This window comes from Oryctolagus cuniculus, chromosome X (genome assembly GCF_051225735.1).
Source record: "Oryctolagus cuniculus isolate XC-2025 breed Fujian yellow rabbit chromosome X, ASM5122573v1, whole genome shotgun sequence".
Classification (NCBI taxonomy): Eukaryota; Metazoa; Chordata; class Mammalia; order Lagomorpha; family Leporidae; genus Oryctolagus; species Oryctolagus cuniculus.
In genome coordinates, this window is record NC_142888.1 from 132,780,003 (window position 1) to 132,852,091 (window position 72,089).

Consider the following 72,089-nt stretch of genomic DNA (forward strand, 5'->3'; position numbering starts at 1 on the left):
AGAAGATTTTTCTCACCTATAGCAATTTCTGTGTGTACAAAGGCTATTGATTTTCTGTGCTAATTTTATATCCTGCCATTCCACTTTACCAAGTTCTTCTATGACATCCAATAGTCTTCTAGCCGAGTCCTTTGGATCCCCTATATACAGGATCATATCATCTGCAAAAAGGGATCATTTGACTTTCTCCTTTCCATTTTATATCCTTTGGGTTTTTTTCCCTTGCCTAATGGTTCTGGATAAAACTTCCAGGAGTATATTAAATAGCAGTGGTGAGAGTGGGTATTCAATTAGATGCTGGCTGTGGGTTTGTCATAAATTGCCTTGATTGAGTTGAGGAATGTTCCGTCTATACCCAATTTGCTTAAGGTTTTCATCATGAAAGGGTGTTGCATTTTATCAAATGCTTTCTCTGCATCTATTGAGATAATCATATGGTTTTTGTTCTTCAGTTTGTTAATGTGATGTATCACATTGATTTGTGAATGTTGAACCATGTCTGCATACCAGGGATATATCCCACTTGGTCCAGGTGAATGATCTTTCTGATGTGTTGTTGGATTAGATTGGCTAGTATTTTGTTGAGGATTTTTGCATCTATATTCATCAGGGATACTGGTCTATAGTTCTACTTCTGTGGTATGTTTTTCTGGTTTAGTAACTAAGGTGATACTGGCTTCATAGAAGGAGTGTAGAGGATTCATTCCCTTTCAATTGTTTTCAATAGCTTGAGAAGAATTGGAATTCACTATTTTTAAATGTCTTGTCAAATTCAGCAGTGAAGCAATCCTGCCCTTGTCTTTTATTTTTGGCAGGGGCTTTATTATTGATTCAATCTCCTTCTTGATTATTGGTCTATTTAGATGTTCTATGTCTTTATGACTCAGTTTTGATAGATTGTATATGTCCAAGAATTTATCCATTCTTCTAGGTTTCCCAATTTGTTGACATACAGCTATTTGTTGTTGTCCCTGGTATTTCCTTTTATTTCTGTGTTATTTGTTGTTACATTTCATTTTCCATCTCTGATTTAATTGATTTGGGCCTTCTCCCTTTTTTGGTTAATTGGGCCAATGATGTATCAATTTTGTTTATCTTTTCAAAAAGAAACAGCGCTTCATTTCACTGATCTTTTGTATTATTTTTGTTTCAATTCTGTTTATTTCTTCTCTAAGTTTAATTATTTCTTGCTTCCTCCTAATTTCATATTGGTTTGTTTTTTTCCACTAGACATGCATTGTTAGCTTATTTATTGGTGCCTTTCCAATTTCTTTTTTTTTTAATTTTTTTTTTGACAGGCAGAGTGGACAGTGAGAGAGAGAGACAGAGAGAAAGGTCTTCCTTTGCCGTTGGTTCACCCTCCAATGGCCGCCGTGGCTGGCACACTGTGGCCGGCGTACCACGCTGATCCAATGGCAGGAGCCAGGTACTTATCCTGGTCTCCCATGGGGTGCAGGGCCCAAGCACTTGGGCCATCCTCCACTGCACTCCCTGGCCACAGCAGAGAGCTGGCCTGGAAGAGTGGCAACCAGGAAAGAATCCGGTGCCCCGACTGGGACTAGAACCCGGTGTGCCGGCACTGCAAGGCGGAGGATTAGCCTGGTGAGCCACGGCGCTGGCGCCTTTCCAATTTCTTGACGTAGGGACCAATTGCTAGAAATTTCTCTCTTAACACTGCTTTTGCTGTATCCCATGACTTTGGATATATTATATTGTCATATTCTTTCATTTCCAGAAATCTTTGACTTCTCCTATGACCCACTGTTCATTCAGGAGCATGTTCTTCAGTCTCCACGTGTTTGCATATGTACGAGAGATTCTTGAATTGTTCATTTCCAGCTTCATTATGTTGTGGTAGTCAAGAGGCATGATATGATTTCAATTTTTTTGAATTTGCTGAGACTTGTTTCATGACCTACCGCGTGGTCTATCCTAGAGAATGTTCCATGCACTAGTGAGGATAATGTGTATTCTGCAAATGTAGGATGAAATGCTCTGTAAATACCCGTTAGGTTCATTTGGTCTATAGTGTGGATTAAGTCTGTTTCATTTGTGATTTTCTGTCTGGTTGATCTGCCCATTGCTGAAAGTGGGGTATTGAAGTGCCCCATTACTATTTTTTTTTGACAGGCAGAGTGGACAGTGAGAGAGAGAGACAGAGAAAAAGGTCTTCCTTTTGCCATTGGTTCACCCTCCAATGGCCGCCACGGCTGGCGCGCTGCGGCCGGCACACCACGCTGATCCGAAGGCAGGAGCCAGGTGCTTCTCCTGCTCTCCCATAGGGTACAGGGCCCAGGGACCTGGGCCATCCTCCACTACACTCCCGGGCCACAGCAGAGAGCTGGCCTGGAAGAGGGGCAACCAGGACAAAATCCAGTGCCCCGACTGGGACTAGATCCCGGTGTGCTGGCGCCGCAGGCAGAGGATTAGCCTATTGAGCCTCAGCACCAGCCACCCCCATTACTATTGTGTTCTAGTCTATGTCTTCTTTTAGATCCATTAACATTTCTTTTTAAAAACCAGGTGCCCCATAATTAGGTGCCTATATATTTATTATAGTCATGTCTTCCTGTTGATTCGTTCCCTTAATCATTACAGAGTGCCCTTCTTTGTCTCTTTTAACAGTTTATGTGTTAAAATCTATTTTGTCTGATATTAGGACGGCTACACCAGCTCTTTTTTTAGTTTTCATTAGTATGGAATATATTTTTCCATCCTTTCACCCTCAGTCTGTGTTTATCTTTGTTAGTGAGGTGTGTATCTTATAGGAAGCAAATAGATGAGTCTTGTTTTTTAATCTATTCATCCAGTCTGTATCTTTTAATTGGAGAATTTTGGCCATTTACATTCAACGTGACTATTGATAAGTAACAACTTGGCCCTGCCATTTTCCCATAAATATTCCTGCTGTTTACTTTGGATTACTTTTGTCCATTTACTGGGAGATTATCTGCCTTCACATTCTTTCATAGTGATGACTCGCTTTCCTTTTTTTTTCTTTTTATTTGTATCTGATAAATACAATATCAGGAACGTAGTAATTCTTCCCATCATACTTGACCTCCCACCTAGTCTCCTCCCACCTCTTCCTCTTTCCTCTCCTGTTTAGTCTGAGAAAGGAAAAGAAAGAGAGAGAGACAGAAAGAAAGAAAGAACGGAATAAAAAACTAAGAAAACTGTTCCTCAACAAGATGGTAATCTTCCTGTATGTAGCATATCCTTAGACATCTTTTGTAAGCCTGGACAAGTGGTGACAAATTCTTTCAATTTCTGTTTGTTATGGAAGGACTTTATTCATCTTCATTCATAAATGAGAGCTCTGCAGGGCACAGTATTCTGGGCTGACAGTTTTTTTTTTTTAAGACTCGGGCTATATCTTGACATTCCCTTCTGGCCTATAAGGTTTCTGATGAGAAGTCATCTGTGAGTCTAACTGAAGATCCTATGAAAGTTCTGTGAGTCTAACTGAAGATCCTATGAAAGTATTCTGGCACTTCATTCATACACATTTCAGAATCTTTTCCTTATGTACTACTGTGGAGAGTTTGACTACAATGTGTCGTGGTGAGGGTCTTTTCTGTTCATGTCTGTTAGGAGTTTTATGTACTTTGTGCACTTGATGCCCCTTTCTTTTTCCAAATTAGGGAAATTTTCTGTGACTATTTCATTAAATAGGCCTTCTAATCAATCTTCCTCTTACACACCTTCATGCATTCCTACAATCTGTACCTTGGGTCATTTGATCATATCTCCAAGTTTTTAATTTTTCTTATTTCTTCTTTTTTGGTCTGAGTGGAAAATGTCCAAAGTTCTGTCTACTAGCTTGGATATTCTTTCTTCTGCATGATGAGTTATATTGTTAAAGATTTTCACTATATTTTATGTGATCTATTGCATCCTTCATTTCTAACATTATTATTTCGATTTCTTTTCAAAATCTCAATTTCATGGGAGAATTTTTCACTCATGCTATGTATGGATTACTTTAATTTGTGAATTTGCTTCTCATTGCTTCTGAATAATTCTATGATTAATCTTTTGAATTCCCATTCAGGGATTTTATCAATCTCTTCATCTTCACATTCTAATATTGAAATCTTGTTGTGTTCCTTTGGGAGAGGATCTTGTTGTCTTCCTTATTCTTCTTTCTTGAATTTCTGTGTGTATTTTTAGGCATTTGTGGAGATACTTGTTGGTTTTTTTTCCCCTGATTGCTTTTTTTTTCTTTGAACTATGGCTCTGTGGCTTAGTGGAGTGTCTTGTTTTCAGTGAATATCCAGAGGTGTGTGCTGGGTGTGGCCAGGGTGCTTTGTTCAGTGCTCCAGGGTGGGGCAAGTATCCAGGGTGACACCCAAGTTGCATGTGGTAGATCTCTTGTTAACAGAGATCTTGTCACCTCTGTTGATGTAATTACACTCTCACCTCCTCTCTTCCAAGGTGATTGATGCCCAGGTGTTAGCCCTCAGTGGGTACAGTCCTCATCCATGCTTCTGTACAAATGATCTGTTCAGTCCTTGGTGTGAGCACAGATACAGCTGCAATGACTCAGCCTAGGCTATCAGGGGGCAGTGAGCTTGTGGAGATGCACACATGATTGCTCAGAGACCCAGCTGCACCCTGCACCCTCTAATGCAGTCGCAGAGTTCCCACAGTCTCAGCACACAAGGCTCCCACAGTCATGGGATGCAGAGGATCCACTCCACCCCACTAGCCTGTCCTGTCCATGGAGAGACTGAGACGTTCCCAGAGCCAGCGTCCTGTGGGTGCTCCACCTAGGCGACTTGAGACCTGGGGCCTGTGAAATGTTGCGATGCTGGGAGAACCTCACAGTCCTATGGGGGTGTCCAGCTGCCTGTCAATCTCCCCAGCCAGAATCAAAGACGGTGGATCATGCTGATTATTCCCTCTGGTAAAATCCCTGGATCACAGGCGTGCACAATAGCCACCGGCCACAGCCCTAACTCGTTTCACCGTCACACCTTTTCCCCGCCGGTTACGAGGCAGGCATGTGCAAGAATCTCTGCAGCCGGTACTGATTCAGAATGGCGGCTTTTCCCCTCCCATTGCTGTGTGCACGCCCCCGAGCTACCGCTGGTGCCTATGCTGAGAAGACGGCATCTTATTCCAGCCAGGTGCAGGGCATGCGGGCAGGAGCGGGGACAACACTGACTTATCCAAAATGGTGCCCGCCTTCTCTCAGCCAGTTGCTGGGTGCTGTTGTGGGGGGATGGGGAGAGTGAAATGTGCCCTTTCCTTTTCTGCTGTGGTTAGCAAGCACCCTGTTCCCCTCAGGGCTCCAGGCTGCACTCAAAGACAGTGAAGTCCGCTAGACTCTCCCTTCAGCTGCATCACCAGTGGCATAGGCCGCTGCAGTCTGATCTCACCTTGCTCTCCAAAGCTGGTGCTGTCTCAGGCTCTAGGCTGCTGGGGTCGTGTGTGGTGTCCAAGCTCGTTGCTGTGAATCTGCGCCTTCCACACAGATCCACGATGTCTCTGCTGCTTCTGCAGAATCTCCACTGCAGTTTTCCCTCCAACTCTCCCCTGAGAATGCACATTTTCCACTTTTTTTTCTTTTACTATTTTTCCCTAGCCTGGAGCAGTCTGCCCTTTCCCTATTCTGCCATCTTGGAATCTCTCTTGTTTCATTTTTTTTAATCCCATGCGATAGAAAATTCTTGACTATTTATCATTACACTGAAGACCCATGTGTTTATTTCTTGATTTGCCTGGTGCCACCTGAGAACTTGGGCCTTCTCTCCCTAAAGGGAGAAATACGCATGGTTTCTGGCCAAGGGTTAACTCCTAGCTGAGAAGCCATCACGTTGTATTCTGTTAGAAAAGCAGACAAATGAGACTTGTGGGTGAGAACCGATAGAGAGGGGAGCGACTGCAAGGGAGTGGCTGGGGAAAGGGACAAGCAGACGAGGCATCGGGATTTGCCCTTCCCGGATGGTGCTGCCGCCACTGGCCTGGGAGTGTGGGATCAGTCCCTCCCACCCTTGGGAGTCAGGGTGATGTTTTAGTCTGTTCCTTCCTCTCTCACACAGGAAAGCCACAGTCAGCCTGTGGCCTGGGCCCTTTGGACAGACTGCGGAGGCCGGAAGACCTGCACACTAAGTCAGGTTGTGCCACGCTTGTGTTTCACAGCCTCCAGTGAGCTCTGAGCGAGCTCAGAGCCAAAGCCGAAGCCCTGACAGTGGCTTGCCAGCCCGAAGTTACCTGGCCCGAGTCTTCTCTGGCCTCCTCCCCTTGGAGTCTCCCCCGGCTCTCTCTGCGGCTCAGCAACACTAATTTCATCACCATCCCTGTCTCAGGGCCAGTGCGCTGGATTATCCCCATCCTCAGCCCTGTTCTGCCAGTGTGCATCTGCCTCCCTCAAGTGTCACCTTCCCGAAAAGCTTTCCTGCCCCCCCCCACCGTTTTCAGTTCCATCCCTCCTCCTCTTCCCTCTGCTTTGTGCTCTCACCCCATGCTCCCACAGGGTCCAAAAAAGGCACTAACGAAGGGGGCCCAGGTGTGCAGGGGGCATCGTGGCCGGCGCCCTCCCCACAACACATGACGTGGGGCTCAGCCCTGGACTCCCTTTGGAAGTGGCCGCTCCATGTGTGCAGAGGACAGCTGCACAGAGACGAGCGCCCTCCTCGCCGCGTTGGCCACCCTTAGCTGTCACTGAACAGGATGCTGATGACGTGCTGCAGCTTGTGGCAGTCTCTGCTTCCCACAGGATGCTTCTCGGTCCAGAGCAGTGAGCACCTGGGAGAGAAGAGGTTGCTGGGGCTGGGCTCTCCGGGAGGGGCCAGCTGCTCTCCCACCCTGTGCTGAAGTTCCCACTTCTCTGCAAGCTGCCCTGCTCCATCTGGCCCAGCCCAGCCCAGTCCGCTGCCTCTGGCCCCTCTCACAGGACATGATCCAAATATGCCCCTCTGGACAAAATGTACAAAAATCTTCAATATATTTAAATGTGCGGGATGTGCTTTTGTTTCATTTTGGATGTAGATTTTGTTTGTTATGAAAAGTCCCTCACATTTTAAAATTATAAAAATGTTGGCTGCTCTCTCTATACTCTCTCTTTGTCTCTCTGAATATTTTATTTATTCATTTGAGAGGCAAAGTTACAGAGACAGTGGCAACAGAGACAGGGATATTCCACCCTCTGGGTTCATTCTCCAAATGGCTGCAATGCCTGGGGTTGGTCCCTGCTGAAGACAGGAGTCTGGAACTCTATCCGATTCTCCCACCTGGGTGGCAGGGGCCCAAGGACTCGGGCCATCTTCTACCGTCTTCCCAGGTGCTTCAACAGGGAGCTGGATCAGAAGTGCACCCTGCACTACAGTGTGTTCCCCTCAAAGTGTCTTAAGGGTCAGGAATGAAGGGTTTGCAAGTGCCACCTGCCGTCTGTTCCATGCATAGCACCATTTCCCTGCTGTCATCAGCATGCTGAATGTCATCAATAGGGTCTCACTGTCAGTCATCCTTACACTGCTCCCCTTCTGTGGCTGGGGACAGCTCTCCTCTTGAGGACAGCAACTTCCGCCTCCCAGCACACATGCCTTCTCCCCGCTTCATGTGGGCAGGGACTGTCCACAAGGCCCATGGGGCAGGCGTTCAGCCCGGCCCTGCCTCTCTGCTGTCGTCACCTTCTTCCACTTGGTCAACCAACACGCCCTGAGTGACTCTCGTGGGCCAGTCCCTGGGGAAGCAGCTTGTTTGCGTGGGGACCCGGTTTCCAACTCGTCCTCTCTGTCCTTCCCCAGCCCCTGCAGCCCCTGCCTGCCCCGTGGGTTTTGATGGGCAACTGTCGACGCCACATAGCCCTGTGGGGGAGATGCTGCTGTTGCCTCTGTGTCCTGGGTGAGCCAGCAAACGGAGGCCTGCAGAACCAAAGCATCCTCACCTGTGAGTGTAGGAGACTGACTGTTCAGATGGAGCTGAGGAGGCTCCTTGCATTTCTCCAGAGAACGAGGTTGTGGGGGCATGGGGGGCTCCTGTCACCGGGAAGGAGTGGGTGTACGGGTTTTGCCCAGGGTACCACCAACAGGCCCGTGAGGGCAGTGCAAAAAATCCAAGGTGCCCCTTGACTGCTGCTGGGGGGCCCACGCCGTGCCCTCGCTCTGTCCCGCCAGGCACTTACTCTCCCACTGCACAGAGCTCATTGCCAGGCACAGTGAGGAGCACAAGGTCACCGCCGTTTGGAGATGTGTGGAGCACAAGAACGGGCAGCGCTCCTGAGTGTCTTTCCAGCGATGGTCATGACCATGGCCTGTCCCACATATTCTGTTACACCATGGCCTCGACAGCTTCCCAGTGAGCGGTGGGCTCCGTGCCCCTCCCTGGGAGTCTGGGAGCTGGTTCCTCTGGAGGAGTATGGCAGCAGTGATGCCCTGTGTTGTCCGGGGCTCACCCTGCTCCCAGAGGAGCTTCCAGATGGCTGTGTGGAATACTAGCGCGGAGGCCAGTGTGCTGTGAGGACGGCAAGCTGAGTGGAGAGGCCACATGGAGGTGTTCTGGTCCACAGGGCCCAGCCTAGCTGCTGCCCTGGGCAGACCATACATGTGTGGGTGAAAGAGACTGCACATGTGTGGGTGAATGAGATGCACGCACGCAGGTGAATGAGGTGCACACGTGTAGGTGAATGAGGTGCACACGTGTGGGTGAATGAGACCACCCACACATGGGTGAATAAGAATGCACATGCAGGGTGAAAGCGACTGCACACATGTGGTTGTTTTTAATGATTTCTATCTCTTTATTGATTTTCTCATTCAAGTCACCAATTGTTTTCAAGACATCACTTTAAATCTCTATCTGTGTTGCGTTGCTGTCCCCTTGTCCCACCAGACAAGCCTCAGTGATGACGGGGATTGTCGCGCTGATTGCTATGGCCACGTGACTGTGCGATGAGAATGGGTCCTTCCTCCTGCTGGGTGTGTGTGATGAATGCTGAGGTGTGTAGCACCACAAGACCTAGTCCAAGCACTAGGGAATGTTGAGTGGAACTTGCCGCGGTCCCTTGGGGTGAGTACAGATTGTGCTGGGGAAATTGCACTGAAAGATGTGGGTCTGGAGCAGTGGCATGCAGGTAAGGTCTTTCCTATGTCCTGCAGTAACTATGTGCCAGTGACTCTGAGAACTGTAGTACGGAGTCGCAGACCTGGAGCTCCAGGATGCAAGGACTCACAGGTGAATGCCAGCTATTCCAGGGACTGCAGACGGGCAGTTACCTGCCTGAAGCAGAGGAAGATAGGCTAGGCCCTCTAGATGCCACGGGTGAGTGTGGCATACTCCAGGGGTTGCAGCACCAACAGTGACAATCCCAGAATTCAGTGTACAGAGGGGACTGTCCCCAGGTGCTTCAGGACATGCAAGGGTGATGCTGGGGCCTGTGCCCTGGCCACCCAACACCTTGTGCTAGAGCTGCAGAAGGGGCGTCCTTGGAGCTGATCCTCCAGGACTGTGTATAGGCTACTGCTGGCCCAGAGCCTCAAGAAGCCCAGGGGAACGTCCCTAGATCATGAGTGAGCAAGTGTAGCTCCCTGGAGCTTGTGCCCAGTAGTGTCACAGCTGCAGGACTCGGGGCAGCCTGCTCAGTTCCCTGGGAAGAGCCCTAGCTCCAGCTGTGTGGCCTCTGTTGTTGAAGGGGGCCTCCTACGCTTGCCTAAAGCACAAGGTAGTTCAGAAGCCCAGGTCTGGGGCCTTGTGGGTGGAGGGAGGCAAGGTAGGTTCCTTTCTTGGAGCAAAGCAAATTAGATTAAAAGTCAGGGATCCCTGGGAGATTCTCATGGAGCTGGGGCTGCTGGTCTGTGGAGGTGTTGGTGGTGGGGGTAGGACCCAGGAACTTTCTGCTTACTTTTCCTGGCAGCGGGCAGCCCCCTAGCCAAGAAGGAGCCAGGCAGAGTCGATGCTGCAGCATGTTCTCTCTCTCTCTCTCTCTCCCCCACCCTCCCTCTCTCTCTCTCTCCACCTCTCCCTCCTCCCCCCTTCCAGCTCCCTCTCCCTCTCCCCATCCCCCTTCCAACTGTGTATCTCTATCCTTCTCCCTCCCCCTTCCCCTCTCCTCTCTCCCCCTCCTCCCTCCCCCTCCCCCTCCCTCTTTCTCCCTCTGCCTCTCCCTCTCTCTGTACCCGCCCCCTCCCCCATCTGCCTTCCCCCCTCTCCCTCTCCACCTCTCCATCCTCCACCCCGTCTCTCCAGCTCCCTCTCTCTCTCACTCTCCCCCTTCCACCTCTGTATCTCTATCCTTCTCCCTCCCCCTCCCCCTCCCCTTCTCCTCTCTCCCCCTCCCCCCTCTTCTCTCCTCCCCTCTCCCCCTCCCTCTTTCTCTTTCTCCCTCCCCCTCTCCTCTCTCCTCCTCCCCACTCCCCCTCCCCCACCCTCTTTCTCTTTCTCCCTCTGCCTCTCCCTCTCCCTGTACCCGCCCCCTCCCCCGTCTGCCTTCCCCCCACTCCCTCTTTCTCCCTCTCCCTCCTGCCCCCCTCTGTCTCTCTCTCCCTCTCCCTCTCTCTCTCTCTCTCCCTTTCTCCCCCTCCTCTCTCTCTCTCCCTCCTCCCCTCCCGTCTCTCTCTCTCTCTCCCTCTCTTTCTCCCTCTCCCTCTCCACCTCCCTCCTCCTCCCCCTCCTCTCTCTCTCTCTCTCTCTCTCTCTCTCTCTCTCCCTCTCTCCTGGATCCTCCCTTCCGGTCCTTCTGGTCATCTTCTGTGGCCGAGGTAAGTGCAGTTCCCGTCTATTCAGCCATCTTTCTCGGCTCTCAGACATTGTTTACATGCTGCTCCACAAACCTGCACCATACATTTCCCCTTCTGGGTTCTGGCACTCTCATCCCCAGTGTCTTCCCGCTACCCCCTTCCCAGCCATGCCTCCCGGCCCATTTCCTAGCAACACCAAAGCCTTTCCTGCTGGCTGGCAGGTAAAAGAGTCCAGGGAAAGCCGTCTTCTGTGCCCAGCCTTACCCAGTCCATCTCTCCCAGTCCGCCTCCCCCAGGTCTGCTGGCTCCCAGCCCTACAGGCCTCACCTTCCTCCCTTCTCCCACACCCACCTCTCCTTCCTCCTCCCCACCAGAAGAGAGCTTACAAAAATACAGACACATCGCTTTAGAGCCCTCTGACTTTATTGACATCATGGGTATGAGAGTGAGTCTTCGGGGCTAGCAACATCTCCAGAGCTGCCTAGGGAGACACGGGCCAGTTACATCTCTTCAGTATTTCTGATGCACAAGGCATTGCTTGGAGAGACCCACTTACACAGGCCTTCGGGTTCCTGGTCTGCCTTCGGTCCCTGCTTCTTCTTAAGCCCCCTGCGGTAGATGACGATTATTTGAGACTTGGGCGCCGTTTTGGGTCTTGGGCTGTGTTGCAGGGCAAGCTTCACTTTCTTCATGATTCTTTTCAACTGTAAAGAAACAGAGGGAGCACAGACGGGATGTTAGTTCAGAGGCAGCGTGTGGGGCAAGACAGGAACAGGTGAACGGGAAGGATGGTTTTCTAAAAAGAGGTGCGGGCCGAGGAAGGGCTTTGTGCCAAACGAGGAGAGGCTGGGGAGTTTTGGGTGGCGGGGTGGGGGTGGGGGTCAGTGGTGAGATAGAGGGCCACAGGAAGTATTCTGACCTTTTCAACCTCTTCGATGTTGGGATCAAGAGGAATACTCTCTTCCGTCCCTTCCGTGATGCTTAGCCTTGATGGGCTGGCAACTGCAGCCATTGGTTCCTCATCACTGAGAGCTTCCTCTGGCTGCTGTGCCTCAAGCTCATCCAGCTCAGCCATGGCTACCAAGAGTGGTCTGCACTAGGGCTCTGGACCTCTCTAAATATATGCTCCGCACAACAATGAAGAGCCAACAACCTCAGCTTTCATTGGTCAGCAGGGTGTGCCCCCCAGCCAATGGGAGTCTTCAGATGCCTCAGACATCATAATGTACAACTGACACTTCTGATGGGTGGGGGAGGAGGAGGCCAAGGAGGCCCAACTCTTGCAGTTAGAGGAAGCGGGGGGGGGGCATTTCCCCAGCTCCCCTCAAGGAGCACTTCCTAAAGAACTTTTCTCCTCTTTTAATTGCCTCTGGTTCAGTTGTGCTTCTGCGTCACATGGCAGACAGCAGGTGTCTCCTCCAACACTTTCCCGTGGCCACTCTTTCCACTGGCTCATTCACTTCTTTCCCACCAGGCATCACTGTTACTGCACATCATATCTAAATCTCCTCCAAGCTAAGGAGGCTGTGTTGAAGCCTCGCGGAAGATCTACATTGCCCCACTTCCCTCTTAAAGGCCTTTCACTACTTGAATACCATCAGGCATTTTCACTGCGTGTGTGTGTGTGTGTGTGTGCCCAAGCATGCATGCGTTACTTGGAAAGGGACTCTAGACTCTGCTTATGTGTAAAAGTGTCCTTTTCTAGAAAGCCTCAGATCAGTATCGTCAGTGTTACAAACCTCTGATGGCAATAGCTGACTTAATCCCTGGGCTGTGCTACAGGGGTGCCAATGGAAGGAAGATCAAGATCATTTTTGCTGACAGAGCCATAGACAGCAGCAGAAGCACTTCTCTAAGGTCCTAGTAAGACATCTAATTTTAGGAAAGAAACCATGGGAGGAGCCTCTATAATGCACAAGTTTATCAAAATTTTTCCCTGAGCTCTGTATACAACAGAGTCTAAAGCACAAATGACGAGGAAATATAAATGGGAATATGTCAAAATGTTAAACTTTTAAATTATTTTTTGTTTGAAAGACAGAGTTACAGAAAGAGGTAGAGACAGAGAGAGAGGTCTTGCATCCGCTGGTTCAGTCCCCAAATGTTCACAATGGCTTCAGAAGCTAGAGCCAGAAGCCTCTTCCGGGTCTCCCACATGGGTGCAGGGGCACAAGGGCTTGGGATATCTTCCACTGCTTTCCCAGGCACATAAGCAGGGAGCTGGATTGGGAGTGGAGCCGCCGGGACCAGAACTGGCACCCTTACGGGACTCCAGGGCTGCAGGCTGGGGCTCTTTAACAGTTTGTACCACAGCACCGGTCCCAAAATGTTAAATGTTTGCTCTGTACACAGTGCTGTGAGGAAGGTGAGAAGCCGAGATGTATGTTAAAATTCGGGGGGCGGGGGGAGCAGTGCAAGAGGGCAACAAAGGAAGACCCACTTCTGCATAGAGACAACCACTTGAACAAAAACTCACAGTGATCCCAGGTCACCATCACTAAGAGAGCTGAGGAAGCCAGGTGAGAGACGATAGTGTCTGCTTCTTATCATAGTAAGAGGAGACATATTGAAGAAAGCAGGAAAGAAGGGTGCCACATCAACCCTCTCCCATCCCAAGAAGCACAGCATGGAGAGAGGAAGCTCACTTCCAACTCAGGGGAGGCAGAGGTACCTAAGATCATAGATTTGACACCCGTGCCCAGCCTGCTCTGGTGCAGCACAGTGCCACGCTCCGGGTATGTACCTGAAAGACGATCCTTTGGGCTCTCCTTAGCCAGATGGCCAAGGGATCGCCTCAACCACCCCTCCCCCAATCTTTGCTAGATAGCAGGGAGAGACTCCAGTTGCTGGGAAGTAGGCAGGAAAGTGATCTCAGGACATTGATTTGGGGCTCAGTACCAGGCCTGCCACGGTGACACACCACATGAAGCTCAAAGGCGGCCTCTATCCTCAGGCTACTGCTCAGAGACGGAGCCTCTAGACGGGCCCCAGACTCAGGTGGGTAGATCTGCTATGGTGGGACAGACCTATTTCCGTGGATACCATTGTCATCTTGACAAACAAACCCAACCAACTAGGACTGAACGTTTCAAATGCTCAGATGAAGGTCCCAAAATAGCTATTTCAGGGGAAATTAATGAACATCAAGAGAACACAGGGAAATGATTTAATAGTCTATCAGAGGCTTAGAGAGATAGAAGTTTGGAAGTACTTTGAAATAAAATCCAACAGAAATCCTTGAGCTGAAAAGTACACTAAGTGAAATTAAAAGTGTGATAGAAAGTGTCAATAGTGGAATAAATCAAACAGCAGCAAGGATTAGGGGGCTTGAAGACAACCTATTTAAAAATACACAGGATGTGCTTACAGGAAACTCACTTCACCTTTAAGGACACACACACTCTGAAAGTGAAAGGATGGAATAAAATGTCCTTGTCAATGAGGTCCAAAAGAATTCAAGACTAGCTATACTTAGAGTGGATAAAATGTTTTTAAAATGAAAAAGCAGCAAAAGGAAGACCATTATATAATGATAAAGGGTTCAGTTCAGCAAGAGGAAATAGCAATTCTCAGTATATGTACACCCAATATTGGAGCGCCCAAATACTTCATGAAAATACTAACATGACCAAAAGCGAGAGAGAGACTCCAGTACAATAATATCGGGGTCCATAACACACCACTTTCAGCAGTGGACAGATTATCCAGACAGAAGAAACAGAACTTAAACCACACCCTAGACCTCATGGACGTGTACAGATCATTCAACGTCTACAGAATACACTTCCTCTACTACAGCACGTGAGATAGTCTTCAGTATTAGATCATGGGGTAGGCCACACGAAACCACTCTCTACTAACTTTTGTTCTTATTTGAAAAAAAGATTTATTTATTTGAAAGGCAGAGAGAGAGAGAGACAAAGAGATCTTCCATCCGCTGGCTCACTCTCCAAATGGCTGCAGCAACCAGGGCTAGGCCAGGCAGCCAGGAGCCAGCAGCTTCTTCCAGGTCTCCCATGTGGGCGCAGGGGCCCAAGCACTCGAGCCATCCTCCACTGCTATCCCAGGCACATTGGCAGGGAGCTGCACTGCAAGTAGAGCAGCCAGGCTTGAGCTGTGCCCATGTGGGATGCTTAACATTCTATGCCACAGCGTCAGCCCCTCAACTAATTTTAGAAAGGCAGAATGATCTCAAAGAAGCATACTATCCCTGTATTTTAACTAAGTAGAAAAACAAGAGCAAACAACCCCCCACATGATATCGTCCCTGCTCAGAGATGACATGATCTTATATATAGAACCCCCAAATTCTCCACCAGAAACTGCTAAAATTAATAAACAAATTCTGCAAAGTTGCCGTATACAGAGTCAATGTACAAACACTAGTAGTGGCATCATTGCACACTAACAGCGGCTCTTCTGAAAAAAATAAAAAAGCCTATCCCATTTCTAATAGCTAAAGAAACCTACAAATTTACCCAGAAAGGAGTAAAAGAAATCTACCTTGAAAAGTACAAAATATGGATTAAAGAATTTGAAGGTGACCCAAAACGTGGGAAGACATCCTGTTTACATAGAGGGCAAGAATCAGTATCATTAATATGTACAATATATGATGTGCAACTTGGTGCAATCTAAATCACAATACCTATGGCATTTGCCACAGAAGTAGGCAAACTGCTACTAAGATTTGTATGGAATCACAAAAGATTCCAAATAACCATAGCATTATTCATCAAGAAAGGATAAAGCAAGAGGCATTACGCTACCAGATTTTGACATGCACTAGGAAGGCACAGCAATGAAGACAGCATGGTATTAGCGTGAAAACAGAAACACAGACCAATGGAGCAGAATACAACACACACTTCTCCAGCCAGCGGGTCTTTGACAAAGGTGCTGAGAACATACATTGGAGGAAAGACAGTCTTTCCAACAATTGATGCTGTGAAAATTGGATGGCCACAGGCAGAAGAATGAAACCAGAACCTATCTCTCACCATGTATCATAATGCCACACAAAGTGGATCAAAGAGCCAAATGTAAGACATGAAACCATAAAATTACTAGAAGTAAAATGGGGGAAGTGCTGGCCCTTTAGTGTAGTGGGTGAGGCCGCCTCGTGTGGCACCAGCATCCCCTATGGATGCCAGTTCAAATCCTAGCTCCTCCACTTCCAGTTCTGCTCCCTACTAACACACCAGAGGAATGCGGTAGAAAATAGCCCAAGTACTTGGGCCCCTGCACCCACATGGGAGGCTTGGAGGAAGCTCCTGGCTCCTGCCTTCAGAATGGCCCAGCTCTGGCCATTGCGGCCATTTGTGTAGTGAACCAACTGATGACAGACTGATTTTTTTCTCACTCTGTCTCTGTCTCTGTCTTTCTTGTCTTGTCTTTCTGTAACTCTGCCGTTCCAATAAAGAAATAAATGTGTAAAAGAGAAACAAAAACATAGGGAAATAGCTTCAGGACATTACAATGGGTAAGGCTTTTTTTTTTTTTTTTTTTTTTTTTTTGGATCAGATCCCACAAGCACAGGAAACAAAAACAAAACTAGATAAGAGATTTCTTCAAACTAAAAAGCTTTTATGCAGCCAAAGCATCAATCAATAGAGTGAAGAGACAACTTACAGAGTGGGAGAAAATATTTACCAGCTATACATCTGACAAGGGAATAATATTCAGAAAATTTAAGGAATTCAAACAAATCAATGGCAAAGAAGAAAAAAAAAATCTGTCCAAATAATTCAATCAAGTAACAAACATTCTCCAAAACAAAGACGTGGAAATGGTTAACAAGTAAAAATGTTGAACATGGGGCCAGCACTATGGCAAGAAGGTTAAGCCTCCACCTGCAGTGTCAGCATACCATATGGGCATGGGTTCGAGTCCAGGCTGCTCCACTTCCAATCCAGCTCCCTGCACATGTGCCTGGGAAAGCAGCAGCAGATGACCCCAAGCGCTTGGGTCCCTGACATCCACGTGGGAGATCTAGGTTCCTGGCTTCAGCCTGGCCCAGCCCCGGCCATTGCAGCCGTTTGGGGAGTGTACCAGCGGATGGATGGTCTCTCTCTCTCTCTGTAAATCTTTCAAATCGGTAATTCAATAAATAAAACAATAAATAAATAAGTGGATTCTCTCAACAGGTGAAGGGGAGAGAAGCGCGCTGGTGCTGGGGCGCTAGCTCATGTGGGCTCCCGAGAGCTGAGTGTTCAATTGTCCGAAACTTGGGCGCTGCTACCATTACGGACACTTTTAATCACATACACTCATGTGTACATGAATCACCTCAAACTCTAGGACTACAACACCTGGTCATTTTCTAGGACTGTTACCTAGGCTCTTGGGGTTTCCGTGCCTGCACCTGGGTGGCACGGGCAGCTACTGCTACATAAGGTACGTGACTTGGCATGAAGAGACTGACAGTGAGACCCCCGCCCACACCCAGAAGGGATGCTCACGACCCTTTCCCACTGGTCCTCCCCTCAACAGGCCCTTGCCACGGCTCCCCGCAGGCTGCCTTATCTGGTCTAGCCAGTCCAGGCCGCGAAGGCCTCCTGCTCTTCTGTCATTGTCTCTCTTGCCCATGCCCCTCCACTCAGCGCCAGGGAGTGTCCAGTGCGGCCCACAAGACCCGTGCCCAGCCTGCCCGTTCCCAGTCTGTCCCTGGCCTTGTGCAGACGCCCAATCCCCGCTCCAGCGGCCGCCTCCCCAAAATCGCTGTGCGGGCTGCGTGTCTCCCGGGTGCCCCCTGGAGTCGGGGGCAGGGCGCACGGGGTCCAGGAAAGGAGAGTTCAAGGAAGGCGGGTGACAGGCGCTGAGGCGAGGCCGGCACGAGCCCAGCCTCGTGGCGGGCTTGCAGGGAACCAACCCTGTTCCGAGAGGCCACTCGGCCGGGCCTGGTGGCGCAGGCACCCTGGGCAGCCCAGCTGGTGTCAGGGACCAAGGGCCGGGCTTCGCCAGGAGCCGAGGCCCCTCCGGAACCCAAGGGATCTCCAGGCCCAGCAGGCCGCAGCGCGGGCTCAGCACGCCCGGAACACGTGGGGGCGCCTTCCCAGGGGACAGCAGGCCGCAGTGCGGGCTCAGCAAGTCCGGAACACCTGGGGGCGTGTGGAAGTGCATTCGTTCTGAGAGGAGGAGCGTGATGCGGGCAAGAGGCATGGGGTCTGTCACCACACAGACCCGGGAGTCGCGTGAAAGCGGGCCAGAGGCTAGCAGCCCGCAGACGCGTTTATTTCAGTCGGTTCAGCAGCTTAAATAGCCGAGGCAGCCAATCTGGTCAAGGGGCGGTCTGTGCCCCAACCAATCACAGCCTGTTGCCAGGCAGTCTCCGAAGCCATCCAATCACAGCCTGTTGCCAGGCTGGCTCCGTCGCCAGGTGGGTTTCCAAGCCATTCCTGAGTAACTGGCGCTGGCTCGCCAGCGGCCATCTTGGCATGGCCTTCTCATTCCACCACAGGGGCGCCTTCCCAGGGGCCTCCCGGCGCAGGCGCGGGGCTCACCCCTGTGGCGTTCTGTGGAAGGGCCGGAGCTGGGCGCCAAGCTCGCCCCAGAGCCCCAGTCCCTCAGCGGACTCTAGCAGGCGGGAAGCCTTTGCCGTGGGCGTCAGGAGGCAGCAGAGCCTCGATGCATGCCCCCGACAGGGGCTCGGACGATGCCGGGGACGCAGGCGGCCGGGAATGGGCCAGCAGCTGGACCGGCCCAGAAGCAGCGGGCCCTGCTGAGGGGGCGGGCGCTCCTCGAGCCGAGGGCTGTCGCAGGCCGCAGGGCAAGGTGGCGAGGCCTCTGCCTCAGCCCAGGCGTCCACCGCGGCAGGGCGCCAGGTGCAGGAGTGGTATCCTTTCCAAGGCGCACCCCAGGGCGGAGGGACGGGGCCGAGGGACGGGGCTGAGGGTGGCCTCGGGCAGGCAAGGAGCGCCCTGGGGGCAGAGGACAGAGAGAGGAGTCGGGGAGCCGACGGTGGCTGGAGGAGGCAGTCTGAGAGCACCGGCCCAAATGGCGGGAGCGGGTGCTGTGGGCGAGCGTGGCGCCAGGAGACGGTGAGGAGCCTCGGCTAGCCCGGGAGGCCAGAGGCTCGAGCGCAAAGTTGCCTCAGCTGAATCCCCACCAGCCGACTTTCGGCGTCATTCGTGTCTGCCACGGAGGCAGAGGTTGCCCTCAGATGCCTGGCTCCAGGTGCCCGGCCCTTCAGAGGGGCGGTCCGCAGGGCGCTCACAGTGATTGGCAGCCAGCTGCTCGTGTACGTTCTAGAAGGGGCAGGCGGCGGCCCGGGTCGGGGGTGGGGGTCGGTACAGGCAGGCAGGCACGCAGCCGGGGACGGCGCTAGTCTCTGGCAGAGGGCGCCCTCTGGTGGACACCTGGAGACATTTCAGTGTGAAGTCGAAGGAGGGGACCTGGTCACTGCCACACCTGACTACTGAGGCCTGCTGAGCTGCACACTGGAGGGTTAGGCCCAAGGACTGCAGGGGGCCGCGGCAGGGCGGGGAGGGGGGCCGCGGCAGGACTCAGGGCCCTGGGCGTGAACTTAGCCCCTCTCACGTGACTTCTCTTTCCCTTCCCTTTTAGCCGAATAGCTGCCGAAAACTCTGGTCTGCTTCAGATTTCCATAGCCTCCTTGTTCAACCAGCTGTCCTTGGTGGCGCAGGCCATGCAGCGCTTTGTGCCTCCAGGGACGTCTCACCGTGGCACAAGGGTGTGGGGCCCAATCCTGAGTCTGGCCCTAGGCTGAGCAACTTTCTCTAGGGCAGAGACTCCTGGCATTTGGAGAGAGAACCAGTGGGTAAGGGACTCGCTCAGGCTCTTTCTCCCCCACCCCACCCCTGCTCCCTCTCTCAGAAAACTCGCCTGCCATCCAGAAAAGGTCTCCACAAAGCTAGAAATCATTTTTAGTGATTAATATGCATAGCAGCAGAATGGGATGTGTTATCACAGGCAGTCAGTCCACTCAGAGACCATAAAGACAGAAAGAAACTTCATCCTAGCAGAGCAGATACAAACCATTGCATTGATGTTCTCAGGACCATCAATAGCTCGTCCTCCTGTAAGTTGACCGCACGCTCTCTCACACATAGTTCATGATGCATTTGTATCATGACAGCTGACAGTTGTGGTCACCACATGTGTCAGTTAATGGGTACTGTGGATGGATTGTTTTGTCCTCTCCCAAATTCCCTGTCAAAGTCCTAACCCCCGTGTGGTTGTATTTGGAGATGGGACATGTAAGGAATTCGTCAAGTGCCGGCTGCTCCTCTTATGATCTAGCTCTCCGCTGGTGCCTGGGAAAGCAGTGGAAGATGGCACCCGCATGGGATACCCGGAAGAAAATCCTGGCTTCGGATTAGCCAGGCTCCAACTGTTGCAGCCATTTAAGGTGTGAATCAATGAATGGAAGATGTTTCTGTCTTTCCCTCTCACTGTCTGTAACTCTACCTCCCAAATAAATAAATAAATAACATCTTAAAAGAAAAGAAATAAATTAGTGCCTTTGCTGAACAAAGTACTTCCAGTTTTTGTCTCAAGCAAACCAAGATATTTCTAAGACAGAAGAAACTTAATTTGCACTCCAGTCGTCATCTGTTATCTTCCCAATTTATTCCTAACATTTTCTGAAGCCATGTAATGATATTGACAATTCTCTAGTCTGCTGTATGAAATATTTTATGCGTGTCAAAAAGGAATAACACAGTCACAACATCATCAATAAAATCATCAATGCATCAGCGTCATTTGCAAGTGAAAATGAAGATGGTATTTCCATACTAGAAAAATGAAAGCATATGTGTATCCGAGTTGCCTGGCTCTGTTTTCCACAGATAAGGTCATGGACCACCCCTTTTGTGATTTCTTTCAATTACCTAGTAAATGTTTCAAGTATTTTCACATATGTAATCAGTGTTTGCTAGGGGTATGGCTTTAGGTCTAGGTTAACTGTACAAAATAAAAATCGAAGCCCTGCAATGCAATGGTAATTCCAGAAATTTCTCTCTTTTTGTGTGAAATTATGGATACAGTTTGGGTATGTTACAGCAGTAAAGCACTGCTTGAAATAGAAAAAAAAAGAGAACCAAGTTCCAGAGATTTACAAGTTTGGGAGATAAACTTGGATTATGTGACAAGCTGTAATATCCATTACATCAAGTATTGAGACAGGCAGCATAGACAAGGCATGACAGTAATCTACCTTGGGGTGCTATGCTCTGTAAAGATTCCAGATAAAGTAGTATGGACACATATCTTTTTGTGACCCTTGATCATTTTAATGTATTGTAACACCAAGCAATAAACATTCTTTGTCGACAGAGAATGTTCCAGTATGACATAATCACATAAACTCCAGAAGATGAGATAGGATTAGCATCACAGATGCCTTATAAGCCACACTGATGCTACTTAACATCACATTTATTTGATGTGTCCACCACACGCAATACTTTTAAAAGTCACATTCTTTATTTGAAAATTGGAAGAATTATTGAATGTTCGCAAGCTGGGACCTTCAAAACAGCCCAATAAGCAAGTTTTCCATATCCTCAAAACCCATTCAGAGCTCTGCTATAAACTCAGAACAGCAAAATCTAGGAATTTTATCTGACTTTAATTGAAAAAGTAAAATTCCCATTTTAATTAGCAAAAGGTTTCCTTTTAAAAAGATGCAGAAGTACCCGATTTAAACTTTCTCAGAAATACATACTATAAACCATATTACTGTGCCATAAAATAATGAAGAAAAGAATTAGTGATGGTCACTGTGATGCCTTGTAAAGTGATAACAGATTCCTCCCATCCCTGTTTGTGCCTTTCAAAAGTGATTACTTGTGGCCGGGTTTGTGGTATAGCAGATAAAACTGCTACCAGCAATGCCGGCATCCTATATGGATGTCAGTTTGAATCCTGACTGCTTCACTTCCAATCCAGCTCCATGATAATGTACCTGGGAAAGCAGCGGAGGATGACCCAGGTGCTTGGGCCCCTGTGCCCACGTTGGAGACCAGGAAGAAGCTCCTGGCTCCTGGCTTCAGCCCGGCCCAGCATTGGCTGTTATGGTCATTTGGGGAGTGAACCAGTGGACTGAAGACTGATTTCTCCTCTGTTGCGCGGATCTGACCTCCACCATGTGCCTTGTATTTGCAAGAGGCACAGTTAGCTCATGCCACAAGTGGAAGCTTGAGGGACACTGGCACTTTGGGCTTTGGTCTCTCTTGCCACAGGAAGCCCTTTGCTACCTTGTGATCAATCTAGAAGGTCGGAAATCGGCTGTGGTGCAGCCCCACGATAGTCACATGACTTTGCACCAATCCTCCAGCAGCCCTGGACTGAGACTAGACTAAGCAGCAACTGAGACTAGACTAAGTTACTGGAATTAAGACTTATTCTATGCATCTGCTCTCCCACAATATGGCGCTGAGAGAGACCAAACAACCTCTACACAGCTGCCTCTCGCCAATTTGACTGATAAGCTGCAGGAGCTAATCCTGCTCCTGATTGGAGAGCAGCGTGCTCGGCGTGTGGGTAGCAGAGTTGGGATTGGTGGAAGAGGACTATAAAGGAGGAGAGAGACACCATGCACCAGGAACATCTGAAGGAACACCTGAGGAACATCTGAGCAGCCCCTGAGAGAGCCGGCCGGCAGTGTGCCGCTCCTCCGCGGAAGCGGGGAAAGCGGTGGGGGGTGCCGCCCCTCCACGGAGGTGGAGGGGTTGGCAGCTAACCCGGGACGGCGTCGTTCCTCTGCGAGTGAGGGACCAGCAGCTAACCCGGGAAGGGCCGGGCAGAAAGAACAGCGCAGGGTCTAGTGTCGTTCCTCCGCAAATGGGGGAGCGACACTGGACCTAGGCTTTGTTGTCTGGGGAGTGGGGAGGGTAAGAGTGCGCACATCTTACCACAAAGAGGGTTGCCATGAGAAGCAATTGAGTCTGTAAGACAAGTACCTGGAAGAAAAACCCATAACAAACTCAGTGCCACGTAAGCGTTAGCAATCATGATTTTCTTGTGTTGCTGTCGTAGCAAATGCTATTTGCTCCAGTTATTGTAGCTACACAAGAAATTACCACAAAACATTAGCAGTTTAAAACCGCCATAGGTTATGCACACATATTCAGGGGGTCAGGAACTGAGGCAGGGCGTGGTGGGTACATGGTGTCTCTGCCCTGTGAGGTCCGTGCCTTGGCTGGGGAAGATGCAAGCAGGTGGGGACCAGCAAACTCTGAGGGCTCTCATTCACCCACACATTGTGAAGTCTCATTCACCCAGAAATGTGCGTTCTCTTTCACCCACGAGTGTGCAGTCTCATTCACCCACACATATGCTGTCTCATTCATACTGATGTGTGCCTTCTCCTTCACCCATAAATGAGCTGTCATATTCTCCTACATGCATGTGGTCTCATTCACCCACTTGTCTGCAGTCTGATTCACCTACACATGTGCAGTCATATTCATCAAAATGTGTGTAGTCTCATTCACACTCTTGTGTGCAGTCTCATTCACCCACACATGTGTGATCTCATCAATCATACATGTGCAGTCTCATTAACAAACACATGTGTGCTCTCATTCACCAATGCATGTGAAGTCTCTTGAACCCATGAGTGTGTGGTTTCATTCACCCACACGGGAGTAGTCTCATTGATCTTCGAGTGTGCCATCTCATTCGGACGGATGTGTGCATCAGAGGTTCATATGCAGAGCCTTCTCACACCATAGGCTGTATCTAAAAATCGTGTCCCTCTGTCTTCCTCTCGCCTCCTGCTCATGGCATGGACTCCACACAGGCTACACGCCCATGAGGTGTGTTTGCACTAGATGGAGAGATGTACACTTATAAATCTGATGAAATGGAAAACTTAATAAAGTCTGGCTTAAAAGACATTGACCCAAAAAGGGTAAGGGGATGCACATACAAGTGTTCCATTTCCAAAGAGTCCATGGATCTCCACTTAAAAATAAATCGCATCCCACCTTTAATGCAGGGGCTTTTAAGAACAATTATTTTAATCCATCAGACTGTTACCTCCCTAAAACATGAAAAATGTCTCCTCAAATACTGAAAGTCTGCAAGGGAAGGAACAACATCTCTCTGGTTCACTCCTGAACCCCATGGCCTCCTCAAGCCAGCATAACACGAAAACTAAAACCAGAGAGCAACAGCACACACATAAAGAATGATGAAGCAAAAATCTCGAATACAGGCAAAGCCAATCCGTTAGTATCTACAAGGTATAATGCAGCAAACAGGAATCCAAGAATGACTGGAATGATGACTCCTACCGATGCAATTAAGCATACTGTGTGACGGGAGGAGAAAAACAGTATTCCAAATCTCAAGGATGTTAAATGGAACTCGTAAAACCTGGCATCCCTTCTTGATTTTTAAAACCCCTGATGAGACTGGAATTGCAGCCTCGTCTCAAAGCACCAGTGTCTGGACAGCCATGCCCCAGGCAAAATTACACCCTGCCCCCAAAGCTGCCCCCATCCCAACCCTTCCTGTGTGTCCTCTGCAGCTCATCATGCATGACAAATTCCTTCTCAAAGCATCCTCCACCCTCCTCCTCAATGGGGCTAGGCTGTGGCCCCAAGGACACTGCTTTCTCACAGCCCTTTCCTTTCCAGGGAAAACCCACTTTTCCTCTCAAGGATGGGAGGTGGGGTCCGTGACATGTCCTTCCTCCTGGTGCTACTTGCCAGCCCGACATTTCCTGCATTCTTTCAACATTTATTTATTTTTATTAATTTGGAGAGAGAGAGAGAGAGAGAGAGAGGGAGAGAGCATGCGCCAGGGCTGGGCCAATTTAAGACCAAGAGATAGGAACTCAATCCAGGTCTCCCACATTGATGGCAGGGACCCATGTACTTGAGCCATCATCTCCTGCCTCCCAGGGTGTTCATTAGCTGGAAGCTGGATTGGAAGCAGAGCTAGGAGTCAAACACAGGCACTCTAATAGGGGGCATGGATGTTCCATGTGGAGTGTTAATTTCTGCATCAAATGCCTGCCCCTCCTCCACCCTTTAAGGAAAGACCTAGGAATAACAAAAATGGCAGAAAAGGAAGCTCTAAGGGCCCATCTCTCCACAGAAACACCAGAAAGCAACGAAACACTGTGCGAGTACACTTTGTGAGAACTCACAAGAACACTCAAAGATTTCCAGCAACCAAACACTGGATCAAGATAACGGTGACGTAAGCAGGGTAGGTGAACTTTCTGGTGTTCCAACTTAGCCTTGCCCCATAGCCCTCCCTCCCCAGCACAGCAGTGACCTTGAAGTCAAGGTGACCCACAAGTCAAGTGCGGTTCTTGGTTCAGGGAGGAGGAGAAAAGCCTTAGCTCTCAAGGAACTGCGCTTGTCTGTTTGTACCTACCCCAGGATTCCCTAAGGATGGACAGGAGGCACCAAGCAAAGAAACTTGAAGAAATCCAGAGAACAACGTCTCAACACATGGCAGTATCAACAGTGCCCTAGGAGTTATGAAAAAGGCAACCAAGTAGCAGCTACGGAGCCAGAAAGTCCCAAAAGTGAAGTGAGGAGCACACAATGCTGTCTTCAACAGCCGACCTGAACAGACAGGAGAAATGACTAATACCGGGAAGATAGGTAAACTTAAATCATCCAGGCAGAGAGGGACGAAAAAAGAATGAAGAAAAATGAGCAGAGCCTGAGAGACCTGTGGGACATCATTGAGGAGACCAACAAACATGTTGTTGATTCTCAGAAGGGAGAACAGAAGTGCTGAAAGGAATATTTGAAGAAACCAAGGTGGGCACTTGGCATAGTGGTTCAGATGCCACTTGAGATGACACATCCCATCTCAGAGTGCCTGGGTTCCAGTCCCAGCTCCGCTCCTGGTTTCAGCTTCCTGCTGATGCCAACTGGTAGTGGCCCAAGCACTTGAGTCGCGGCCACCGATGTGGAATACCCAGATTGAGGTCCTGGCTCCTGGCTGCCTGAAGACGGACAGCCATCACTAATGACACTCCAGCTTTCTGGACCAGGAAATTCATGACCAGCCAAGCACTTCAGATGAAGCAAATGGACTTGGGTGTCCCTCACCCTGGAAAGGCAACAGTCCCTAGCACAGAAACTGGGGGAAAACTCGCTGCAGCGTGCATGACTGGAGCAGGTGCCGTCTTGCTGTTTGGATTCAGAACCCCTTTGGGAGGTGGCAAACAACTGGCACTGGCGTGCACTATGATTCCTTGCACGATGCCAAGAGAATGAACCTTAACTCAGCCTGGAGAGGCATGGCCTGTAGGAGAAGAAAAGGATCCCAGGGAAGGAGGGAGAGGGAGGCAAGGATGGAATGCACAAAGGCAGGGGGTTGTGGAGGCCAGTGTTGGTGCTGGCTAAAACAGAGCTGGAGGTTGGGTAAGAGGAAGAGGAGGTGAGATTCTGCCGTGACTTCCTCTGCAGTGACTGGGTGGATTTTCCGTGAGGGGATTCATAAACTGTAAATGCTTTCAAAGGAATGTGCAGACGGGGAAGGAAGGTGCCCTGATGGAGGTGAGGAGGCTTCCGCAGCAGCAGCAGAAGCAGCAGAGGCAAGGCGGGGTCTGCTGTGTAGTCCATGTGCCCTGCACAGCAGGTCAGACACAAGACTCAGACAAGATGGCCATGATGCCGGGGCCAGTCTCCCTCGATTCTGCCTGCCCACCCTCGAGCCCACTCTGAATCCCCAACACCTGGGCCACCAAACCCACACCTTCTGGTGTCACCACAGCTTGGAACATCGGGTCTGAGGGCTTGGTCACAATGCATAGCTGCTCGTGGACCAACCCTGCCCGGGCACCATGGTGCAGCCAAGACTTGGGACCTGGCATAGCTGAGCACCACACCAAGGGGTCTACGGATGGCACCGGCAGTGCCCCCTTCAGCTGTCCTGTCTGGGCACCGCCCGCACGGACTCAAGGCCAGCTTTGCCCTGGCCTCCGCACCACCTCTCTCTGTTCCTCCCTGTGTTTTTCACACTGTGGCCCCCAGGTCCTGGCGCTGACACGGGTGCCTGGATAAAGAGTGCTGCCACAACCTCCTGGCCAGGGTTTCTCCTCCAGGGTTATCTGGAAGGCACATCTCGATCAGCTGTGCAGGGAGCACAAGGCCCCTGTGCCCCCAGGTATGGCCCCAGGGCTGGACCCCAGCATCCCCAGATGTACCACACAGTGGCCAGGGCCTGCTCAGTAGCCCGTGGTGTACACATGGGTTTTCCTCCTTGCTGCCAACCCGGCCCTGCCCCTCTGTGCCAGGGAAGTGGTTTTGCTCACCCCCGGGTGCCCCCGGAGGGAATGCCTGAGCCAGTTTTCCTGGTGCAAATTAAAGCCCCTGCCCATGCCCATGCCACGAATCTCCTGTTCTTGCAGCCTTTGCCCCAGCACATGTCTCCCCTTGCACCTTCTTGAGGATGGAACCCTCCTCCTCCTCAAACACATACCTCGTCCCTCTCCGGCTCGTTACCGACTGTTCGCATGGACAGCAGCCCGCCTTCCCTGCCCCTTGTGCATGGGCAAAGGTCTTCATGCATTTGAAGATGCCCTGTGAGCTGCTGGCACGCAACTGCATCCAGTCTCCTGCACAGGCTAGGGCTACAGAGACCATGAACTCTTCCCCCAGGCACTCAGGTAAACACGACTCTAGGTGCATGTGCTAAATATCTACTATCGATTCACTCATGCAGACTGTACAACTCGAGGTGTGCAGCTTTGACACAGGGTCAAGCTGTGACTGCCCGCTCCCAGTGCCTCCAGATTTCTGTCCCTTTCTGGGCCAGCTGATCTGTAAGCTGCAGATGTCTCATCTTGACTCCTGGAGATGTCCATGAGTTCTCTGGAACCCCCGCTCCCAGCTAGCTCCTGGCTGCAGTTTGGCAGAGTTCTTTCATCAGCCCAGTGGACAAAGGCAACAAAAGTTGCCTTGACTCCTGGGAAGGCAGGCTGCCAAGACCCAGCTCCTCATAGCCAGGTGTGCACCCAGCCTCCCCAGCTGGCTTCAGAACCACCTGTAGGAACCAGCTGGCTTTTCACCCACCTCTCACCAGGAAATTCCGTATGACACACTCAGGGGCCTCCCTGGAGCCTTGATCTAGGAGAGTAGGAGAGCAGAAGCTGAGGGTACGAGGCAGAGTGGCAGCTGCGAGAAGAGGCTGGGACCACCGTTGCAAGGAAGACACCAAGATGCTTCAGGGACTCCAGGGCCCCGGGAGGGCAATCCCCAGAAAGGCTTATTAGAGAGGAACCGTGTGGGCCCTTGGGAGGCAGGAACGTTTTCATATTTTCCACATGCTTCTCCCATCCCCCTGGGCAGGCCAGGCTTTAGAATCAACTGTACTGAGGGAAAGAATTGCACATGATGGGCGCTGATTGAAAAGGATACTAGAGGTCCCCTGGAGGCAGGCCCACCAGGACCAACTCACAGAGATGGAGAAGGCCCTGCTCAGGGCTCAGGGGTTGACACCTCTTGGGTTGCCCACATCCCACATTGGAGCGCTCGGGTTAGAGTTCTTTTTTTTTTTTAACTTTTATTTAATGAATATGAATTTCCAAAGTACTACTTATGGATTACAATGGCTTCCCCCCCATACCGTCCCTCCCACCCACAACCCTCCCCCCTCCCACTCCCTCTCCCCTTCCATTCACATCAAGATCCATTTTCAATTATCTTAACATACAGATCAGCCTAGCACACATTAAGTAAGGATTTCAACAGTTTGCTCCCACACAGAAACATAAAGTGAAAATAATAGATGATTTTTTTAAATGATGATGAAATCAGATCAGACCTATTGTCATGTTTAATCCCAGTGAGAGTCAAGTTGGGAATTGATAATTTTTTTTTTTTTACAGAAGATCAGTTTAGTATGCATTAAGTAAAGATTTCAACAGTCTGTACCCCCATAGAAACACAAGGTGAAATATATTGTTTGAGTACTCGTTATAGCATTAAATCCCAATGTACAGCACATTAAGGACAGAGATCCTACATGAGGAGTAAGTGCACAGTGACTCCTGTTGTTGACTTTACCAATTGACACTCCTGTCTATGGCATCAGTAATCTCCCTATGCTCCAGTCATGAGTTTCCAAGGCTATGGAAGCCCTCTGAGTTCTCCGACTCTTATCTTGTCTAGACAAGGTCATAGTCAAAGTGGAGGTTCTCTCCTCCCTTCAGAGGAAGGTACCTCCTTCTTTGAAGACCTGTTCTTTCCACTGGGATCTCACTCACAGAGATCTTTTTGCCAGAGTGTCTTGGCTTTCCATGCCTGAAATACTCTCATGGGCTTTTCAGCCAGATCCGAATGCCTTTAGGGCTGATTCTGAGGCCAGAGTGCTATTTAGGACATCTGCCATTCTGTGAGTCTGCTGAGTATCTCACCTCCCATGTTGGATCACTCTCCCCTTTATTTATTCTATCGGTTAGTGTTAGCAGGTACTAGACTTGTTTATGTGCTCCCTTTGACTCTTAGTCCTTTCATTATGATCAATTGTGAACTGAAATTGATCACTTGGAATAGTGAGATGGCATTGGTACATGCCACCTTGATGGGATTGAATTGGAATCCCCTGGTATGTTTCTAACTCTATCGGGTTAGAGTTCTGACTCTGCTCCCAATTTCAGCTCCCTGCTAATGTGCACCCTGGGAGGCAGCAGGTGATGGCCCAACTGTTTGGGTCCTGTCACCATGTAGGAGCCCTGGATGGGCTTTGTGGCTCCCAGGAACCTGGGAACCACTGGTGAGGGTAGAGCAGGTACGGAGAGCCTTCAAAGCCCCATTCTGAGACAATGGCCATTATTCGACCAGCCTGCTGGTCCCCTGGAAGACTGCACCCAAAGGCTCTTCTTATGGTTGGCCTGAGTCATTGCTCACCTAGCCCAGCCTTTCCTGACCAGTGTGGTGAGGAGTGTCAGAAGGAAACACAGGCAGCTATCTACCATCATGGCCACCGGTGGCAGTAAATAGCAACTGGGACAAAGGCCTAGCCCTGAAGTTGAGAAAGACAGAAAGTCTAGGAAATGCGATGGCTATAGAGGGCTCTGCAAAGCTCAGACATAATCCCGGGAATCTAGAAAGACAGGAACCCCCACAGGCCTGGGGCCCTGCTCAGCAAAGTCCTGGGAAGGCCCAAAGCTCCCGGCTCTGCCTACACTTGAAGCTCTGCCCGAGGCGGAAGTGATGGCTACGGCAGTGTTATCAACTGGCTGGCTGACTGGGGGCGTTGTGCTCCAACACACACAAAGGCTGGGAAACATACTGGCTTAAGAATCTGAAGAAGTATCAGCCGGATCTTTACAGGACCATTAAGTTAATGAAGCAGACACTGCATTGGGCATGCACAACAAAGAATGCACACTTTACAAGATTCATTCACAAATGCATGAAACAGCTCCAATAACAACAGATCCTATACAGGGGAAGATTCTGATTTCCAGAACTGCCACGCTATGATATGGGAAATGTCCAGTGTCCAAGAAAACACAGAGACAGGCAAACAGACAAAATAGTACGGAAAAGTCACTGCAGCATGTTATAAAACAGTGTATTCTATTTTTAAGAACTCTTTTCTGTTCCGGTGATTTGAAAAACCACTACATACAGCCGTAAGTCTAAAACTGTTGATGGACTGATATGGTGGAAACATGTAATGTGCATGTGGTTTAAAAATACCACAAGCTTAGGGAGGGAAGTACGGGGGCCATATAGGAGCAAACTTAATATGCTATTGGAAAGCCAAGACACTCTGGCAAAAAAAAAAAAAAAGGACCTAAATGAAAGATCTCTGTGAGTGAGATCCCAGTAGAAAGAACGGGCCATCAAAGAACGAGGTACCTTTCTCTGAAGGGAGGATAGAACTTCCATTTTGACTATGACCTTGTCTAAATAAGATCAAAGTCGGCGAACTCAAAAGGCTTCCATAGCCTTGGCAACTCATGGCTAGAGCCTAGGTAGATTACTGACGCCTTAAACAAGAGTGTCAAATTGTTAAGTCAACAACAAGAGTCACTGTGTACTTACTTCTCATGTGGGATCTGTCCTTAGTGTGTTGTCCAATGTGAATTAATGCTATAACTACTACTGAAACGGTATTTTACACTTTGTGTTTCTGTGTGGGTGCAAACTGTTGAAATCTTTACTTAATATATACTAAATCGATCTTCTGTATATAAAGAGAGTTGAAAATGAATCTTGATGTGAATGGAATGGGAGAGGGCGCGGGAGATGGGAGGGGTGCGGGTGGGAGGGAAGTTATGGGGGGGGGGAAGCCATTGTAATCCATAAACTGTACTTTGGAAATTTATATTTACTAAATAAAAGTTTTAAAAAACTTTATATGTTATTTTAAAATTAAATTGGCATAAATCTGTAATAGATTGTTAGAAGAGGACATCTGTTATCCCCAGGGCAACTTCTAAGAAAGTAACTTTAAAAATTGGTAAAAGAAAGAATTAAAATGGTCTAGAAATATCAATGTAACACCAAAGAAGATAGTGATGTAGGAACAGAGGAACAAAAGAAATGGATGATGGGGTTGTGTTATGGCGCAGTGCAGTTAAGCTGCCACTGGAAACTCCGGCGTCCCATACTGATATGGGACTGATATGGACTGGTCCTTGTCCCAGCCGCTCTGCTTCTGATCCAACGCCCTGATAATGCACCTGGGAAGGCAGCAGGTGATTGCCCAACCACCTGGGCTCCTGCCACCCAATTGGAAGACCCTGATGGAGTTCCCAGCTCCTGGCTTCAGCCTGGCCCAGCCCTGGCTGTTATGACCACTTGCGGAGTGAACCAGCAGATGGGAGAGATCTGTCTGTCTCCCTCTCTCTCCTTCTCTCTCCCTCTCCCCCAGCTCAAATAAGTAAAATACTTCAATTTTCAATAAAAATACAGTACCTTTTCTTCAAACAGGAAAACATGCAGTTAAAGACATTAAAGCAGAACAGGTTTCCTTTTAAATGGTTTTCCCACCTTCTAAAACAAATAGCAGTAATAGTGAATAAGGAACAACACGGACACTCGAGTTGCAAAAAATACTATTTTGACGGCTGTTTCCATGTCTTGGCTGTTGTGAACAAGGCTGAGACAAATGTGGGGCTGCTGTATCTTTCCAAGGTGGCAACTTCTTTTCCTTTGGTAGAGTGATTGCTTCCTTATATAGCAATTCTAAGGTTAATTTCTTTAGAGCTCTCCATACCAATTTCCACAATGACCGCACCAATCCCCATTCCCACCAACAGTGTATAGGAGTTCCCTTTTCTCCACACCCTTGCCAGCATTTGTTAAAAAAAAAAAAACACTCTAAATGGATGCACGTTGTTCTATGTGAGTTATTCCTCAATAAAACTGATCAAACTGTTGCCTCCTGCAAGACCTTGGAAGGCAGACGTGCTGTCCAGTACTGAAGTGCCCTGTTGGAAATGACCACAGTGCTGGGGAAGCGCTAGCAGTTTCTTGTCACTTTGGGAAAGAGGACCACAGGCTTGAGCTAGCAGTCCACAGGCAGATCTGCCGAATGAGAGCAATGCCTTATCATTTGGGCCTTTTCAGGTTGAGAAAGCCAATCACTTCTGAAGCTGCAATTCCAGCAACTTTTTTAAATTTTATTTTCCGTTTTCTTTTTGAATGGCAGAGTGACAGCGAGAGGAAGGGAGGGAGGGAGGGTGAGCGAGAGGGAGAGCAAGAACGAGAGAGAGAGAGAGAGAGAGAGAGAGAGAGACTGACTTTCATCCATTGGTTCACTCTCCAAACGCCCACAACATCCAGGGCTTGGCGAGGACAAAGCCAAGAGCCCAGGAACTCCATCTGGGCCTTTCACCTGGGTGGTGGGAGCCAAGTACTTGAGCCATCATCTGTTGCCTTCTAAGGGTGTGCACCAGCTGGAAGCTAAGCTGAGCTGGGACTTGAACCAGGCTCCCCGATCTAGGATGCAAGTGACCCAAGCTGTACCCCAATCACCGTGCCAAACTCTTGCTCCAATGTCCGTAATTTGTAAAGGCAGTTTGGAATCAGCCTCCTGAGAAAGATACTGACTACAGTGGCCGAGCAAACAGCTTCAGAGTGTTGTTTTCCCATTTAAGCTCACTGCTTGAGAAAGCCTCCAGATGGGTGCCATTCATTGTCAGAGAGGGGCCCAGGCCAGCAAAGACAAGAGAAAGCAAAAAGATGAGAGATTTCAAGCTTAAAACCAAGTGTAAAGATGAGCGACTTCAAGACTAAAAACGGACCGGAAGCCAAACAATCTGCAGAGCCACATAAACTGCAAGCTAAGTCTGCCAAAGCCAACAAGCGTTCCAACACACCCCCACAGGGGCCCCTAAACTGGCACCAGTAAGTAGCACGCTGCTGCCCACACCACGCAGCCTCTCTACTGCTGACTTCAGGCGTGGTGTATGGCAGGGGGCGGATGGATAAGGACAGAGTCCCAGATGGCAAAGCCAGTGGCTACAGAGCACGCTGTGAGGATGAGTCTTTCCCAGAGGACAGGTCCAGGGGCCCCCTGCCGCCCCACTGCTGGGGCTGCTGCTCAGAGGGAATCAGTCTGCTGCTGTGGACCAGAGACTGCAGTGTATTTCCCATTCCTCCCTCTGATCACCTTCAGATTGCACTGGAGAAGCTAGCCTCTGCTTGTCCCTTCTAGATACACAACTCTTTCAGGTTTTAACCGTGCCTTCACCATCCCACTAGAGACGTAACCACAGCCTTGTCATTGCATGCCATCAGGTGCGCCCAGGGCCAGCGTCCTGGGCATGTGACCTCTGCATGGGTCCCTGATCTCAGAAGGCCCCCACACTCTGTCCGGCGCTCTGCTGTCACCACTTGAAATTCCTGTTCACTTTGTATTTGAACTCGTGTTATGTCAGTGAAGTCCAACGGAGCAATGTGCAGGCAGGCCGACGGGGCAGGAGGCAGCATGTGTGCTGGGCATGGGGCAGACACAGCGGGCTGGGAGGACCTCGGCAGATATCTAGTATGGTGGCAATCACAGCTGGGGCACAGAGGAAAGAAACCCCTGACTCTGCGACCATACATTTCTGCCTCTGGAAAACTTCCCTCATGTCGGCCTGCAGTCACCAAGAGATTCATGTCTCCCGTTCGATCCACAAACCGCTGTGCTGTGACTCCTGCCTCCCCTCTTCTACGGAAACTGAGGGAGGAAGGAGAAGCGGCAAGTGAGGGTGAAACAGGAAATGAGGACCACACACAGGTTCTGGCTGAGCTGTCCACACACATGGAAAAGAGTCCCCGTCCCCAAGTGATACCAGTGGAAGCCGAGTCCAGGAGAAGCAGACCTGGGGTAGAGGAAAGACAAGCTCAAGTGTCCTGTATAATCACTGTTGGGGAAAGACAGACTACCTTCAAGCCAGGGGAGATGGAGGAGGACCAGGGCAAAGAACCCTTGTAGAGTTCAGGAAGGGGGCAGAGTGTTACTGCTAATGGTGTGTGTGTGTGTGTGTGTGTGTGTGTGTGTGTTGCAGGGTAAGCAGTGGGGGATGGGAGCTCTGAGAAAGAGAAGACATGAAAAGAACAACATAGTGCAAATAAAGGCAGGGTGATGGGTCCCTAGACCTTGGTCACCGTGGCCAGCTGAATGCAGGGCTCCCTGACAGAGAAGAGGCAGACCACAAACTCTGAGAAGTACTTTAATGAGAAGTGGCAATGAACTGGGGGACAAAAGCCAAACTGAACCTTGGGAAAGACAGGAAACCCTGGCAGAGCAGCACAGCAGAGCCTACCAATGAAACACAAGTAGAAGGGGGTACTGGTGTGGTGTAGACCCTGGCTCAAAAGGTACCAGCAGCTTCTGCAGACGGGGAGACTGTATGCAACCAACCAAGGAAAGCAGAGTCAGGCAGTAGCCGCCAGTGGGTGGCAGCCCTCAGGCCTCCCAGACGGCTCTGACCATGAAAGGGCGTGGGATGGGGCCCACTCACCTCAATGCATCTGAGACTTGTCATCAAGGCACTCTTTGGCCGCTGCAACAGACAGAGGCACAACTAGACTCTCCAGGTGCAGGGAGGTGGGAACCCTTCCCTCACCCTGTGGGACAGGACTGACTCAGCCACCCCAATACCCCGTTCAAACCTGGCAGTCCCCAGCCCTGAGAATGACCCACTCACTCAAGTTAAAGAGAGACAAGTTTTCCAAATTGGAACATAGTGCTCGAGTAGTTCTGAGACTCTGGTGAGGAACAGAATCATCCAGAATCTGATAAAACATGTACACTGCCTGTCAAGCAGCAGTTAAAGAGAAAATACATGCCGAGTCTCCAAACGGGCTAAAACATGATTCCCGGACTTCCTGGCGAAGCGTACATGTGGTTCAAAGGACGTTATTTCTATGTGGGTGGGGATGGAAGGATGGACGTATAGACAGCCAGGTAAATGAGCACAAGGTTCCAGGGCCAGGTCTGCCAGAGTCTCCATCCCACAAGAATGGTGGTCCCAAGTGGCCCCCTACATCCTCAGCCCAGCCCCACGCTGCCCCAGCCCGTGCACTAAGACACCTGGTCTTCCCTTGCTACCCAGCCTACCAAGTTCATCTTTCAGTCTGTTGACTTCCCTCTGCAGCACATGACACTAGCCCAGCAGACAGGGGAGAAAGCAACATGGTCAGTATGCTCTTACCTCCTCCCTCTCCTTCTCTCCTCACGCGCCTCTGGCCCTTACTGCCAAGCACCCACCCCCACCCCATCCGAAAGCCCAGCGGCTAAACCGGAAAGGGGCCATCCGTCGGGAAGGAGGTGCTCTCTCTTCTGGAGGGTGGGCGGTGGGAGGGGAATGAGCTTAACCGGGACACAGACCCCGCTGCTTAGGCCTAGAGAGCATTACTTGAGGGCAGGATTGCACTGCAGGCGCTGGCTGCCTCCTTCTCTGTCGCAGATGATGAGCTGGCCCATGGTCGTCTGAAAGAGAGCACACAATGTGGCTCCCTGGGCCGAGGAGAGAGGCAGAAAGGGCTCTCTGGTCCAGCCTTCCCGGCGCCCTGGCTTAAGGCCAGCCCTGCCACCCTGCCTCATTTCTCACAGAGGTGTCTGAGCAGGAGGAGCAGTTTGGGTGTAAGGTGAGGACTTGGAGTGACGGAGCCAGTTCCCCCTCCACAGCCCCCTCCATTTCAGGCAAATCTTCTCACCTGTCGGTGGGGGCACCCTGGCGTTGACATCTCCCTGGGCCATAGCCAGGAGCTGTGCGTTTCCTGGAACTCGAGAGCTCTTGGTCTTGGAGTCTCCCTTGCTCCCTACTCCATGACATGCAGACAGGCGAGACGGCCTTGACCTGCTTGCTGGAAACTAAAACAGAAATTTTTGGCTGGCTGCTTGTGTGTGTGCGTGTGTGCACGTGTGCGTGTGTGTGTGTGTGTCGGGGCTGGGGTGAAGCAGGGTATAGAGACGGGACGCAAAAGCCTAATCTCTGCAGCACTTTCTCCCGGGGTTGCCAAGGGCCACTTCAGGGCAAACAGCAGGAGTTAGGAACACCCAACCGTGAAGGGGTTGACCAGTGCCCCTTCCTTGTTAGGGCCCCCTCCCCCGCCCCTCTGCCAGGAAGAGGCCGACATCAAGTAAAGAGCTGAGAGGAGTGCCTGGCACCTCGGAAGCATTTGATCCTCTTAAAATGGCATCAGAGGACAGAGGAGCGGGGGTGGGGCGTGGGGGTGGGGAGATGTGTGTGTTGGGAACACGTGTGGGGCAGAGGAAACCACTGGAGGAGAGATGGGGAGGATGAGGGTGCCCTACTCACTTGGCCCTTTGGGGCCGGCTGGCTGAAGCGGTCGGCATCTTCTTGGGCCACCAGTTCAGGCTCCTTTGTCCTGCTGGCCGCAGGCTTCTTCCCGGTATGGTGCCTGGGCTGTTTGGGGCCCCAGGGGGCCACGGCATTTTTCTCAGCTCTCCCAAGTGCTGGAAGGCCGGAGACCAGAGGGTAAGCTCCCAGTCCTGGGGGAAATTCGGAGAGATAGGCCTGGGCTTTCCTCCCCAGGACAAGTCTGGGGACACTGCCAGCCACGCCCTTCTTTTCCGGGGAGGCCTTGCTCGGAGAGGCCTGGGCCACGCGGCTGGACTTGCCGCCTCTCTTCCCGCTGACCGACTCCACCGTCTTCTTTGCCGGCGGCTTGTGGGGAGCAGAGATTCTGAGCTCCCCAAGCAAGGGAACAGAGGCTGGGAGAGCACCTGGCTCCCCAAGGACGTCCCGCGTGGCGGCGTCTCCGGGGTCCTCCGGGCCGCTGGACTTGGCAGGGCTTCCTTCCCTGGGGACAACCTCCCCAGCCGGCAGCGGCAGCGGCAGCGGCAGCGGCAGCGGCAGCGGCGCCTTCGGGGTCTCCTCTGAGGGCAGGTTGGAAGGCTCTAGGTCTGACGGCCGCTGGCTGGCTGGAGCGGGCTCCTGGGGACCCACAGCGGGATTTCAGGCGCCTCTCCGGTTCCTGCCCTTCCCCAGACCCGCCCAGGGGCGAAGGAAGGAGGTGGCAATGCCCGGGGGGAGGGGGGCCCACCCAGGCCACTTGCCCTGCCCTCCTGAGGCAGCCCCGCCCAACCTCTCACCCAGGCCGCCCTCATCTCTGCCATCCCGAGGGGGCGTCCTCAGCCAGGCCGCTGTTGCCCGCGCCCCACGGCCTCCACGGAACACCTTGGCCCCTCGACGCCCGTCAGAAGCCCTCACCGGGGCCGCCGCTCTTCGCGACCACCGCCCTCCCGGTGACGCCGACCCAGAGCCCCGCACCCCGGCACTCACCTCATCCCCAGCCGAGGAGCTCATGTCTCCAGAAGCACAGCGAAGCTCGCGGGAGAGAGGGAGCGATCCTCACCCGCACAGTCGTCGAAGCCGGTCTGAGGCGCACGGCAGAGCGCACGGGCTCTGCGGCCCGCCAATCAGCGCTCGCCTCGTAGCCGCCCTTTGAGGGGGCGACCAGTGAGCGCGCAGCGAGCGAGCGCCGTGACCTGGGGGCCCGCCGTGGGAGGGGCCGAATTCCAGATTCCGAGCCGGCGGCCCCGCCCGCCAGCTGCCCGAGCTCGGGCCTGGGGCTCTGCAGTGCGGAAGGGGCTGCCCAGGCTGAGCGCCGTGGCTGTGACCCGTAGGAGGCATGCTGCGGCCCGCGAGAGGGAGCGGTCGATGCGCGGCTGACCACCCGGGCCGAAGAGCAGAGCGCGCTTCCCTGTCAGCAGGGGCGAGCACGGGGTTCTGTGCAGGCCGGCCTAGGAAGTACCTTCGGCTTGGCGAACTCCCTAGGCCGTGGAGGCGGGAAAGGCACCCCGTGCTACAAGTCAACGAGTGCTGGTGGCCACTACAGCTCTGCCTGCTGGCCGGACTGGAACTGCGGATCCAGGTCTGCACCACGCCCCAGCGAACTCAGAGGAGAGGGAATTCCTGTGCTCACCATCAGCGATCTGCAGATGCAAGCCAAAACCTCGAGCCACTTGCAGAAGTGGCTCACGGCAGAGCCTTCCACAGTGTTCATGCCACTGGCATGAAAACACACATCTGCTTTGATGCAAACAAAACCTGGGAGATTCATGCCAATATAAGGGGTGTCTTCCAGAACTTCCTGGAAAGTGTGTGATATGGAAAACTGTGTGGATTTCAAAAGGGTCCCCCCCCCCCAAAAAAAGCTTATCTTTTAATTTTGCTCTCTACAAAAACGATTTATCTATGTATTTGAATGGCAGAGAGTTACAGAGATGGAGAAAGAGAGAGAGGAACTCGACTGCACCAGGCGCTCTTGTTTGATGGCTAGTGTCCAGGGTGGAGTTCCTGATCCTGGGCTTCAGTGTAGCCCCGCCTGGGCTGTTGCAGGCATTTGGAAGTGAACCAGGGGTTAGAAGACAGCTCCTTGTCATATGGATAGGATGAAGTGTCAAAGAGACCATATAAATAGCATCACGTGCCTGGTAATAATAATAGACAGAATTAAAAAGGAGGGAATGTCCAACATGGGAAGCAGTTCACACAGCAGACTCATAGAATGACAATCGCTTTAAGTAACACTCTGACCTCAGAATCGGCCCTTAAGGCATTCTGGTCTGGGTGGAAATCCCAGGGGAGCATTTCAGGCAAGGTAAGGAAAGACACTGTGGCAAAAAACGTTCTACATGAAGGACCTCCGTGGGTGAGACTTTAGTTAGTGGAAAGTGTAGGCAGCCTTTGGACAAATCAAGGCCAGTCTTGGCTTGTGGATTTCTTGGGATAAGAAAGTCACATACTCCCATCCTGAAGGAGGATGATAATCAAGAACGCTCTGTTAAAATTATCTGTGCCACCGGAGGCCCCGATAAGTTGCTTACGTATGTTGTTATCTTTTGTGCTTCTTTGTGCTTCTTTGTGCTGGTTATGTATAAATACCACCGAGACATTGGAATAAATGAGCCTTGATCAGCCTTGTTGTCTTGGCTCCATTCTCTGCGATCGCTTGCCTCTCTTTTAGGTCCCTCTCCCTCCCTCGGGTTCCGTTCGACTGGTGCGGCTGACCCGCACAGAAAGAAGCGGCCACCAAAGAAGGATGTACTTTGCTCTGAAGGGAGGAGAGAACTTCCACTTCAATTATGGCCTTATCCAAATACTGATGGAGTCTGTGGTCACAAAAGGCTTCCATAGCCTTGGCAGCTCATTGCAAGAGCCTTGGGTGATTGCTAACAATTAAATCAGAGTGTTATTGTTAAATTAACAACAAGAGTCACTGTGCACTTACTCCCCATGTAGGACCTCTGTCCTTAATGAGTTGTACCATGAGAATTAACTGCAAAACTTGTTCTCAAGCAGTATTTTCTACATTGTGTGAGTGTGTGAGTGTGTGAGTGTGTGTGTGTGTGTGTGTGTGCAAACTGTTGAAATCTTTACTTAGTATAGAGTTGCTCTTTTGTACATAAAGATTTTTATAGAAAACTTGTATTTAGTAACTATAAATTTTGAAAGTACAACTTTTGGATTACAGCAGTTCCTCCCCCCATAACCACCCTCCCACCCGCAAACCATCCCATCTCCTACTCCCTCTCCCACCCCATTCTTAAGATTCATCTTCAATTAACTTTTTTTTTTGACAGGCAGAGTGGATAGTGAGAGAGAGAGAGAGAGAGAGAGAGAGAGAGAGAAAGGTCTTCCTTTTGCTGTTGTTCACCCTCCAATGGCCGCCACGGCTGGCGCACTGCGGCCGGCGCACTGCCCTGATCCGAAGGCAGGAGCCAGGTGCTTCTCCTGGTCTCCCATGGGGTACAGGGCCCAAGCACTTGGGCCATCCTCCACTGCCTTCCCGGGCCACAGCAGAGAGCTGGCCTGGAAGAGGGGCAACCGGGAAAGAATCCAGCACCCCGACCGGGACTAGAACCCGGTGTGCCGGCGCCGCAAGGCGGAGGATTAGCCTATTGAGCTGCGGCGCCGGCCTTCAATTAACTTTAAACACATAAAGATAATTAACTTTATATACATAAGGATAACTAAAGATGAATCTTAATGAAGAATGGAATGGGCGAGGGAGTAGGTGGTAGGACGGGAATGGGGGTGGGAGGGTAGGTATGGGGAGGAACCACTATATTCCTAAAGTCGTAGCTATGAAAATTGTATTCGTTAAATATAAACTTTAAAATAAAAAAGCAGATAGCTCTTTCTCCTTCCCTCTCTCCCTTCATCCCTCCCTCCCTCCCCCCTCCCTCTCTGTCACTCTGCCTTTCAAATGAAGAAAAATAAACAAACAGTGTAGCAGCACAAAGTTATGAGGAAACTGGTGTCTGGCACAGTGCTGGTGGGCATGTAAATTGGGACAGCCACTTGGCAGGGTTAGGTGGCGGGACCTGTGGATAGCAAGCCGTTTGCTTCCTTAAGCTCTTGTCCTTCTTCTGAACACTGCAAATATTATCCATCGCATATGAACTGACTCCCGAGGCCTGTAGAAAGCAAACTGCAAAACAAGGTATGGAAGAGGCTACCGTTTGTAAATTGAACCCTGTGTCTGAACTGTGTACTGTTATTGGTGTCTCTGGATGAGGAAAAAGGTACAGAGGGGGTCAGCAACTTGCCCAGAGACCTGGAGCTTGTCAGTGTCTGCAGCAGGACTGAAACAAGGTGGCCTGGGCTCAGGGCTCAGGGTCAGGGCCCAGGGCCCAGGGCCTTGCTTTTTTGCTGTGTTTGTTGGATTGTTTGCCTGCAGCACGCATTTCTCCTGACAGGAGGGCTGCTGGGGCCTCATGTTCTTACTTAACAGTAGCAAACCAAACTTTGTGGTCACGTCTCAAAGAATTGAGATTGGTGTACAGAAACCTTACATAACTTAAGAGGATGAATGCATTTACAGGTGTACCTGAAAGCCGTTTCCAACTCAAGGCAGGTGCAACCTGGCAGGAAAAGTGAGTAGGAAAGGACACTGGGTCCCAAGGCTGGGACACCCGCCCCTCTCCTCTGTCAAGACCAGCGAGACAGAAAGAATAGCTGGTTCAGCAACTCTTGCCAGCCTCTGAGGAATCCTGGACTGTCAGCTCTGCCGCATTAATACCCTGCACAGATCTGCAGACTGTGGTCAGGCAGACACACCAAGGCGCACCTGGACTTCTCACCTCAGCCACGTAGTGACCGAGCCACACAGCCTAAGGTTTACATCAAACGTGTGTACAGGGCATTGAACATACACCAAGGGAACAGTGAGTGAACTTGAATACAAAGTAAAAAAAAAATCAGCAACAAGTTCTACAATCCAGTGTTGATATCAGATACAAGCTTCAAGGACACCTTTCTTTTCAAAGGCTTATTCCAGCTTCACTTTTGCCAGGGAAAATGTATCCTTCTGGATCAGCCCATGCTGCAAATGCTACCCACCTGCTCACAGTCTTTTTAGAAGCATTTGTGTTGGACGATGGAGGGGCCCTGCTCATCATACTCCCGCTCAGTGATCCACATCTGCTGGAAGGTGGACAAGGAGGCCAGGACGGAACCGCCCATCCACACGGAGTACTTTCCGCTCAGGGGGTTCGATGATCTGCGAGGACAGGGAGGGAGCGGCTCTAGTCAATGCTGCCTTCATGGCAATGCCCCCACCCACTGCGCCATGCTCTGGTGACAGGCCACCCACACACCTTGACCTTCATGGTGCTGGGTGCCGGGGCAGTGATCTCCATCTGCATCCTGTTGGCGATGCCTGCGTCCTTGGTGGGGCCACCAGACAACACAGCGTTGCTGTACAGGTCCTTGGGGGATATCGATATCACATTTTGTGATGGACTTGAAGGTGGTCTTGTGGTTGCCGCGGGACTCCATGCCCAGGAAAGAGGGCTGGAAGAGCGCCCTGGGAAAGCAGAATCCTTGGGCATTGATGGGGATCACGTGGCTGGCCAACGGGCAGCTCGCTCTTCTCACGGGGGCAGGAGGAGGACGTGGCTGCAGCCATCTCCCACTCCGTGTCCAGGGCGACGTAGCACAGTTTCTCCTTGAGGTCGGGCACGATTTCCCACTGGGCCTTGGTGGTGAAGCTGTAGCCACATTCTGTGAAGATTCATGAGGTAGTCAGTCAGGTCCTGGCCAGCCAGGGGAGGGCGTACCCCATGTGGATGGGCACCATGTGGACAACTCTGTCGTCAGAGTCCATGATGATGACAGGGCCTTGCTTTGCACAGAAAGAATTCAAACTGTAAATGTCCATTCCCTCTATGGACAGCAGATGCACTCCCAGGTCTCTCTCCTGAGGAAACACTGGTGCATGGTGTCTGTAAGGACTCACGCCCTGGGGTGTTAATGGTAGGAAACAACAGGAAATATCTATGTTTCCAACAGTAAGGGAATGGGCAAATGCCACACAGACTATTCCTCCAGCAAATTACAATGCAGCAGCGAAAAGGAATGGATGAGGCTGTGTTAACCCAAATTTCAAGGGCATTGCAATGAGCGTAGAAAGCAAACTGCAAAGCAAGATATAGGATAGGCTACGATGCGCACATTAAAGCCCTCCCTCCAAAGCATCCTGTAGCTTCTTTGTGGATGCGTATGCCAGGCTACAAATTGCTCACACACACACACTTGCACACATGCACATAAACACACACCCACACACATATGTACACAAACACAACTGTGCTTCGAGGCTGATCTCTGGGTGTTCTATAGGAGTAGTCTGAGGAGAAGAGTATGAAGTGAGTTCCAGCCCAGGCGGGGCCGGTCTTTGGGGGCTGAGGCGCCGAGGCCGCCATCTAACTCGCTGCGCCCACAAGCCCTGGCCCGCGGATGGTACCAGAAGAAGAGAATTTATCCAGAGATCAAAACCTGAAGCAACTCTAAATGTGCCTGATGGCTGTGTTAATACAATCTGTTGGAATGGCACTGGAGAATGTATTTTATCTGGCTCAAATGACACCAAGTTAGTAATTAGTAATCCTTATAGCAGAAAGGTTTTGACAATTGGTTCAGGGCATCAAGCAAATATATTTAGTGCAAAGTTCTCACCATGTACGGATGATAAGCAGATTGTATCCTGCTCTGGAGATGGAGTAGTATTTTATACCAATGTTGAGCAAGATGTGGAAAGTAATAGTGCCAATTCACGCGCCATTCTGGAACTACTTATGAGATTATGACTGTACCAAATGACCCTTACACTTTTCTACCTTGTGATGAAGACGGAACAGTTGGGTGGTTTGATGCACACATCAAAACTAGCTGCACAAAAGAAGATTGCAAAGATGACATTTTGATTGACTGTCGCCGTGCTGCCACATCCATAGCTCTTCATTCACCAATACCATATTATCTTGCTCTAGGTTGTTCTGATATTGACTGTCGCCGTGCTGCCACATCCATAGCTCTTCATTCACCAATACCGTATTACCTTGCTCTAGGTTGTTCTGATAACTCAGTATGAAGACATGATCGCCGAATGCTGGGCACAAGAGTTACAGCGAATTATGCAGTGCGAGGAGTCACTGGAATGGTTGCCTGTTTTATTCCTTCCCATCTTAATAATAAATCCTGCAGAGTGACACCTCTGTGTTACAGTGAAGATGGCCAAGAGATTCTCGTTAGTTACTCTTCAGATTACCTATACCTTTTTGACCCAAAAGATGACACAGCACGAGAATGTAAGACTCCTTCTGCAGAAGAGAGAAGAGTTCCGACAGCCACCAGTTAAGCGTTTGAGGCTTCTTGGTGATTGGTCAGATACTGGACCCAGAGCAAGGCCTGAGAGTGAATGAGAATGAGATGGAGAACAAAGTCCCAGTGGTGTCACTGATGCAGAGAATGTCTGATATGTTATCAAGATGGCTTGAGAAGCAAATGAAGTTGCACAGAGTAATAGAGGACGAGGAAGATCTTGACCCAGACGTGGAAGGAGTCAGTCAGATGTTTCAACTGTTCCTACTGGCCCATCAAGTCCGGATTTGGAAGTGGGTGAAACTGCAATGGATGTAAATACTCCTTCTCATCAATTACCTTAACCTTCTATGACTTCTACAGTATCAGCTCCAGCCCATTTGACCTTATCTTCCACAGAAAGCCCTCATTCTACTTCTTTGTTATCATCTCCAGACAGCGAACAGAGACTGGCTGCTGAGGCATCTGGGCACCATACACATCATCAGTCTGGTCCCCCGAAGTCATGGGTTGCTGACTCCTGCTCAGAGTGACAGCACCCTGTAGAGTCTGCTGGTGCTGGCCCCCTACCACAGAGCCCCACAGGAGCATGGAGGCAGCCTAGAGAGGGTCAGATTCTCCTTCTGTGGTTAACAGCTCGGATCCATGTCCCTTGACAAGCAACAGGATAACAATAATGAAAAGCTGAGCCCCAATCCAGGGACAGGTGAAGCAGCTTTAAGTTTGCCCTACAGCACAGAAGAAACAACCACAAGCACAGTAAGACTGAACTTTACAGATGAATGGAGCAGTACAGCCTCAAGTTCTAGAGGAAATGGGAGCCATTGCAAATCCGCGGGTCAAAAGAATCACTGGTCCCACAGAGCTCTGTACCACCACCAGAAGGAGATAATGAAACAGGTTTTGAAGAATCATCAGAGCGTGTGACAAAATGTCAAGAAGGCACTAAAGGACTTGATGTACCTTTTCCCTCCTTCCATTATCCCTGCCCCCCCCCCACATCCTCCCTTTTGTGGAGAGCCTTGGTGCCTAAGCAGACCTTCTCAACTCCTTGCATTGCAAATGGAAAAACAGATAAACTACACAGGGCAGCTATGAAACAGATGAGAGGGAAATTCCCAGAGACTTCAAAGAGCCCCCTACTCTTCTGCCAGCTGCCTTCTACACCTCTCCCCAATTCCCTCCTAACGGGATGAAACCTGAGTCCCAAATGCACCCAGCACAGTCTCTTCACAGGAACAGACTCTTGTCAACCTCTGTGCTTCCAGTACAGCAACCTGTCTCTGTTGAGGTCGGTCTCCATCTCCTTTTTCTCTCTCCTTTCTCGGGGTACAAAAGACCAGAGCCCCACACTATTCCAGACCTAACAGGCACACATCTGCAGAAAACCTAGATTGGAACAGTACAGATACAGCACAATCAGATGTATTTGCAACTGAGCCACTGGGTTCCAACTCGGGAGAAAGGAATAACTTCAATCTTGGTAGCTTTTGTGAGGTTCCAGAAGAATCCTCTTTGTCCAAAAAGGCAAGGAACCAGAAACTTCAGATCGGACTAGCACTGAGAGTACTTCCAATCCAAATTCACCAATCCTGAGCCTCAGGCCCAAACAGAAGCCATCGAGCCGTCAGCTCATGAGGAAACATCAGCCAGGGATGCTGCTCTTCAGGACACAGATGATAGTGATGATGATCCCAGGTGCAAGGTATCCAGCAGGACCTGGTGATAGACGCTCTGCAGTTGCCCGCATTCAGCAGTTCTTCAGGTGGGGAAAAGAAAGAACATTAGAAGGCCACTGGTAATGGTGGTTTATAAAGGCCGTCGCAACTCCAGGACAATGGTCTAGCCTCATGCGGCATAGATTATGACATAAAGATCTGGTCACCACCAGAAGAGTTAAGGATTTCTAACCGAAAGCTTGCTGATGAAGTTATAACTCGAAACAAACTCATGCTGGAAGAGACTAGAAATACCATTACAGTTCCAGCCTCTATCATGTTGCAGGTGTTGGCTTCACTGAATCGTATTGGAGCTCACCAGTGGGAAGGTGACATGTCAGATGGCTCTGGCCAGGAGAATGAGAACGAGGATAAGTAATAAGCACCTCTCTTGGCAAGCACTTAGATGTTCTGAAATTTGTATAAGGCAATTTATTATATGTTTTTTCTTTACAGAACTTTAGTGCATTTTTTGGGAGTTTTTCCCCTTTTTGGGGATAACCTGACATTGGTTTGGAATGAATGTGTGGATGAATTTGGGAGAGTGCATAAGACAAAACAAGCAAAATGTTTTCAAAACCTTTTCCGTGTATGAGGAGTGCTAGAAAATACAAAGTGCAATACTTCCCCAAACCTTCGGTTGTGGGAACTTGGATCAACATTGAAGAGTAATTTTCATTATAGTGAAAATGTTGGTTCAAATACTATTCTACACTTGCCAAAAAAAATGTGCTTCAAGATGGTTATGGAAAAATGGAATTGGAAATCACTACCTGAACTTAGAATCATGATTACTGGAGACAGGAAAGTGTGGCAGAGGGGTAGGAGGAGGTACGGTGGCAGGTAGCAAACCACAGTGATGACTAGCGGTCATGCTCATGAATTATATGCTGTATAAGAACCCAAGGAGAGGAGCTGGGAGAAAGGTGGGGAAGTGGGGGTGCTGATTGCCTGCTGTGGATAAATGTTGCACTGTGCACCGTAAAGATGTACAAATCTCAAGTACAAAACACCAATTTCCCAGAATAAACTTTTAAGAAGTTAGCTTTAGAGGAAGCTGTTTGAAGGAGACAGAAATTCTCTGTACTCTTTGTGACTCTTTTGTAAGTCTAAAATCATTTCACAAGAAAAAGTCAAACATGGAAAAGGTCTGAAAAGTCCTAAAAGACTGGACATAAATTGTGTCTGATTCAAGAAGCCAATAAAACATCTACAGGATAAACATTTAAAAAGTACAAAGGAAATAGATAAGAGCAGATGTTGATGAGTTAGAAAGCAAAAAATTAAGAGAGATGCTCTTCAAAATACGTTCGTTGACAAGCAAACGGGGTGAGCTAGAACCCTCGAGCAATATTGTGGCCAAGTGAGTAGGCCATGCTCATCTTTCCCTCTCCTTCCGTCTTGGCTGCCATCCACTGCCTGAGCTCTCTGATCTGTATCTGGTGCATGGCAGCCTAGCACAAAGATTTCCTGGTCTTTCTTGCCACTAGGATTGATCCTAAGATTAACTTCGTGTCAATGGGCTGTAAGCAGGGGGCTTTTGTTTAGGAAATAGGAACTCTTTATATTCTAAAATCTAGCTACTCACTTGGTCAGTTTTATGCATAGCAAATATCTTCTTTCAGATTGTGGCTTGCTTTTTTAAAAATAGATTTATTTATTTATTTATTTATTCAAAAGGCAGATATAGAGATAGAGAGCTATCAATCTTCTATCTATTGTACCTGTTTTAGTCCTCAAATGGCCACAGTGGGGGGGGGGAGAGGGAGAGAGCGAGAGCGAGAGAGCGAGTGAGAGAGAGAGAGAGAAAGCTATCTTCCATCTGTTGCTTCATTCCAGAAATGGTCACAGTGGCCAGGGAGGGGTCGAGTCAAAGCCAGGAGCCATGAACTCCATCTAGGTCTTCCACGTGTGTGGCAGGGGTCCAAGTACTTGAGCCATCACCTGCTGCCTACCAGGATACACACTAGCAGACAGCTGGAATTGGGAGCAGAGCTGAGACTCAAATCCAGGCACTGGGATATGGGATGTAGGTGCTCCAAGCAGTATATTCATCACTAGGCCAAACACCTGCCCTGTTTTTTAGCATTTTTCAGTGCAAAATAGAGAATATATTGTTCTCTGACTACAACCCCTGCTATTTTAGTTGTCGCATCTCGTTACTCTGCTTCTGGCTGTTCTTTGTCTTCATCAACATACATTTTAAGAGTTGGGAACACAATTGCTGCCCAAGATTGACCTGACCGTGTGTCTTGTCCATCTTGCTTGTAAGCTGTGCTATGCAGGTGGTGCCCCATTGGAAATCCAGGAGCCCAGATCTAACATGGGTGCCTTGCGCCCCATTGCTTGCTCTCTCCACCACCTACACCCACACAGTCCAAACAGACTGTCTGGATAGAGGCAGCTTCTCGCTGTCGAACATGACACATTTCTGAAAATGCTTGCAATCCAAACGTCCAGAAACTTAAGGATAGATGCGGGAGTTGCGAGGAGGGTATTTATTGTCTAGCAGCAACCCAGCACACAATTGAAAGGGCCCACACTAACCCGGGGCCCAGTGCTGAAGGTACCTACCAGCCAGAGCCACCAGATGTGGGTTCGAGTATACACTTGGAGTTTTCTTTTCTCAGCACTCCCATCTACACCGGGGGTGAAGTTGCCAGCTCCCTTGCTGACATCTTTGCCCTCTATGGTGAACTGCAACATTTCCCCTAGTTCTTAATCCTCCATTTCAGCCACGCCCTCAGCCTCTTGACTTTGGTGTTCCTCCCTCTAGTGACAGAATACATCTCCATGCCCCACTGATACTTGTGTTGAGCTAGACTCTCCCTACTTTAGCTCATCAAATACCGACAAAAGTAACAACCTGCTAATTTGACCCTGGGCCTTGGGAGACATCCTGACCACCCCCTTGCACTTTTGTCTTCATCACGAACATAGTATGTGCTCCCTCCAGATCACCTTCTGGCCCCAGAAGAGAGACCGAGTAGGGCCATCCTAGCTACACGGTGTTCCATAGTACTGCACTATGCAGGGACACTTAAGGCTTTTATTCAAAATTCTCACAAGTCCCAAGAGTGCCTTAAGGAGCATTCTTGCACATACGTGTTACCTGCATGCGTAAGCATTCTGTGGCACAGGTGCATCGAGGCGGCATGGTGACATAAGATGCCAAAGCAGGTCTTTCCCATCTTCCCAAAGCTCCCAGTTGTGAAGAAGGGTCCTCGGAAGGCCTCCCGTTCTACATAAAGCGGACCACCTGTGCAAGACCAACCGCCCCCTGGAGCTCCCTCACACAGAGGGCAGAAGAGGAGGAGTTGCCTTTGGAGGGAAACCATCCTTCACCCCAGGTCCTCCCACTACTGGGGAGGGTGCAAGGGCAAGTGCCCCAACTGTGCAGTCTCTGTGGGCAGAGACTGACATCATGTTCCAGGTTGGGCATCTTCAGAGCCCCCACCAGGCCTGTATATCTGCCCCGGTGTTCTCAGAGTAGCAAATGCAGAAGACGAGGCCGCTGCCAGCTGCCAGCTGCCAGCTACCTCCACCCCAACAGAATAGGTCATCCTATGTGAGTGGACGTGCACCCACTCACATCCCCCACCCTGGCGTCTTTACCTAAACACTCAGCGGTGCCCTATGCTGCAAACACTTTCCATTTTTGTGAATTCGATATGTACAAAGTGCTACCTTACTGTTGCTTAGGTCTGAGCTCTGGTTTCCTCTTTAATCAAATGCATGTTCGTGCCTTTTGGCCATTGTCTTATTGGGGTATTTCTCCTCTGGCTTCATGATCTACGAGACGTTGATTATTTTTCTGGCATACACGTTGTAGCCCTTGCTCCTCGTGTTGAGTTTGCACTTTATTTGTATTTGAGATGCAGGTGACATTTAGCACTTGTCTATGTTTGTGGCGTCAGATCCTCATTCTTGCGTAATCTCTTCCGATATGCGGACGCCTTGCAAGTCCTTTTCCCTTCCCGTAGTGCCACTCGCAGATGCAAAGCTGCCAGGACAGCTCAAGCCCTTGCACCGTCCTGTCACCCAGCACCCTGCTGTGTGCTGGAGCCTCAGGACTTGGCCCCACAAGTCACTCTCCTGAGAGCAGCCTTCACGTCCTTGTTTCTCAGGGCGTAGATGAGGGGGTTTAGCATTGGGGTCACCGCTGCATAAAATATAGAGACAATCTTGTCTCCGTCCTCGACCTTTTTGGTCTGAGGCCTCACGTAAATATATATTAGTGTCCCAAAGTAGATGGTGACCACAACCAGGTGAGAGCCACACGTGGAAAAGGCTTTAAGCCTGGCCTCGGCTGGGTGGATTCTTAAGACAGCCTTGAGGATACAAAGGTAGGAGATCAGGATGAAACTCAAAGGTACTGGCATTGAAGTAACAGCACACACCATCATCATAACCTCTAGGGAAGTGGTGTTGGAACAGAGCAATTTAAAGATGGCTTGCACTTCGCAGGAGAAGTGATTGACGGTGTTATGCCCACAGAAGCTGATGGGCAAGAGCAGAACGGGTGTAACGGTGAGGAGGAGAGCTGCCATCCATGCAGCCAACACCAGCACAGCGCACACTCGAGAAGACATGACCAGGTTGTACCGGAGCGGAGCTGAGATTGCCACAAACCGGTCGTAAGCCATGATGGCCAGCAGGAAACACTCAGCCAGTACCAGGAAGGCTCGGATGGTGAGCTGGGCAAAGCAGGAGCGGTAGGAGATGGTGGGGAAGTCCTGCAGAGAGTGCACCATGATCAAGGGCACAGCACTGGTGGAGAACAGGAGATCCAGTAACGATAAGTTACTGAGGAAGAAATACATCGGGGTGTGGAGCGGAGAACTGACTCCTACCAGGAAGATGATCATGCCGTTTCCCGCCAAAGTCACCATGTAGAGAAACATGAGTGACCAGAAGAGGGCACTCTGGGATGCGGGGTGCGTGGACAGCCCCAGCAGAACGAATTCCGTCACTCTGGTGTAGTTTCCACTTTCCTGGTAATTCATTTCCTCTAGGCACAGCTACAGGCAGGGAGAGAAAGCAGAGGAGCAGCGCTTTGTTAACCAGGAGTCCATCGGTTAAACCTCCAAGTTAGTCGAAGCACAGCAGCCCATGACACAAGCTCATCTCGGAAACTTTCAGGCCCTGCCTGCCAGCAGCTCCAGCCCCATCTCTGCATCCTGCGCTGGGGAAATGAAAAGGCAGTCCTCTGGCAAAGCGGGGTCGGCAGCCCTGGACTAGCACGCACAGTCTTTGAGGAAGAGAGAACAGAGCATCCACCTAGCCATCTGGCCAAACACATCGCCAGTGATCTCCCGCTCCAAGCTAAACGAGATCTGAGCATGGGAGGATGCACATGGTCTTGTCATCCAGGGGCAGAAGGATGACAGCACGGCGGCACAGGGAAAGGTCCTCAGGTCGATACTGTTTGCTGCTTGATCAAGTTCACTGCTCGAGGTCCCGCGTCCCTTCCCGCACTGGGCCTGAGGCTGAAAGACCCACGAGGGTTTCCTCCCACCTCTCCAACCAGCAGCTCATCAGTCTTCCCAGCAGAGAAGAGAGAAAGGAGAAAGGGAATGGGGACAGGCTCAGGATGTTCAGGGGAGGCCCCCATCGCGAGCCAGCTAGGGACTCTCCTGTTGGGTGCCCCGTTCCCTTTGGACTCTTGCATAGAGGTGGGCAGCTGGGTGGGGCAGGCCAGGCCAGCACTGCTCTGGGCTTGGTTGCAAATGTCCTGGCAGCTGTCGAGGCCCGAACTGACTGCATTTGCAGTGTGAGATCTTGAAGGGGGCTTGCTGGATAAGACAAAGGTGGCTGAGGCCCGTGCCCGTGTTCTTTGCAAAGCCCCTGACCGCTGTGCTAGAAGCGATCAACACATCTGCTGACCCGCCGAACAGCCAGGCACCTCCACTCGCGCATTCGCTACCACCTTCAGCACCGCTTGGTGGAAGTCAACTCATGGTTTTGCCCCATTCCTCCCTAGGTAAATGCCATTTTCCACATCTGCCGTCTCATTCAGGGTCTGGGATATATTGGAGGTCTCCAAAAGTTAGAAGCCTTCTCTGTCTTACTCTCCATATGCTGTCCATCAGCAAGCCTTGTTAACGTGCTGGTTGAATTGAATGAGCATTACAGACACATCCTGTGGGGTAGGCACTGGGAAAAATCTTCCCATGTCCTCTCTCTCTCTCTCTCTCTCTCACAGATGCACACACATCTCTCTCTCTCTCTCATACACATCCCTCTCTCACACACACACACCTTCCCCCCCACACACACACAACTCTCAATCTCTCCCTCACAGACACACACACATCTCTCTCACACAAACACACACACATCCATCTCTCTCTCACACACAGAGCTCTCTCTCTCAAACCCCCCCTCGCAAACGCACACACATCACTCTCTCACACACACACACACACATCCCTCTCTCTCACAACACACACATACACACATCCCTCTCTCTTTCTCTCTCTCTCACATCCCTCTCTCTCTCACATCCCTCTCTCTCTCACAAAAACACACCCCTCTCTCTCTCACAGACACACACATATCCCTCCCTCTCTCACACACACTCACACCTCTCTCACAGACACATACATCTCTCTCTCTCACACACACACATCCCTCTCTCTTTCTCTCTCTCACACATCCCTCTCTCTCTCACAAACACCCCCCTCTCTCTCCCTCATAGACAAACACATCCCTCTCTCTCTCACACACACATCCCTCTCTCTTTCTCTCTCTCTCTCTCACACACACTCACCTCTCTCTAACACACACAACCCTCTCTTTCTCTCTCTCTCAGAAACACTCCTCCCTGTCTCTCTCTCTCACAAACACACACAACCGCCTCTCTCTCACACACACATATGCATCCCTGTTTCTCTCTCACACACACACACACATCCATCTCTGTCTATCTCTCTCACACACACACCTCTCTATCACAGACACACACACCTCTTTCACACACACACGCACATCTCTCTCTCACACAAACACCCCCCCTCTCCACACACACATCCCTATCTCTTTCTCTGTCTCACACACTCACCCCTATCTCTCTCTCTCTCACCACACACACCTCTCTCTCACAGACACACACACACACTTCTCTCTCACACACACACATATCTCTCTCTCACACAGACAGACCCTCTCTCTCACACAGAAACACACATCCCTCTCTCTAAAACACACACACATCCCTCTCTCTCTCTCACACACACACCTCTCTCTCACAGACACACACACCTCTCTCACACACACATACATCCCTCTCTCTTTCTCTCTCACACACACATATGCATCCCTGTTTCTCTCTCTCACACACACACACATCCATCTCTGTCTATCTCTCTCACACACACACCTCTCTGTCTATCACAGACACACACACCTCTTTCACACACACACGCACATCTCTCACACACAAACACCCCCCCTCTCCACACACACATCCCTATCTCTTTCTCTGTCTCACACACTCACCCCTCTCTCTCTCTCTCTCACCACACACACCTCTCTCTCACAGACACACACACACTTCTCTCTCACACACACACATATCTCTCTCTCACACAGACAGACCCTCTCTCTCACACAGAAACACACATCCCTCTCTCTAAAACACACACACATCCCTCTCTCTCACACACACACACTCACCTCTCTTTCACAGACACACACACCTCTCTCACACACACATACATCCCTCTCTCTTTCTCTCTCACACACACATATGCATCCCAGTTTCTCTCTCACACACACACATCCATCTCTGTCTATCTCTCTCACACACACACCTCTCTGTCTATCACAGACACACACACCTCTTTCACACACACACGCACATCTCTCTCTCACACAAACACCCCCCTCTCTCCACACACACATCCCTATCTCTTTCTCTGTCTCACACACTCACCCCTCTCTCTCTCTCTTTCTCACCACACACACCTCTCTCTCACAGACACACACACACTTCTCTCTGTCACACACACATATCTCTCTCTCACACAGACAGACCCTCTCTCTCACACAGAAACACACACACCTCTCTCACACACACACACAACCCTCTCTCTCTCTCACACACACACACCTCTCTCTCACAGAAACACACACAGCTCTCTCACACACACATACATCCCTCTCTCTTTCTCTCTCACACACACTCCTCTCTCTCACACAGACACACACATTCCTCTCTTTTTCACTCTCTCTCTCACACACATCCCTCTCTCTCACTCTCACAAAAGCCCCTCTCTCACACACACACACCTCTGTCTCTCTCACACACACACACACACACACACATCCCTCTCTCACAGACACACAAACATCCCTCTCTCTTTCTCTCTCTCACACACACACCCCCCTCTCACACCCCCCACATCCCCCCCACAGCTCTCTCTCTCACAGACACACACCCACCTCTCTCACAAACACACACACCTCTCTCTCACACACACACACCCACATCCCTCTCTTTCTCTCTCTCTCTCACACATCCCCCTCTCTCTCACACAGACACACACACCTCTCTCTCACATACACATCCCCCCCTCTTAGAAACACACCTCCCTGTCTATCTCTCTCTCTCTAAAACACACACACACACACCCCTCTCTCTCTTTCTCAGGACACAGACATCCCTCTCTATCTCTCTGTCACACATCCCTCTCACTCTCACACACACAACCCCATCTCTCTCTCACACACACATATGCATCCCTGTTTCTCTCTCTCACACACACATCCATCTCTGTCTCTCTGTCACACACACACCTCTCTCTATCACAGACACACACACCTTTCTCACACACACACCCCCTCTCTCTCCACACACACCCTATTCTTTCTCTCTCTCTCTCACACACTCATACCCCTCTCTCTCTCACACCACATACATCTTTCTCTCTCTCTCACACACAGACACCCCTCTCTCACAGACACACAAACATCCCTCTCTCTTTCTCTCTCTCACACACACCCCTCTTTCTCTCTCACAGATACCCACACATCCCTCTCTCACACACACACAGCTCTCTCTCTCTCACAGACACACACCCACCTCTCTCACAAACACACACATATCCCTGTCACACACACACCCCCATCCCTCTCTCTTTCTGTCTCTCTCACATATCCCTCTCTCTCTCTCACACACACACTCACCTCTCTCACACACACACACTCACCTCTCTCTCAGAGACACACACATCTCTCTCACACACATCCCTCTCTCTCTCACACACACTCCTCTCTCTCTCACAGATACACACACATCCTCTCTCTCTCACACACACATCTCTCTCTCACCCACACATCTCTCTCATACACACACATCCCTCTCCATCTCTCACTCTCACACAAGCCCCTCTCTCTCTCACACACACACCTCTGTCTCTCTCTCACACACATACAAAAGCACACACATCCCTCTCTCTCACACACTCTCATGCCGCTCTCTCTCACACACACCCCTCTCTCTCTCTCACACACCTCCCTCTCTCACAGACACACAAACATCCCTCTCTCTTTCTCTCTCTCACACCCACCCAACTCTCTCTCACAGATACACACACATCCTCTCTCTCTCACAGACACACATCCCTCTCTCACCCACACACCTCTCTCATACACACACATCCCTCTCTATCTCTCACTCTCACACAAGCCCCTCTCTCTCTCACACACACACCTCTGTCTCTCTCTCTCTCTCTCACACACACACACCTCTCACTCACTTACAACCCCCAATCTCTCTCTCACAGGCACATCCCTCTCTCTCTCTCTCTCACACACACACACATCCTTCTCTCTTTCTCTCTCCCACACACATCCCTCTCTCTCTCACACACAACCCTCTCTCTCACACACACCCCTCTTTCTCTCTCACAGATACCCACACATCCCTCTCTCACACACACACAGCTCTCTCTCTCTCTCACAGACACACACCCACCTCTCTCACAAACACACACATATCCCTGTCACACACACACCCCCATCCCTCTCTCTTTCTGTCTCTCTCACATATCCCTCTCTCTCTCACACACACACACTCACCTCTCTCACACACACACACTCACCTCTCTCTCAGAGACACACACATCTCTCTCACACACATCCCTCTCTCTCACACACACACTCCTCTCTCTCTCACAGATACACACACATCCTCTCTCTCTCACACACACATCCCCCTCTCACCCACACATCTCTCTCATACACACACATCCCTCTCCATCTCTCACTCTCACACAAGCCCCTCTCTCTCTCACACACACACACCTCTGTCTCTCTCTCACACATATACAAACGCACACACATCCCTCTCTCTCACACACTCTCATGCCGCTCTCTCTCACACACACCCCTCTCTCTCTCTCACACACCTCCCTCTCTCACAGACACACAAACATCCCTCTCTCTTTCTCTCTCTCACACCCACCCAACTCTCTCTCACAGATACACACACATCCTCTCTCTCTCACAGACACACATCCCTCTCTCACCCACACACCTCTCTCATACACACACATCCCTCTCTATCTCTCACTCTCACACAAGCCCCTCTCTCTCTCACACACACACCTCTGTCTCTCTCTCTCTCTCACACACACACACACCTCTCACTCACTTACAACCCCCAATCTCTCTCTCACAGGCACATCCCTCTCTCTCTCTCTCTCTCACACACACACATCCTTCTCTCTTTCTCTCTCCCACACACATCCCTCTCTCTCTCACACACAACCCTCTCTCTCACACACACACACTTCTCTCTCACACACACACTTGTCTCTCACACACACACCACTCACACACACACGTCCCTCTCTCTTTCTCTCTCTCACATACACACCCTCCCTCTCACATACACACACACACACACTTCCCTCTCTCTCTCTCACAGACAAAAACGCACCTCTGTCTCACACACACCCCCCATCTCTCACACACAAAACACATTCCTTTCTCTCTCTCTCTCACACACACATTCCTCTTGTTCTCACAGACACATACACATCCCTCTCTGTCACACACACACACATCCCTCTCTCTCACACACATGCCTCTTTCACACACGCACACATCCCTCTCTCATACACACACACCTCTCTCTCACATACACACACACACACACTTCCCTCTCTCTCAGAGACTAACACACACCTCTCTCACACAGACACATCTCTCTCTCAACACAAAAAACCTTCCTTTCTCTCTCTCTCTCACTCTCACACACATCCTCTCTCTTTCTCTCTCTCACACAGACACACTCCTCTCTCTCTCACGCACACACATTCCTCTCTCTCACAGACACATACACATCCCTCTCTCTCTGTCACACACACACACATCCCTCTCTCTCACACACACCCCTCTCTCACACATACACGCATACATACTCTCACACATACATCATTCTCTCTCTCACACACACAACTCTCTCTCTTGCTCACACCCCCCAATCTCTCTCACACACAGACATCCCTATCTCTCACACACACAAACATTCCCCCCTCTCTCTCACACACACATGCCTCTCTCACTCTCTCTCACACACAGAACTCTCTGTCACACACACACACGTCCCTCTTTCTCTCTCTCACACCCACCCTCACACACACACATACCCCATGCTCTCTCTCTCACACACACAACCCTCTCTCTCACACAGACACACAAACATCCCTCTCTCAAACACAAACACACCACTTTCTCTCTCACACACACACCTCTCTCTCACTTACAACCCCCAATCTCTCTCTCACATGCACATCCCTCTCTCTCTCTCTCTCTCTCTCACACACACACACACACACATCCTTCTCTCTTTCTCTCTCCCACACACACCCCTCTCTCTCTCACACACACACCCCTCTCTCTCTCACACACACATCCCTCTCTCTCACACACACACAACTCTCTCTCTTGATTACACCCCCAATCTCTCTCACACACAGACATCCCTCTCTCTCACACACACACAAACATCCCTCTCTCACACCCACCCTCATACACACACATACCCCACGCTCTCTCTCACACACACACACCCCTCTCTCTCACAGACACACAAACATCCCTCTCTCTCTCACAGACACACACATCTCTCTCACAAAAACACATCACTCTCTCACACACACGCACTCCTCTCTCTCTCACACACACACCCCTCACTCTCTCACCCCCCAACTCTCTCTCACACACACAAATCCATCTCTCTCCCTCAGAGACACACACATCCCTGTCTTTCTTTCTCTCTCTCGCACACATACCTCTCTCTCTCACACACACACATTCCTCTTTCTCACAGACACACACACACACCTCTCTCTCCCTCACACACCCCCCAATCTCTCTCCCTCACACACCCCCCTCTCTCTCTCACACACACATCCCTCTCTCTCACTCAAACACACACACCTCTCTCTCACACTCACACACATACCTCTCCTTCTCTCTCACACACACACAACCCTCTCTCTCTCACAGATACAGTCATCCCTCTATATCTCTCTTTCTAACCCATCCCTCTCTCTCTGTCACACACAAACCCCCCTCACAAATATCCATCTCTGTTTCACTCTATCTCACACACACATCCCTCTCACACACACACCCCTCTCTCTCTATCATAGATACACACAATTCTCTCACACGCACACATCTCTCTCACACATACATCCCTCTCTCTCTCACACAGACACAAACACATCCCTATATCTTCCTCTCTCTCTCCCTCACACACACATCCCTCTCTCTCACACGCACACATCCCTCTCTCTTCCTCTCTCTCTCTCACACACACACCTCTCTCTGACACACACACACACACAACCCTCTCTCTCACACACACACCCCTGTCTATCTCACAGACACACACACATCCCTCCTTCTCTCTCACACACACACACAAATCCCTCTCTCTGTCACAGACACACACATCTCTCTCTCACACACACACATCTCTCTCACACACACAATCCCTCTCTCTTTCTCTCTCTTACACAAACAAACCCCTCTCTCTCGCAGAGACACACACACATCCCTCTCTCACTCTCTCTCACACACAGCCATCTCTCTCTCACACACACACGTCCCTCTTTCTTTCTCACACACACACCTCTCTCACTCACACACAAACACACATCACTCTCTCACACACACACATGACTCTCCCACCCTCACACACACACATCCCCCATGCTCTCATTCACACACACACATTCCTCTCTTTTTTTCTCACTCTCACACACATCCCTTTCTCTCTCTCATGCGCACACAACCCCCTCTCTTTCTCACAGACACACACATCCTTCTCTCTTTCTCTCTCACACACACAGCCCTCTCTCTCTCTTTCACAAACACACAGCCCCCTCTCTCTCACACACACACCTCCATCTATCTCTATCACACACACAAATCAATCTCTCTCAAAAACACACACACATCTCTCTCACACACACCTCTCTCACTCTCACAAACACACACACATCCCTCTCTCTCTCCCCCTCATGGACACACACACATCTCTCTCACACACATCCCTGTCTCTCTCTCACAGAAACACACACACACACACCCCTCTCTCTCTCACACACACACACCCTTCTCTCTCTCTCACAGACACAAACATCCCTCTCTCTTTCTCACACACACACTTCTCTCTCTCACACAGATACACACACATCCCTCTCACACACACACATCTGTCTCTCTCTCTCACACACACACACACACCCTCTCTTTCTCACAGACACAAAAACATCCCACTCTCTTTCTCTCTCACACACACACCCCTCTTTGTCTCTCACAGATACACACACATCCCTCTCTCTCACACACACACACAGCTCTCTCTCACAGACACACACCCAGCTCTCTCACAAACACACACATATCTCTCTCACACACACACACCCCACATCCCTCTCTTTCTCTCTCTCTCTCACACATCCCTCTCTCTCTCTCACAGACACACAAACATCCCTCTCTCAAAGACACACACACACCTCTCTCTTACACACACATCCCTCTCTCTTTCTCTCTCTCTCTCACACACACACACCTCTCACTCTCAGAGAAACACACACATCCCCCTCTCTCTCCATCATAGACACACACATACCCCCCTCTCTCTCACACATTCCTGTCTCTTTCTCTCTCTCTCTCTCACACACACACATTCACCTCTCTCTAACACACACATCTCTCTCTCTCTCTATCTCTCAAACACACCTCCCTGTCCCTCTCTCTCTCACTCTCTCTCTCACACACACACACACACCCCTCTCTCTCTTTCTCAGGACACAGACATCCCTCTCTCTCTCACACACACATCCCTCTCTCACTCACACATACACAACCCCCCTCTCTCACACACACATATGCATTCCTTTCTCTCTCACACACACACATCCATCTCTGTCTCTATCTCACACACACACCTCTCTCTCTATCACAGACACACACCTCTCTCACACACACACATCTCTCTCTCACACAAACACCCCCTCTCTCTCCACACACACATCCCTATCTCTTTCTCTGTCTCACACACACACACCCCTCTCTCTCTCACACCATACACACCTCTCTCTCCCACACACACACACACACATCTCTCTCTCTCACACACACACACACACACCTCTCTCTCTCATAGTCACACAAACATCCCACTCTCTTTCTCACCCTCACACACACCCCTCTTTCTCTCTCATAGATATCCACATATCCCTCTCTCTCTCTCACACACACACACACACAGCTCTCTCTCCAACAGATACACACCCACCTCTTTCACAAAACACACATATCTCTCTCTCACACATGCTCTCTCTCACAGACACACCCACCTCTCTCACAAACACACACATATCTCTCTCTCACACATGCCCCCCACATCCCTCTCTCTCTCTCTCTCTCTCTCACATACACACACATCCCTCCCTCTCACAGACACACAAACATCCCTCTCTCACAGACACACACACCTCTCTCACACACATACACATCTCTCTCTTTCTCTCTCTCACACATCCCTCTCTCACAAACACCCCCCTCTCTCTCCCTCATAGACAAACACATCCCTCTCTCTCTCTCACACATCCCTCTCTCTTTCTCTCTCTCTCTCACACACACACTCACCTCTCTCTAACACACACAACCCTCTCTTTCTCTCTCTCTCAGAAACACTCCTCCCTGTCTCTCTCTCACAAACACACACAACCCCCTCTCTCACACACACATATGCATCCCTGTTTCTCTCTCACACACACACATCCATCTCTGTCTATCTCTCTCACACACACACCTCTCTGTCTATCACAGACACACACACCTCTTTCACACACACACACACACACACATCTCTCTCACACACAAACACCCCCTCTCTCTCCACACACACATCCCTATCTCTTTCTCTGTCTCACACACTCACCCCGCTCTCTCTCTCTCACCACACACACCTCTCTCTTACAGACACACACACACACACACTTCTCTCTCACACACACACATATCTCTCTCTCACACAGACAGACCCTCTCTCTCACACAGAAACACACATCCCTCTCTCTAAAACACACACACACCTCTCTCACAGAAACACACACACCTCTCTCACACACACATACATCCCTCTCTCTTTCTCTCTCACACACACTCCTCTCTCTCACACAGACACACACATTCCTCTCTTTTTCACTCTCTCTCTCACACACATCCCTCTCTCTCACTCTCACAAAAGCCCCTCTCTCACACACACACACCTCTGTCTCTCTCACACACACACAAACACACACACATCCCTCTCTCACAGACACACAAACATCCCTCTCTCTTTCTCTCTCTCACACACACACCCCCCTCTCACACACCCCCACATCCCCCCCACAGCTCTCTCTCTCACAGACACACACCCACCTCTCTCACAAACACACACATCTCTCTCTCACACACACACAACCACATCCCTCTCTTTCTCTCTCTCTCTCACACATCCCCCTCTCTCTCACACAGACACACACACCTCTCTCTCACATACACATCCCCCCTCTTAGAAACACACCTCCCTGTCTATCTCTCTCTCTCTAAAACAAACACACACACCCCTCTCTCTCTCTTTCTCAGGACACAGACATCCCTCTCTATCTCTCTGTCACACATCCCTCTCACTCTCTCACACACACACAACCCCATCTCTCTCACACACACATATGCATCCCTGTTTCTCTCTCACACACACACATCCATCTCTGTCTCTCTGTCACACACACACCTCTCTCTATTACAGACACACACACCTCTCTCTCACACACATACATCTCTCTCACACAAACACCCCTCTCTCTCCACACACACCCTATTCTTTCTCTCTCTCTCAGACACACTCATACCCCTCTCTCTCTCACACCACATACATCTTTCTCTCTCTCACACACACACACCCCTCTCTCACAGACACACACACATCCCTCTCTCTTTCTCTCTCTCACACACACCCCTCTTTCTCTCTCACAGATACTCACACATCCCTCTCTCTCTCACACACACAGCTCTCTCTCTCTCACAGACACACACCCACCTCTCTAACAAATACACACATATCCCTCTCACACATGCCCCCCATCCCTCTCTCTTTCTGTCTCTCTCACATATCCCTCTCTCTCTCACACACACACACTCACCTCTCTCACACACACACACTCACCTCTCTCTCAGAGACACACACATCTCTCTCACACACACATCCCTCTCTCTCACACACACTCCTCTCTCTCACACACACACACTCACCTCTCTCACACACACACACACTCATCTCTCTCTCACAGACACACACATCCCTCTCTCTTTCTCACTCTCTCTCTCTCACACATCCCTCTCTCTCATACACACACATCCCTCTCTATCTCTCACTCTCACACAAGCCCCACTCTCTCACACACACACCTCTGTCTCTCTCTCACACACATACAAACACACACATCCCACTCTCTCACACACACTCCTCTCTCTCTATCACAGACACACACCCACTGCTCTCACAAACACACACATATCTCTCTCACACACATGCCCCCCATCCCTCTCTCTCTCTGTCTCTCTCACATATCCCTCTCTCTCTCACACACACACACTCACCTCTCTCACACACACACACACTCACCTCTCTCTCAGAGACACACACATCTCTCTCACACACATCCCTCTCTCTCTCACACACACTCCTCTCTCTCTCACAGATACACACACATCCTCTCTCTCACACACACACATCCCCCTCTCACCCACACATCTCTCTCATACACACACATCCCTCTCCATCTCTCACTCTCACACAAGCCCCTCTCTCTCACACACACACCTCTCTCTCTCTCTCACACATACAAACACACACACATCCCTCTCTCTCACACTCTCATGCCTCTCTCTGACACACACACACCCCTCTCTCTCTCACACCCCTCTCTCACACACACACACCCCTCTCTCTCACACACACCTCCCTCTCTCACAGATACACAAACATCCCTCTCTCTTTCTCTCTCTCACACCCACCCAACTCTCTCTCACAGATACACACACATCCTCTCTCTCTCTCACACACACATCCCTCTCTCACCCACACACCTCTCTCAAACACACACATCCCTCTCTATCTCTCACTCTCACACAAGCCCCTCTCTCTCTCACACACACACACCTCTGTCTCTCTCTCTCTCACACACACACACACACCCCTCTCACACACACTCTCATGCCTCTCTCTCTCACACACACCCCCTCACACCCCCCACACCCCCCACAGCTCTCTCACAGACTCACACCCACCTCTCTCACAAACACACACATCTCTCTCACACACACGCCCCCCACATCCCTCTCTTTCTCTCTCTCTCTCATCATAATTCTCTCTCTCACACAGACACACAAACATCCCTCTCTCACAGATACACACATCTCTCTCACAAACACATCCTTCTCTCTCACACACACACACAAATCCCTCTCTCTCACACAGACACACACATCCGTCTATCTCTCAGAAACACACCTCCCTCTCTCTCTCTCTCTCTAACACACACACACACACACCTCTCTTTCTCAGTACACAGACATCCCTCTGTATCTCTCTCTGTCACACATCCCTCTCACTCTCACACACACACAACCCCATCTCTCTCACACACATATGCATCCCTGTTTCTCTCTCTCACACACACACATCCATCTCTGTCTCTATCTCACACACACACCTCTCTCTATCACAGACACACACACCTCTCTCACACACACATACATCTCTCTCACACACAAACACCCCCCTCTCTCTCCACACACACCCCTATTCTTTATCTCTCTCACACACACACACCCCTCTCTCTCACACCACATACACCTCTCTAACACACACACACACACATCTCTCTCTCACACACACACACCCCTCTCTTTCTCACAGACACACAAACATCCCACTCTCTTTCTCTATCACACACACACCCCTCTTTCTCTCTCACAGATACCCACACATCCCTCTGACACACACACACACAGCTCTCTCTCACACACACACACCCACCTCTCTCACAAACACACACATATCTCTCTCACACACACGCCCCTCATCCCTCTCTCTTTCTGTCTCTCTCACACATCCCTCTCTCACACACACACACTCACCTCTCTCTCAGACACACACTCACCTCTCTCTCACAGACACACACATCTCTCTCACACACACACTCACCTCTCTCTCTCACACACACACTCACCTCTCTCTCACAGACACACACATCCCTCTCTCTTTCTCACTCTCTCTCTCTCACACCCCTCTCTCTCACACACACCTCCCTCTCTCACAGACACACAAACATCCCTCTCTCTTTCTCTCTCTCACACCCACCCAACTCTCTCTCACAGATACACACACATCCTCTCTCTCACACACACAAATCCCTCTCTCACCCATACATCTCTCTCATGCACACACATCCCTATCTCTCACTCTCACACAAGCCTCCCTCTCTCTCTCACACACACACCTCTGTCTCTCACACACACACACAGACACACACACATCCCTCTCTCACACACTCTCATGCCTCTCTCTCTCACACACACCCCTCTCTCTCACACACACACCTCCCTCTCTCACAGGCACACAAACATCCCTCTCTCTTTCTCTCTCTCACACCCACCCAACTCTCTCTCACAGATACACACACATCCTCTCTCTCTCACAGAAACACATCCCTCTCTCACCCACACACCTCTCTCATACACACACATCCCTCTCTATCTCTCACTCTCACACAAGCCCCCCCCTCTCTCTCACACACACACCTCTGTCTCTCTCTCTCTCACACACACACACACAGACACACATCCCTCTCACAAACACACTTATCCCTCTCTCTCACACACACACACCCTCTCACACACCCCCGCATCCCCCCCACAGCATTCACACACACACACACCTCTCTAACACACACATCTCTCTCATACACACGCCCCCCCCACATCCCTCTATTTCTCTCTCTCTCTCTCATCATCATTCTCTCTCTCTCACAGACACACAAACATCCCTCTCTCATACACACACACATCTCTCTCTCACACACACCCCCCCCAATCAAATCCCTCTCTCTCACACACACACATCCCTCTCTCTCTCTCTCAGAAACACACCTCCCTGTCTCTCTCTCTCTCTAAAACACACACACACACCCCTCTCTCTCTTTCTCAGTACACAGACATCCCTATCTCTCTCTGTCACACATCCCTCTCACTCTCACACACACAACCCCATCTCTCTCACACACACATATGCATCCCTGTTTCTCTCTCACACACACACATCCATCTCTGTCTCTATCTCACACACACACCTCACTCTATCACAGACACACACATCTCTCTCACACACACATACATCTCTCTCTCACACAAACACCCCCTCTCTCTCCACACACACCCCTATTCTATCTCTCTCTCTCTCACACACACACACACACCCATCTCTGTCTCTATCTCACACATACACCTCACTCTATCACAGACACACACACCTCTCTCACACACACATCCATCTCTCTCTCACACAAACACCCCCTCTCTCTCCACACACACCCCTATTCTATCTCTCTCTCTCTCTCTCACACACACACACCCCTCTCTCTCACACCACATACACCTCTCTCTCACCTACACACAGACACACCTCTCTCTAAAACACACAAACACATCTCTCTCACACACACACACACCGCTCTCTCACAGACACACAAACATCCCTCTCTCTTTCTCACACACACACTTCTCTCTCTCATACAGATACACACACATCCCTCTCACACACACACATCTGTCTCTCTCTCACACACAAACACACACACCCTTCTTTATCACAGACACACAAACATCCCACTCTCTTTCTCTCTCACACACACACCCCTCTTTCTCTCTCACAGATACACACACATCCCTCTTTCTCTCTCACACACACACAGCTCTCTCTCACAGACACACACCCAGCTCTCTCACAAACACACACATATCTCTCTCACACACACACCCCACATCCCTCTCTTTCTCTCTCTCTCACACATCCCTCTCTCTCTCACAGACACACAAACACCCTCTCTCAAAGACACGCACACACACCTCTCTCTTACACACACATCCCTCTCTCTTTCTCTCTCTCTCTCTCACACACATACCTCTCGCTCTCAGAGACACACACACATCCCCCTCTCTCTCCATCATAGACACACACAACACCCCCTAACACATCCCTGTCTCTTTCTCTCTCTCTCTCTCTCACATACACACATTCACCTCTCTCTAACACACACACATCTCTCTCTCTCTCTCTCTCAGAAACACACCTCCCTGTCCCTCTCTCTCTCTCCCACTCTCTCTCTCTCTCTCTCTCTCAAACACACACACACCCCTCTCTCTCTTTCTCAGGACACAGACATCCCTCTCTCTCTCTCACACACATCCCTCTCTCTCTCACTGACACATACACAACCCCCTCTCTCTCACACATACATATGCATCCCTCTTTCTCTCTCACACACACACACATCCATCTCTGTCTCTATCTCACACACACACCTCTCTCTCTATCACAGACACACACCCACATCTCTCATAAACACACACATATCCCTCTCACACACACGCCCCCCATCCCTCTCTCTTTCTGTCTCTCTCACATATCCCTCTCTCACACACACACACACACTCAACTCTCTCTCACACACACACCCCCCTCTCTCTCAGAGACACACACATCTCTCTCACACACACATCCCTCTCTCTTTCTCTCTCACACACACTCCTCTCTCTCTCACAGATACACACACATCCTCTCTCTCACACACACATCCCTCTCTCACCCACACATCTCTCTCATACACACACATCCCTCTCTATCTCTCACTCTCACACAAGCCCCTCTCTCTCTCACACACACACCTCTCTCTCTCTCACACACACATACAAACACACACACATCCCTCTCTCTCACACACTCTCATGCCTCCCTCTGACACACACACACCCCTCTCTCTCTCACACCCCTCTCTCTCACACACACACCCCTCTCTCTCACACACACACCTCCCTCTCTCACAGGCACACAAACATCCCTCTCTCTTTCTCTCTCTCACACCCACCCAACTCTCTCTCACAGATACACACACATCCTCTCTCTCTCACACACACACATCCCTCTCTCACCCACACACCTCTCTCAAACACACACATCCCTCTCTATCTCTCACTCTCACACAAGCCCCTCTCTCTCTCACACACACACACCTCTGTCTCTCTCTCACACACACACACACACAAACACACACACATCCCTCTCACACACACTCCCATGCCTCTCTCTCACACACACACCCCCTCACACCCCCCACATCCCCCCCACAGCTCTCTCACAGACTCACACCCACCTCTCTCACACACACATCTCTCTCACACACATGCCCTCACATCCCTCTCTTTCTCTCTCTCTCTCACATCCCTCTCTCTCTCTCTCACAGACACACAAATATCCCTCTCTCAAAGACAAACACATCTCTCTCACAAACACATCCTTCTCTCTCACACACACACATACACACACATCCGTTTCTCTCTCAGAAACACACCTCCCTGTCTCTCTCTCTCTCTAAAACACACACACACACACACACACACACACACTCTCTCTCTTTCTCAGGACACAGACATCCCTCTCTCTATCTCTCTCTGTCACACATCCCTCTCACTCTCACACACACACAACCCCATCTCTCTCACACACACATATGCATCCTTGTTTCTCTATCACACACACACATCCATCTCTGTCTGTCTCACACACACACACACCTCTCTGTCTATTACAGACACACACCTCTTTCACACACACACACACATCTCTTTCTCACACAAACACCCCCTCTCTCTCCACACACAACCCTATTCTTTCTCTCTCTCTCTCTCACACACACCCCCCTCTCTCACACCACATACACCTCTCTCTCACAGACACACACCCCTCTCTCACACACGCACATACCTCTCTCTCACACCCCCATCACAGACAACATCAACCCCCCCTCTCATACACACACATCCCTCTATTTTTCTCTCTCACCCCACACACAACATACCCCCCTCTCTCAACACACACCCCTCTCTCTCTTTCTCACAGACGCAGACATCCCTATCTCTCTTACTCTCACACACCTCTATCTCTCTCACACACAACAACCTCTCTCTTCACACACATATCTGTCCCTGTTTCTCTCTCTCACATACATACCTCTGTCTCTAACACACACACACCTCTCTCTCTCTATCATAGACACACGCAACTCTCACACACACACATTGCTCTCACACACACAGACCCCTCTCTCTCACAGACACACACACATCCCCCTCTCTCTCTCACACACAAACATTCCACTCTCTCTCTCTCTCACACACACACATGCCCCCTCTATTTACCTCTCACACACACACCTCTCACACACACACAAAAACACACACACATCCCTCTCTCCCTCATAGACACAAACCCATCTCTCTCTCACACAAATACATCCCTCTCTCTCACACAAACACACACACACGCCCATCTCTCACACACATCCCCCCTCACAAACACACCCCCCTCATAGACACACACACATCCCTCTCTATTTCTCTCTCACACACACCCCTCTCTCTCTCAGATACACACACATCCCTCTCTTTCTCTCTCTCTCACACACATCCCTCTCTCTTTCTCTCTCACACACACCCCTCTCTCTCATATAAAAACACATCCCTCTCTCTTTCTCACACACGACACCTCTCTCTCACACACACATCCCTCTTTCTTTCTCACACACACACACCTCTCTCTCACACACACACATCCCTCTCTTTCTCTCTGTCTCTCAGATGCACACCTCCCTGTCTCTAACACACACACACACACATACACACCTTTCTCTCTTTCTCACAGATACAGACATCCCTCTCTCTCTCTCACATCCCTCTCTCTCTCACACACAAAATCCCCTCTGTCTCTCACACACATATCCTTCTCTGTTTCTCTCTCACACACACATATCCCCCTCTCTCTCATACACACACACTTTTCTCTCTATCACACACTCACAATTCTCTCTTAAACACACATCTCTCTCTCTCACACACACACCCCTCTCTCACAGACACACACACATCCCTCTCTCTTCCTCCATCTCACTCTCACTCACCCCCTCTCTCACACAAACACACACCTCTCTCTCACACACACAGAAACACACACACATCCCTATCTCTCTCACACACAAAAATAAACAAATCCCTCTCTCACAGACACACACACATCACTCCCTCTCTCTCTCACACAAACACACACAAATCCCTCTCTCAAACACACACATCACTCTATCACACACACACATCCTTTCATCTTTCTCTCTATCTCACACACACCCCCCTCTCTAACACACACACATCCCTCCTTCTCTCTCTCACACAAACACACACAAATCCCTCTCTCACACAAACACACATCCCTCTCACTCAAACACACACACACCTTCTCTCTCTAAAATACACACACACCTCCGTCTCACCCCCTCTCTGTCTCACACACATATCCCCCCTCTTTCTCACACACAAACACGCCTCTCTCTGTCACAGACACACAAACATCCCGCTCTCTTTCTCTCCGACACAACCCCCCTCACATACACACACACACATCACACTTTCTCTCTCTCTCACACACACACACACCTCTCTCACACACACATCACTCTCTCTCAGTCTCCCAGATACACACCTCCCTGTCTCTCTCTCCCTAACACACACACACTAACCTTTCGCTCTTTCTCAAAGATACAGACATCCCTATCTCTATCTCACACATCCCTCTCACTCTCACACACAAAACCCCCTCTGTCTCTCACACACATATCCTTCTCTTTTTCTCTCTCACACACACACATATCCCCCTCTCTCTCTCACAGACACACACTTCTCTCTCTATCACACACACACAATTCTCTCTTGCACACACATCTCTCTCACACATACACACTCCTCTCTCTCCCTCACAGACACACACATGTCCCTCTCTCTTCCTCTCTCTCACTCTCACATGCCCCCTCTCTCACTCACACACACACACCTCTCTCTCACACACACACACACACACTAACACACACACATCCCTCTCTCTTTCTCACAAACATACACAAATCCCTCTCTCACAGACACACACACATCCCTCCCTCTCTCTCTCACAAATACACACAAATCCCTCTCACACACACACCCCTCTCTCATAAACACACATCCCTCGCTCTCTCACACAAACACACACAAATCCCTCTCTCTCACAGACACATCTCTCTCTCACACACATTCCTCTCTCTTTCTCAGTCTCACAGACACAGTCCTCTCACTCTCAGACATACACACATCCCTCTCTCCCTCACAGACACACACACATCTCTCTCTCTCACACACACACCCCTCTCTCTCTCTCACAAACACACCTCTCTGTCTCACACCTCCCTCACAGATAACATCACCCTCCTCTCTCACACACACATCCCTCTATTTTTCTCCCTCTCTCACACCCCCCTCACACATAGCACCCCACCACTCTCTCTCACACACACATACTCACACACACACATGCCTCTCTCTCTTTCTCACAGATACAGACATCCCTCTCTATCTCTCACTCACACATCCCTCTATCTCTCTCTCACACACAACCACCTCTCTCTCTCACACACATGTCCATCTGTTTCTCTATCTCTCACACCCATCCCTCTCTCTCACACACACACCTCTCTCTCAAACACACACAAACTCTCTCAAACACACATCTCTCTCACACACACATCCCTCTCTCTCTTCCACACACACACATCCCTCTCTCTCACACACACACACATCCCCCCTCACACACAAACATCCCACTCTCTTCCTCGCTCTCACTCTCACACATGCCCCCTCTCTCTCACACAAACACCTCTCTCAGACACACAAACACACACACACACATCCCTCTCTCTCCCCCTCATAGACACACACCCATCTCTCTCACACACATACATCCCTCTCTCTCACACCCCCCTCACACAAAACATCCCCCCCACTCTCTCTCTCTCACACACACCCCTCTCTCTCTCTTTCTCACAGATACAGACATCCCTCTATATCTCTCATTCACACATCCCTCTAACTCTCTCTCTCTCACACAACCACCTCTCTCTCACACACAAACACACACACATCCCTATCTCACACACAAACATCCCTCTCTCACACACACACAAATCCCTCTCTCTCACACACATCCCTCTCTTTCTCTCAGTCTCTCAGATACACACCTCCCTGTCTCTCTCTCTCTAACAAACACACACACACACCCCTCTCACTCTTTCTCACAGATACAGACATCCCTATCTCTCTCTCTCACACACACATCCCTCTCTCTCACACACACAAAACCCCTCTGTCTCTCACACACATATCCTTCTCTGTTTCTCTCTCTCTAACACACATACCCCTCTCTCTCACACACACACACTTTTCTCTCTATCACACACACACAATTCTCTCGCACACACATCTCTCTCACACATACACACCCCCTCTCTCTATCTCACAGAAACACAAACATTCCCCCTCTCTTCCTCTCTCTCATTCTCACACGTGCCTTCTCTCACTCACACAAACACACACCTCTCTCACACACAAACACACACACATCCCTCTCTCTCAAACAAACACATCCCTCTCTCTCTCACACACAGATTGCTCTCTCTCACACACACACACAAATCCCTCTCTCACAGACACACACATCCCTCCCTCATTCTCTCATACACACACAAATCCCTCTCTCTCACATACACATCCCTCTCTCTCACACACATCCTTTCATCTTTCTCTCTCTCAGACACACACACACACACCCCTCTCTCTCACACACTCACATCCCTCCCTCTCTCTCTCACACAAACACAGACAAATCCCTCTCTCACACAGACACATATGTCTCTCTCTCACACACACATCCCTCTCTCTTTCTCTGTC

At 50.2% G+C, this 72,089-nt stretch overlaps 2 protein-coding genes, 1 long non-coding RNA gene and 2 pseudogenes across 5 annotated transcripts; 2 read left to right on the plus strand and 3 right to left on the minus strand.

Moving 5' to 3' along the window:
* Positions 1 to 17,267: 17,267 nt before the first annotated feature.
* Positions 17,268 to 20,152, plus strand: LOC149119776 (uncharacterized). Of its 3 annotated transcripts, none has more exons than XR_016227579.1 (3): positions 17,268 to 18,060; positions 19,248 to 19,461; positions 19,944 to 20,152. It is a non-coding gene; the product is annotated as an uncharacterized LOC149119776 (long non-coding RNA). The 3 variants fall into 3 exon arrangements; XR_016227580.1 differs by lacking the exon at positions 17,268 to 18,060 and adding an exon at positions 18,079 to 18,505; XR_016227581.1 differs by lacking the exon at positions 17,268 to 18,060 and adding an exon at positions 18,948 to 19,127.
* Positions 20,153 to 34,296: 14,144 nt separating this feature from the next.
* Positions 34,297 to 37,516, minus strand: LOC138847517 (uncharacterized protein CXorf49 homolog). The gene is made up of 4 exons (XM_089323965.1): positions 37,384 to 37,516; positions 36,397 to 37,035; positions 35,792 to 35,948; positions 34,297 to 35,564 (listed from the first exon to the last, which is right to left on the minus strand). The coding sequence occupies exons 1-4, from the start codon at positions 37,405 to 37,407 to the stop codon at positions 35,446 to 35,448; spliced, it is 939 nt and encodes a 312-aa protein (XP_089180091.1). The 5' UTR covers positions 37,408 to 37,516; the 3' UTR covers positions 34,297 to 35,445.
* Positions 37,517 to 41,463: 3,947 nt separating this feature from the next.
* LOC138847571 (actin, cytoplasmic 1-like) lies at positions 41,464 to 42,268 on the minus strand (annotated as a pseudogene).
* A 924-nt stretch (positions 42,269 to 43,192) lies between these two features.
* LOC138847602 (DDB1- and CUL4-associated factor 6-like) lies at positions 43,193 to 45,807 on the plus strand (annotated as a pseudogene).
* Positions 45,808 to 49,495: 3,688 nt separating this feature from the next.
* Positions 49,496 to 50,437, minus strand: LOC138847570 (olfactory receptor 13H1-like). Its single transcript, XM_070066706.2, has one exon. The coding sequence runs from the start codon at positions 50,432 to 50,434 to the stop codon at positions 49,496 to 49,498; it is 939 nt and encodes a 312-aa protein (XP_069922807.2). The 5' UTR covers positions 50,435 to 50,437.
* Between the last annotated feature and the right edge of the window lie 21,652 nt (positions 50,438 to 72,089).

What these genes read in the sequence shown, in the direction of transcription:
- LOC138847517 (XM_089323965.1), bottom strand. Translation starts at nt 37,407, where the DNA reads ATGAGCTCCTCGGCTGGGGATGAG. An exon ending in GCTCCTCGGCTGGGGATGAG is followed by an intron (nt 37,036 to 37,383) that starts GTGAGTGCCGGG and finishes GTGGGTCCCCAG; the next exon opens with GAGCCCGCTCCAGCCAGCCA. An exon ending in AGCCGGCCCCAAAGGGCCAA is followed by an intron (nt 35,949 to 36,396) that starts GTGAGTAGGGCA and finishes TTTCTGTTTTAG; the next exon opens with TTTCCAGCAAGCAGGTCAAG.
- LOC138847570 (XM_070066706.2), bottom strand. Translation starts at nt 50,434, where the DNA reads ATGAATTACCAGGAAAGTGGAAACTACACCAGAGTGACGGAATTCGTT.